This window comes from Poromitra crassiceps (assembly GCF_964638095.1).
Source record: "Poromitra crassiceps genome assembly, chromosome: 1".
Classification (NCBI taxonomy): domain Eukaryota; kingdom Metazoa; phylum Chordata; class Actinopteri; order Beryciformes; family Melamphaidae; genus Poromitra; species Poromitra crassiceps.
Genome location: NC_139623.1, coordinates 71,943,162 through 72,015,250, shown reverse-complemented (window position 1 = coordinate 72,015,250; position 72,089 = coordinate 71,943,162). Strand labels below are relative to the sequence as shown.

The 72,089-nt window shown below is 45.3% G+C and overlaps 4 protein-coding genes and 2 long non-coding RNA genes across 6 annotated transcripts in view; all 6 read right to left on the bottom strand.

The window, feature by feature from the left end:
* LOC310785584 (LIM domain kinase 1-like) overlaps positions 1-8,803 on the bottom strand; it is a 40,026-nt gene extending 31,223 nt beyond the window's left edge. The window contains exons 1-2 of the mRNA XM_083646709.1: positions 8,669-8,803; positions 2,115-2,253 (exon numbers count right to left, since the gene is read on the bottom strand). Coding sequence (XP_083502835.1) covers positions 2,115-2,253; positions 8,669-8,712 — 183 coding nt within the window. The 5' untranslated portion in view covers positions 8,713-8,803. The remainder of the gene's footprint in view (positions 1-2,114; positions 2,254-8,668) is intronic.
* A 3,725-nt stretch (positions 8,804-12,528) lies between these two features.
* On the bottom strand, positions 12,529-32,517 carry LOC310793583 (uncharacterized protein; the record flags this gene model as incomplete). Its single annotated transcript, XM_083655406.1, has 10 exons — positions 12,529-13,870; positions 17,884-17,949; positions 20,060-20,077; positions 26,902-26,949; positions 27,152-27,238; positions 31,102-31,482; positions 31,586-31,621; positions 31,763-31,909; positions 31,957-32,350; positions 32,461-32,517. 10 exons carry the CDS (start codon positions 32,515-32,517, stop codon positions 13,848-13,850), a joined length of 1,257 nt encoding a protein of 418 aa, XP_083511532.1. The 3' UTR covers positions 12,529-13,847.
* Positions 32,518-33,055: 538 nt separating this feature from the next.
* LOC310784769 lies at positions 33,056-33,583 on the bottom strand. Its single transcript, XR_014553142.1, has 3 exons — positions 33,467-33,583; positions 33,290-33,325; positions 33,056-33,186 (listed from the first exon to the last, which is right to left on the bottom strand). It is a non-coding gene; the product is annotated as an uncharacterized lncRNA (long non-coding RNA).
* Positions 33,584-35,340: 1,757 nt separating this feature from the next.
* Positions 35,341-36,818, bottom strand: LOC310793488 (uncharacterized protein; the record flags this gene model as incomplete). Its single annotated transcript, XM_083655290.1, has 6 exons — positions 36,687-36,818; positions 36,527-36,568; positions 36,396-36,437; positions 36,027-36,281; positions 35,891-35,932; positions 35,341-35,700 (listed from the first exon to the last, which is right to left on the bottom strand). The coding sequence occupies exons 4-6, from the start codon at positions 36,258-36,260 to the stop codon at positions 35,341-35,343; spliced, it is 636 nt and encodes a 211-aa protein (XP_083511416.1). The 5' UTR covers positions 36,261-36,281; positions 36,396-36,437; positions 36,527-36,568; positions 36,687-36,818.
* A 241-nt stretch (positions 36,819-37,059) lies between these two features.
* On the bottom strand, positions 37,060-52,555 carry LOC310793385 (uncharacterized protein; the record flags this gene model as incomplete). Its single annotated transcript, XM_083655200.1, has 11 exons — positions 37,060-37,161; positions 37,878-37,937; positions 39,104-39,127; positions 39,614-39,634; positions 45,473-45,514; positions 45,768-45,821; positions 46,517-46,618; positions 51,620-51,679; positions 51,787-51,822; positions 52,015-52,068; positions 52,550-52,555. 11 exons carry the CDS (start codon positions 52,553-52,555, stop codon positions 37,060-37,062), a joined length of 561 nt encoding a protein of 186 aa, XP_083511326.1.
* Positions 52,556-54,253: 1,698 nt separating this feature from the next.
* Positions 54,254-56,154, bottom strand: LOC310775056. The gene is made up of 3 exons (XR_014552628.1): positions 56,014-56,154; positions 55,865-55,894; positions 54,254-54,340 (listed from the first exon to the last, which is right to left on the bottom strand). It is a non-coding gene; the product is annotated as an uncharacterized lncRNA (long non-coding RNA).
* Between the last annotated feature and the right edge of the window lie 15,935 nt (positions 56,155-72,089).

Sequence of the window (72,089 nt, the reverse complement as noted above, 5' to 3'; positions counted from 1 at the left end):
TTTTCTTTTTACAGTGCACCTGAACGCAACATGCAAGATACCCGCCGAATAAGTGTCCAAATGTTCATGTCATTCTGGCCAATACTCCACTTCTGTTATAACATTTCATTCTGGAATATGGAATATCTTGTCAATAATCTTTATGACTAAAAGGTTAAAAGTAATCTCATGTGTAAGAAATGACTGTTCTACATTGAAGTAAAATTTTTAACTCATTGAGTGCCAGCCACTTTTGGAGAACGGACGCTCCCAGTGCCAGAGTTTCAGAGCGTTTTCAGTGAATTCTCGAGGCCCACAGAATATTGTGTGATATTACTATGTAAACACCGAACACGCAAAAAGAACAAGGAGACTCTATTGTATCATCAGCAAAAAAAAGTTTATTGATACCATTTTCCGTTCTTTAGTTATCAGCCGGAGAAGATAGGTCAAAAACAGCAAAAACAGGCATTTCCATCTAGAAGCTGAGATATTCAGCCTTTTGTGAAATGAAGCATTTCAAGCACATTCACTGACTCTAGCTAATATTTTCTGATGTAGTGACGTGGTGTAGTTGTGTGCTGCCCTGCGTGCCCCACCCCCCTCTCCCCCCCTCAGCTGCAAACTCCTCCCCACACTAGTAACACACAGCCTCACGCACCCAGCGTCTATTTTCGGAGTGCTTTTTGTGCGCCGCCTCCCAGGCAGCGCGACACAAAAAAGCCACACCGGACTGCAGGGAAAGGTTTGGCTTTTCAGTGTCAGCTGCTGCTTTTCTAGCGGCTAATCGTGTGAAGAAACTATGCAGACAGACAGACAGAGGCAGAGGAGCTCAGTTGTGTGCGCGGATTGACTACTGTTGGCAGGCACCGTCAGCTCCAGACAGAGCAATCTACATGGCTCTGGGCTGCAGCATGAGCGGTTTCTCTTTGATCACGGGGCTTTTTCAGGCTGTATTCCGGACATTTCTCTAATCTGGAGAGCACTGTCGCCACCTGATGAGTCCGTAAAATAGGTTATACAGCTTCAATAGCTACAATATTTGTACAGGACATACATAAGGCTTTGATCCACGTCCCACCGTCAAAAAAGGCAATTGACGACAGCTATCGTCTTTGGCACTCTACGTTACTAATTACTTTGACGACAGGCGTCGTCATTGGCACTCAATGAGTTAATAATTAGCTTGTTGGTTTTGGATTTATTTAGCTTCAAGAGCGCATTTTTGTTCTTGTGTGACCCTCAACACAGGCTTTGAGAATCCCGGGCCACTTACTGATACTTATGCTTAAATTAACCCACTCATATTCTAGTTTATTTCAAGAAAAACATTTTGGCTAGTGGAAATTCTAATCTAGCAGCCATATTGGCAGGTGGTCAAAAACGTTAATTTCAAGCCCTGCAGGGAGAGCAGGTGGTGACATAGGAGTGAGTGAGAAAACTAAAGGATCAAATATTGGTGGTTAAGACTGAATAATGACATCACAACTGTTAATTTAAAATGAGTTATTACTCTAAACCTGGCTTCAAATGCCCCACATTTTTCGCGCCGGCGCCGTTCATCCCCCAGCAAAATCTGGCCCTCTGGTAGCGAGGACATTTATTTTGTGGCCCCTCTCTATCATCAAAGTTGCCCATCCCTGCCTTAGATCATGTGCTACAGATCAGACTTCATGTATATAGTCTTGTTGAACATATTTGTGTGATCCTTGAGAGACTATATAGGATATGTGTTGGGTTTGGTTAGAGTTGTCACTTTTCCTCCCAATAATTAAACTTACCATTGTGGTCTGCCATGGCATTGCAAAGGGATATTGATTAATTGTAAATACAGTAATATGAGTATGCAGTGTGCTACTCTATGCTCTACTTACATTTTACACAAAGTTGATGGATCATAGATAAACGAATGACATTAAAGAAATGGTCTGCACATCACGACTTATACCTGAAATATTTATTGCAGCAAGTTGGCTTGTTGTCAAAAAGCCCAAACACAAAAGGGCCTGTAACTAGAAGACTAACATGGACTCTATCGGTGTTCTTTTGAATAAAGAAAAATGGCTCCGCATTGAATATTTCAAGTATAAATCAAGGGGTATAGCCTTTTCTTTCATCCTTTTCATTGATGTTACCATGATGAGTCCTGTTGTGATAGCCTCCTTGCAGCCGTGGCAGTGCTCCCCATAACGGGCCCAGTAGTGCTTCTTACAGAAGAGCTGTCCTTCTCGCTCATAGTACCAATGAGACAGGATGCAGCCACATTCACAACACCTACAGCAAAGAGAGAAGGGGCGCAGTTAGAAGAAGATGAGAGGAGATGGACGAGGGGGGAGAAGAGGATGGGGAAGAAAGAAAGAGGAGAGGAGATGGATGAACAGTGGAAGTAGAACAGAATGTTCAAAGGAGAGAGAGAGAGGAGCGGATGAGAGAAGAAAGTAGGATAAATAGGGTATGAGGCACGAGGTACGTCAGAAGTGTTGTAACACGAGCCCAATCAGTGGCAACACGAGACTTTGCGAGGAAAGTCGACCTGTTGGACAGTCAGTCCCCACAACAGGATCAGGTGGAACAACGCTTCCAGTTTGGTTGGACCATAGATGTTGTTTTTTCTTCAGTTTAGCCTTGTTTAAACCAAACACACGGGGGATACAGTGTCACTGATACCCAACTCCCCTGTCCCTCTTGACCCTTTTCACAGCGGCACCGTATAAGTTGGTCGCGTTGAATGGCAACATCATTAGTGGCCAAGGTTTAAAACAGTCCATCCAAACCAGCAGTGTTTTCTAGGGCATGCCTACAGGAAAGCCAGTTATCATTGTTGGGATGGCGTCTATCTACATGATGCAATGCAAGCTCTGAATTGCTGATGTCATTGTAAGAATGACATCGTTTCCCATGCAGGTCTAGTCATGTAGAGTCACCGGTCAGTCACATGACTACATAAAAACACTATGACTTAAGCATAATTGTTTGTTTCAGATGCTCCCATTTTGAAAATCGATCTAAATAAACTAAAAGCGTTATCATAAGTGCCCCTTGAGCCAGACTAGGCACTGCAGCTTGAGCCAGACTAGGCACTGCAGCTTGAGCCAGACTAGGCACTGCAGCTTGAGCCAGACTAGGCACTGCAGCTTGAGCCAGACTAGGCACTGCAGCTTGAGCCAGACTAGGCACTGCAGCTTGAGCCAGACTAGGCACTGCATCTTGAGCCAGCCTAGGCACTGCAGCTTGAGCCAGACTAGGCACTGCAGCTTGTATCACTCTGGAAACACAAACTCCAGCACATTTTCAGCAGCATCTTGGCTGAAGCGGAGTGTAGAAGAATAGCTGTGTACAGTCAAAACCTGCTTCCTTATCTCCTGCTTCCTCCCACACTACCACTGGTGTGGTGAGCTCACTTCCTGGACAGGCTCATAATAAAGCTCCATGTTTCCTGCCTCCCTTGCCTGTAAATGCCATGTACCGGTAGCTCATACAATGGAGAGAAAGGAAAAGAGTGACCTCACAACTGACAATTAAATAGGTGTGTGTGTGAATCAAATTTCCTCCCATGTATAAGATACATTTGCTGACAGGAACGTAGAATTACTGTATGTGTGTCATGATAACATCATGTAATTAATTGATTCATCTTCAAAATTGATTAGCCCATCACTAGAGTCCTTTTAACTTTATGGTAATCTGAGGTCCTAATCTGATTTCTTTTGTCTTTTTTTTTCTTTTTTTTTAATCTTCGCAATATTGTTGGTGATAAGCGAGCATCCATTGCTCTGGTGTACTTCCCAGTGATCACCTCACCTGTACAATCTTTTTCCATGAAACGTTGCGTTTCTGTAGGCAGCGCTCTTTGATTTTGCTCCTTAAGCTAACTACCAAGTTATTATTCTTGTATTTATCCCAAAGGACCCGCAAATGTAAAACGCATCACTTTTCCTGTGCGGAAAAGGATTCTTCGCTCATCTGAAGCTGACATTACGCATAGTGTTTTAGTCATGTAGAAATGTCGCAAACAGAAAAGCTTTCACGCACTGGGTATAGGATCACTATTGTGTTACATCAGTCGATGATGGCGAGTAGCAAATTGGACATGTTAACAATGTTACAGATTGTTATATTACAGAATAGTTTACTTTAAAGGGATAGTTTGGATTTTTGAATGTTGGGTTGTATGAGCTACTTTCATACAGTCAGTGTACTACTACATGCAGTGGAATGCAGCTGGCGCGGTCCCAGTTTGGAGAAATGGAGACCGGCCACGTCCGTTTTTTTACACCCTGTTTTTAGCTGAAATATAGCCATGTAGAGCTGGAAGCTCACTAATACTACCACTAACACTAATTTGTCTTCTTATAGCTCGAGCACTTGGCTCCAGTGCAGATTTCCGTGCCCAAGAATGACTGCCCCCCTCCCCTCTCCTCCGCCAGTCACATTACAAATGTTGTTCCGTGCCCGGGCACTAGTGATGCGCGGGTCAGGGTTTTTTAAGGCCCGCCCCAACCCAACCCGTCATTGGAGCCAGCCCGCCCCGCCCAGCCTGTTAAAATATCTGAAAATTCCGAACCCAGCCCAACCCAGCAGCCCGCAACGGCCAATTTAATGTAATATGTCTCCGGACTCAGGAGGAGCGCAGCAGAGCTTCCAAGGTGTGCAAAGTAGCTAATAACTCTGTCTCCCTCCCCCTCTCACACACACACACACACACACACTCACATGCTGCCATGCGCGACAACAGTTGTACTGCTCTGGATGCGTTGCGCGGCTTCTTTCATGTCATTGATTTCTTTCTGCTTCGTTACAAACGTCTTTTCTTCAATTAATCCAAGGTCTTCAAATGGAGGTAGCAGCCAGGTAGAGGTAGGCTACAGAAACGCTTTGTCACGTTCTGAGCCTGCCCCGCCCGCATCCGCCATATTTTCATAATTTGCCAACCCAGACCGCCTGCGGGGCGGGCCAGCCCGCGGGACCCGGCGGGTTCTGGGTGACCCGCGCATCACTACCGGGCACAATTGCATATCTAACAAACTCTGACACAATAGGTGGCGGTATGCACCTAGCTAGTTTGCAATCGGCCAATACACAGAGAAGAAGAAGAAGAGTAGGCTACATTGTCAAGTGGACGATCAAAGTTATCATATGGATTGGAGTTTTGTGACCTACAAGAGGTCAATACAAATGTGTGTGTTGTTTCTATACTGTGACGTGACAAACTTAAAATGTATAGAGTAAAAGCGAGTTGTGTTGATAATAGTGAGTAATGTTACCCATAACCATTAGTATAACATTAGACCACGGGTTCCCTAACGTTTCATCTTGGGACCCCAAAAGATACATTTAGTCTCCCTGGGACCCAAACTCACAAAAAACATACGGTAATGAGTTGCCATGACGACCAGTTGGCGACCCACCCGCCACAGGGGTCCGCGACCCAAATTTGGGTCCCGACCCATAGTTTGGCAAACATTAGCCATTAAACATTAGCATTTGCTACTGAATCAGATATCAGTAACATTAACATTACTAGGTAGTACGTTATGCAACAAGTCCATAACGTTAACGTAACTTGCCTGGGTCAGACCTTTTGAATCAGTCCACTCCACCAGTCAATAGCTTAACATTGCGAGTTGACAACAGTCTGATATATTGGCTCACGTAACCCTATTTCACTGCGAGCTAACAATAGCTTGTCTTGACGAATTAGACCTAGTTAAAATGCAAAGCTAATTGTAAAGCAAAACTAATGCTAAAGGCAATACAACTCGCTTTTACATTGACTATAACATCAGTCACAATTGTTGTCTATACAACAATGCACAAACTTGTATTTACATCTTGTAGGTGATAAAAGTCCAAACCATAGGATAACTGGTCATCACACTGTAAAGAAATTTCAGTCCGCTTCAGTGTTTTGGTACGGTTGTGTTCACATTTGATGCATTCCGTGCCTGGGCACGTCTGAAGCGTACCCGAAACCACCTTTTCAAGTGGACCCGGGAACGGTTCGCCGTTCCGCAATGTTCACACTAATCAACCGAACCAGAGCTGGGGTCAGTTTGGGGTCAAGTGTGCTCGGAAAAGGTCCCGGGTGCCTATAATGTGAAACTACTTGTGGTAAAGAGCTCTACTTAAATTGCAGCCTGTATTCATGCTTGAGTTTGAGCATCCAATACATTTATTCAGAAGAAGAACATAAAGATATAGTGCAGCCCATCATGCACCATGGGAAGTACTGCATCTATTAGTCACTGAGGAAATAAGAATGGAAGAAAACCATCAGTGCCGCACGTTCATTTTTGACCACCTGTCTTTGTTTTTGTGCCTCTGGTGGCGGATGTGGGACCTACATTATGAGCTTCACATCTGTGATTCCACTGAAACATCTGGACCAGAGAAAACACTGGAATGAACCCAGACATATTGGGTGAGAATATAGTGAGAATTGAGCCTCTCATGCTTTCTACTCTCAGCCCTTCACTTTCCTCACAGCTTCTCTCATGATCTACCTCAGAATAATCCCACTCGCCTTGGCTTGCTTCTGCTACCATTAGTCATTCCCAAACTTCCTCTCTGCCCCGAATCCCTGTTCCTGTGGCCCTGACGCTTCGTTCACACAGGGCACCTTGCCTCAACCCACGCCTATGCCTACAGACCTTGAGCTGGGCGTGAACCTATCACACGCTTTTGTGATCACACTGGACGCCTATTCCACGCTGAACCTGAGCCGAGTCACAAGCGCCTCTCCTCTCTCCCGAGTGTTTTTTGTTGTCACGTGTGGTCCCGAATTATCATGGGTAGGTAAAATAAATCGGATATATTTAATGTGCTATTGATGCTGGATATGTATAACCAGGTCTCCTTCGTGGGTGACTGTTGTTATAGAGAACTGGAAGCTGTTGTACTAAGTGGATTAACTTTTCATTGTCCATCTTGCTTCTTCGGTCGCTATTCTCTCTCCTGAAGATTTGTTTACCGACGGGGAGAAAGCCCCACGTGATAGCCACCTGTCAATCTCTCTCTCTAGCCGTTTTCCCACATGCGCTTTTTACCGCTAAATGACCGGAACGTGGTCTAATGCCTTCATGTGTGAAAGTTGTTTTCCGGTATAAGCGCGACCCCGTCATCGCGGACATTTCACCAGTTTCGAGCCAGTCAGAAGAGCGGTATGCGCGATCAGGGACACAAGTGTGAAACGTGTCAAGTCATTTGCCGCGACACCGGCCCTTCTCTCATGGGCGAGGTGTACACACGTTGCTTAATGTTCCAGCGGGCATAATCTAATCATTTGCGCACATTAAAGCAAACTGGCGAAATGATCTTGTGATAATAAGAGCGGTATGTCAGCTTCATGTGTGGGCATGCTGATTTCCCCCTCTCCCCTCTCTGCTGCCTGCTCGCTCTCTGGCCAGTCCTTGAGTCCTCCTCCTTCAGTCACAGCCCGACAGGGACACAGACGAAGCAAATGCATGAAGCGAAATGTGGAAGTATTTTGCTTACGTTGCCGACAGCGAAGGCAAGCCCGGACACATCAAACGAAGCCAGTCTGTAAAAAGTGCTTCAACGCGACGCAGGTGAACGGATAAACATCGAACCAGCCAGGCTATTTCTCTCAGACACGGATCCCAACTTCTTCAAATATATCAGTTCAAAGACTGGTTAGCGAATGTGAATGATACAACATACATGCCCTCTTAAGACAAACGAGTGTGATTTATTGTGTGACAAGCAAACTTATTTCACCATCGGAGTTTTGCCGACACGTCACTCCCCACCCGCTCTGCAGTGCCGCCCCGCCCCCCAACATACAGGCAATTTCGCTGCTATATTCCCACATGCGAGTGCCCAGGTGTGAAGGGAAATGTCCGATATTGACTTACAGGTAATTTTCCGGTACGCATGTGGGAAAACGGCTTCTCTCTCTCTCTCTCTCTGCTCAACACTGTTGTAGTAACACCATTTTATTTTGAAATTCAGTTGACTTTACTATTTCCCACGGATATTGTTGCGTTTTTCCTTCATGGCTTGACAGAAAAAGTCTGCCTTCACGCGCCTAGTCGGTTTGAAAATAGAACTCACGCCTAAACGATACAATCGGCGCAGGTCAGGCGAGGCGTGGGTACACGCAAGGTTCGCGCTCAGGCGCCCTGTGTACACAGCCTCATTGACTAAAAGGATGCCTATTTAAAAGCGTGGGTAAAGGCAAGGCGTAGGCAAGGCTTGGGTGCTGCAAAGCAGAGCTGCAGACACAATAGAGCCCGGTGTTGAAAAAACAAAAGCATGATACGATGTCAGGACATTAACTTAGGTCAAATGTCATGTTCTGATGACGTATTCTCCTCCCATGGCTTCCTCCCTGTTCTGTCTGCTTCACCCTGCTGGACTTCCTTTTCAAAACATTCGTGGTGGACTGTACTGTAAAGCTGCTGGAGCAACAGACAGGACAGTAGTCACTTTGCCTGACAGGTTGTACTGACAGTGGCACCCAAAGATGATGTGAAAGTAGAGAGAATGGTGCCGTATCCGTCTGTGGGCGGCAGTTTTCTGTTTGCAGGAAGTAGTAGATGTTGAACTACTATTTGTGTCGATACGTACACTCTCACTTTCGCTCCTCGCTGTTATACTATCTCCTTTCTCTCTAACTCACTCACGTTCCTACATATACTTCAGCAATGAACAGCATCGTCTCTCTTACCTTCCTTTCATTCCTCTCCGAAATCTCTGGTCCCGTCGTGACATTCTGCTCGATCAGTTCCTTTCCCCCAGACAGGACAGTTTCAGTGAGAGAACCTCCAGTAAAGAACGGTGCTTGTCATTCGCATCAAGTGTACATGAGTGGCTCCTCTATCTCACACACACACACACACACACACACACACACACACACACACACACACACACACACACTGCTGTGACTGGTAGCAGACGGCGGCTTTTCTCCTTTTTGTTCCTCTATGCGCTCAGACAGCTTCCTGTGCTCTCCTGCCTGCATGCTGTGTAGCTGTGTGTGAGAAAAAACCCTGACCCACTAACACCAGCTGGCCCAGTCTCCCTCTGCTGGCTGCTGTCACAGTGTGTGTGTCCCAGTATAGAGCCTCTCCTCCACCCCCACCCCTCTGCTCCTGTAACATGCAGTATGGAGACGTCAAGTGGCAGATATAGTTACACTCATACTCTGCAGGCCCGTAGCCAGGGTTTGAGAAATACCGAGGTCATTTTAGCACGGCGTGGGGGGGCCCAGGTGGGGCTGTGCCCCCCCCCGGATAGAAAATTGTGTCCATTTTAAAGTAAAATGCTTCAATCTGGTGCACTTTGAGAGCAAAATTAAGAGGCTAGATCTATAAAGAACTACAGACATCATGTTAGATTAATATCCTCTTTACTGTGCTGTTGCTTTAAAATGATACCAAAAATAAATGTCTCCCCATATAATATAATTTATATTCTGCATACAGGTCACATATGGCAGAATACTGCTCAATTAAATACAATGGCCCATCTACACAAACATCACTTTACAGGGGAGTTACTGTAAGGGGTAGACTCAGCCCTCAGTCTTAATCCGTTTCACTCCTGTAAGACTGAGAATATTACTATTTAAATCTTTGCATAACGTTAGGTGGCGCTGTTGGAAGCCTTGCATCGGAGAACCAATCATGAGTGTTGTGGGCGGGCCTGCTTTCTGGGGGCAGTGACGCTCATGCAGAACCGGTGTCTCGCAAAACATCGCCGCGTTTGCGGAGAAACATATTAATCACTTAGAAACAAACATAACCTGTTAATAGGGCGTGTTTAATCTGGCCCCGGCGGCTAGAGGTCTTTTCCCCAGGATAAGCCCGACTCCCGAGGCTAACGTTACAGAGCCTGCTGATGACTCACAGTAGCAAGCGGACCACTTCCGGGTAGGAAAAATTATTGTAAAATAAACAACAGGTATAAACTCTCTTTGCAGCACATCGGTGTCTTGCTCTATATTGGAACTATGATAAATGGCATTGCCGCTACCAAATAAAATTCTAATAATAAATGTAGGCGTGTCTGCTGCCGGCCGTTCTCGCCGGGCTCTGACAGACAGTTTCTGACAGTGAAATTCCCAGACGTTTGGTGGCGCAGCTCACCAAACGTCTGGGAGCCGAGACTACTGTAAGGGGTAAGTAAGTACCCATTCACTTCAATAGAACTGTCCCCAAAGTCTAGCCTCAATGCAAAATCTGAATGTTGTGAGTTATCTCTCTTCCTTCTATAGCACACAGAGAGGAGGCAACTTGTTGCATTTCCAATCAACTGTCACATTAAAACATCAATGACAGATGAATAGATCTGGGGACCGGGGCTATTAAAAAAAAAAAAAAAAAAAAATGTGTGTGGAAATTGTGTGTCCTCAATGGTAGCTACGGGCCTGGTCTCTCTGTGTGTGTGTGTGTGTGTGTGTGACAAAGAGAGAGACTGTGTGTGTGTGTGTGTGTGTGTGTGTGTGTGTGTGTGTGTGTGTGTGTGTGTGTGTGTGTGTGTGTGTGTGTGTGTGTGTGTGTGGTTGTGTGTGTGACAGAGAGGGGGGGGGTGGAGAGAGAGACAGAGTTTATGTGAGTCTGTATTTTGAAATCAGTTCTGTTCCAGTCAGCACAGGCATAATCTCTTTATGAATGCCCCAATTACTGCACTGTCCCTGGTCCTGATCCTAAAGCCCTCTATTCATCACAAACAAGAGACAGAGGGGGAGATTCAGGCCCAATTGAGTCCCAGCACAAGTATAGGAAATGGCTCACGAGCAGTTAACCCAAAACCATTGATACTGCAGAGTGTCCATGTAGAGCTTTAGTTGAATGGAAGCAGCCCATGTAATGTGCCTCGTCACATCATCCATGTGAAGAGCACGAGACCCCAAACCAATGACTGCATTATGTATTGGATGGACTCCCGTTTTGAAGCCTCGAGTTTTGTATTTTGACCGTTGCCATCTTGTTTTTTTTGGAGCCAAAAGTGAGCATATTTGGAGGAGAGTGTGGAGCTCGGGAAGAGAATTAGCTGAGGTGACGCCTAGCAGACAGCTAGTGGCTAGCCACCTAGCGGCTAGCCACTAGCAGACAGCCACCTAGCGGCTAGCCACCTAGCGGCTAGCCACTTGTCACTCAAAGTGGCCACGTCCTTAATTATGCATAACTTTAAGCCTTACTAAAATGTAAGTACAGTACAGTTGTTATGAATGGGGAAATTATAGAGACCAAAACCGTTTTCTGTATCAGGCAGTATTAACGTGTTTATTTCCGGGGGTCTATGGGGATTCACTCGCTTTTGGAGCTAGCCTCAAGTGACCATTTGAGGAACTGCAGTTTTTGGCACTTTTGGCTTCGTTTTTCAGCACCGGAGTTTGCCGCTTGGTAGCTACTGGCACTGCATGAGATCATTATTGTAGGATTCATTACAGAGCGCATCAATATTTCTTATAAGGGCATACTATGTTCAAAGTACATGTTCCACTATTAGTTCACCCATAGCCCAGTAAATCTATGATTCTACAACGGCATGAGTGAATACTGGATTCTGATTGGCTAGCAACAGTGGTAAATACGCCAACAATCTACAGTTCGGCTCCAACCGCAATATCACTCCGCTCCCTGATGCTGACTCCGTTCCCTGTGCTGACTCCGCCCACTGTTAGCCTGTCAGTCTGCAAACACAAGGAAATGTCCGATTTCGTAGTAACGTTTGATTTACTGGGTGGATTGAGTTTTGAGCAGTGGTTAGATGAAGATGAAGGTGAAGTGAACAAAGAACGACATGGTGAAATTGGGGAGAGAGAACTGGCTGAGCTTGAGTTGTCACGAGTTCGGACTAGCGGGAGGTCGGACTAGCGGGAGGTCGGAAACGCCCTCTGCCGTCACCAGATATCAACACACCACCACCAAAACGGGCTGCTTTAGATAACTGTTTAAATAACTGTACTTTTACAGGCAATGTATCAATAACTGTGAATCCCGTTAAGGAATAGGTTAGTTGTTTTTTGGCTGAAAGGCAACTAAATGTTTAGTGCAATCATTGATCTTGTGTATGGAACTATATTCTGTGGCGGAAGGATAAATGTATTCTGAAACCAGTAATGATTATAAATAAATGAATTGGATGTTACAATTGTGTATTTTTTATATTATTTGGTAGCTGTTGTAGAAAACAAATTTAACACTCGAGGTCGGGGGTTGTGGGCACATTTACCACTGGTACAGGGTTTATAGCACTCGGCTTCGCCTCGTGCCACAACCCTGTACCAGTGGTAAATGTGCCCACAACCCCCGACCTCGAGTGTTAAATTTGTTAAATAGCCTGTAATTCATCGGAGTGGTATACCATGTCAGCAGATGAATTCTGGCTTTGCACGCTGCTAGCCCAACAAACTTGAGCGACAGAAACAGACAAGTTTCTGTATTGCCATTAAATGAAAAAAAAAACAGCTAAACAGATGGACACAATAATGCAATTGTAAACCTACACTAATATGTTATTGCTGTTTAAAAAAAGATGGCCATAAACAACTGTCATTCGTCATTTCTTTATTTTAGAGAGAATTGTCAGAAATAGTGTATTGTGTCAAAAGTGCATCATTTTCTTCATGGGCCATGTAAAAAAGGCAGCTGTTAGAAACACATGTCAGGCTAAATGGTAATATAGACTCATAAATACAAGCTCAAATGAAAGATAAAGTTACATTTCACTTTTTAAGCCAAACAACATAGATTACATTCGTGTCAGATTCAGAGCATAATTCAAGGAGAATGTAGAAAATAAAGCACTTCACTTTTCTATATCATAAAAGTAGCAGACCAGTTCAAAATGGTTCAAACTCTCACACACACATATACACAAAAAACAAATACTTAAAGTAAGTGCATTCCTAAAATGAGACTAAATAGCTAAAGCATTTTATTTATTTATTTGCTTTTCAACATAATTGCCAACATAATTTAAAAAGATAAGTAAACGTGAACAAATTTCCATCAGTGTTGGTACAGTGGAGGTACATAGAATAAAATAAACACAGTAATGCAATGCTGATCAGAGGAGTTGATTTTTTTAACCCACCGACCCTTGTAACAATTATATTACCTCACAATTAGTTTGATGAAAGCGTTCATCAACTGCAAATGTACAAGCCAGACTTAATCCTTGCCATATTCCTATGAGACGTTTAGGCACCCTTAACCAAAATGATGTCATGTAAACACTAATACCAATTAGTGATATGATATGTAGCTATAAATCAGTGCCATTACTAAATGAACATCTCAACACCAACATGTGTTAATGAATAAGGACTTTAAGCCCCCATACCTGTATAGCGAGGCCAGAACCAGACTTACAGCTGAAATGAACACAAACTGCTTTTCAGAGATCATGATCATGATGATTGGTCAAAACACCAACACCATAAAAAAAAATGCCCCCCAGATTCCCTGTCCTTCACAGTTCCCTAAAATAGCAGCTGTCTCTACTACTCTACTCTTCTGTCTGTACACGCCCTTGGACAGATAATCCAAGTGTTTGCACTTCAACATTAAGGGTGGAAAAATGAATACAAATTTAAAATTGATCACAATCCCGTGCAAACATTACACACGATGCAGACTCGAGGAAAATCCAGTCCGACCGGATAAAGGGTGTCCTTCGAGAAGCCTTTTTTCAATACAAGAATGATAAACAAAAGCTGTATTATGTAAAAGCTGTATAACTCTACAGCTTGGCCTCACTCAACAATCAAGACACCCTTATACAAACTTGGAACGTGTTGAATCTTTCTCTTCTATGGCAGGTAAGGCGCACATTCTGGAATCATGCATTAGCACCACTGTTTTAATGAGGTCACTTCCTGTTAGTTGGTCTTCTCACTTCCTCCTTCGGCCAGCGCCTGAGGATCAGAGCAGACAAGTCATCGTTCTCTCATCTTGCGATATTTTCTATGGATGGTTAAAATGAGTAATTGTATCTGTGTAGATTCATTTCAGTCATTCAGGTGGAAGGATGCCCCAAAAAATAAAAACAAAAACAGCAGAAGCCTCTCAGATGTCAAAATGTCTTAAACTGTTCAATTTTTTTTCTTTCTTTTTTTTAGCAATTTAATTTTTTGAGAACACAGAAAAAGAAAAAACAAACAAACTCAGATACAGGAAAATAAAAGAAAGAAAAAACATACATACACTCCAAAATCACAACACAGTGCCAACAGCTACATACAGCTTGTAAATATATTGTTCTTGTAAATACATATATACATATATATGAGTGGGATCCAACACAAGGGAGAGAGACCCTTATTATTTATTATTATTTTAGTTATTGTAATGTCTCTCTATACCAGGAGTCTGCAACCTTTTTGATATGAAGTGCCAAGGCTGCGCCAACGGGGTGTTGAGGGCACCGCACTGGACTGGCTCACCTCCTACCTCACTGACAGACAACAGTTAATCTCCCTCTCCGGTCAAACCTCCACCTTCTCCTCTGTCATGCAGGGGGTCCCCCAAGGCTCAGTCCTTGGCCCCCTGCTCTTCATCTGTTACATATTCCCCCTCGGTCACATCATCCGCAAATTCAACCTGGACTTCCACTGTTGCACCAATGAGACCCAGATCTACATCAGCACAAAATCCACTCAGAACCCACCCCTCACCCACATCGAAACGTGCATTTCCGCAATAAAAACCTGGCTGTTAAAAAAAAGAGCCTTCGGTGTTCTCAATTTTAACGCCACCAAATAGCAGGTCTTAGCGCAAAAAAAACACTACGCCAGGCGTATGCCTGAGCGCAAGCAGTATTCTCCGCGCAGTGCAGGAAATCCTCGCTTGGATACCATTACGCACGGCATGGATGTCACTCTCCAACACCTCGCGCCTGCACACACTCTTCTCTCCTCAGAATACCACGTTGATTTTCAACTACAGTATAGCCTACATTGCAGAAAAAACACACCTTGATTTAAAAATGGCTACTATTAGGCTACATAATTCCCGACCATACAGGTCTGTGGTGTGAGGTAACAGTAGATTGCTTTTGAGAAAGTTGTGCCGGTGTTGTGCTAAAAAGTGATTTGCTGCCAGAAACTGATTTTGCTCCGTGGGACCGTGCACAGCGCTGCCTCTCCCCACCCTGTGAGCCCCATGGCCCGCCCAACACACCCAGGGCACTGACCCACCCCCACCACCCAGCCTGCCTAACCGGCCCAGCTCCCACCTTCTCAGGGGGAAACCCCCCTCCAGCACCCGGGGCACTAGCCGAACCTGCGCACCCCACACTTAAGCACCCCTCCCCGGGATACACACCCCGCCCCGCCAGACCCTCGTTCCCCTAATCCAATTCAAAACACAAATCACTTTTTGGCACAACACCTGTCCGGCCAGTACAGTAACCTCTTTCCCCGCAATTGCACGCATGCAAGACCAGCTTCTCCACAGCGCGGATGGCGTGACCGCAGTCAATAACTTAACCAGAGTGGACAATTCTGACATAGGCTATTGAAAAGAAATAGGCTAGAATTAAAATCTCACACATTCCTACCCTATTAAAGAAACACAGCGTGGCAGCCCTTTGATGTGTTTCAAATGGAATATTGTTCCATCAGCACCAATTTTCATCATCACAATTTTTTTAATTAGTTTCTAATGGTGTATCTATATTGAATCATCCTCCAATTCTCTCCCTCTCTCTCTCTCCCCTCTGTCGTTCTCTCCCCCCTCTCTCTCCCCCTCTCTCGCTCTCCCCATCTCTCTTTTCTCTCTCGCCCCCTTCGATCTCTTCCTCTCTCTCACTCTCTTCCTCCCAGTGAGGAGGAAGCTGCTGACGTGACTCTGTGGCTTTTATGGGCATGATCACACCTACAAAATGCTTTTGGGCATAAACACGCTATGGAGCTTTGTGCCGAGATGACGCCAAGCACAGCGGCCCGACACGCCCACAATTAGGGCTTTGCGCGGCGCTATTCCAGCGCAAAACGGGCGCTAACACAAAATTACCGCCGTTGAGAAGATAGGGCCCATACTGTGTCAGCATCTTTGCGTCATTGAAAAGCGCTTTATAAAAATAAATAAATGATTATTATTATCATTATTATTTTCAAATTTGCTTGTCAATCAGTGTGCCACACCCAGTAGCCTGTACTACGTAGCTAGTTTAATGCCTTATCCGAGTAAGTTTGAGTTTGAACCTGGTTTAGCCGTACTACAAAGCAAGTTAACTTCTAATCACCATGGCAACTCATGCTGCAAAGCTAACCTGGTCCCGACCAGGTTAACTTCAGAGGATAAGATCAAAATCCATGACAGACCCATATAATCGGCTCTCTGGAGTCACTCACCATTCATATAAGATCGCCATATGAAAAATAGATTGCAGTCAACTGAGAATAGAACAAGAAAAACATTCGTGGCTCTGTAGGTTACATAATTAAATTAAGCCTACTTACCACTTTATGTCTTAACAACTCAACGATGCGTGGAGAAATATGATCACTATTAATCACCGCAGCGCATATCATAAACGAGTGAGGGTGATATTCTCCTACATGCCAGAAAAGCCTATACATATAATATAGATATGGGATAAATATGGGATAGCCCCAATACTAAATATGCAGGCTACTCTTGCATATTTCAGCTAACTGTGTCCTGTAGGCTGTATGCCAATATATGAGCAAAAATAGGCTAGTTTTTATCAATGAAAAGTATGCCCGCATCGTCTCAATTCAGTTCAGCAGTTTTCTCTTTTATATTAGGATATCATTATTATAGCCTATATATGAATTATTCGATCAGTGCAACCACACACACATAATGAGTGATAGAGCTCATTATTCATTGATCATGCTTTCTAAATCTATGGTCTAAATAGGCTTACAGATTGTGGAAATTTATAGACTGAGATTACACATTTAATGTACATTTACACTCGCACAAAGCTGCTGTAGGAGACAGAAATCGCTGATCAAAGTAAATCAAATGACTGATGTGAATACAAGCGGCAGCTTTAGACAGTCGTTCCGCAGACTATATCCAACGCGGATTTTCATTCTGCCATAGGCTACATTAAATATCCGCAAAAATCTCTGATCCCACTGCGCTTTCATTGAATGAGGAAATGGGTGTGGAAATGGGTGTGGGCGTGGATCAACTCAGCTGTTCATAATGTGATTGGCTAGCGCACCTCTTTCGCGTGGACGCGCGCCTGTGCACGAGCGAAAAACGTGCGCGTGCACAGGCAGATCCCAGATAAACCCAGCTTCAGTTATCGAGTAGAAAACCAGCGTCGTAGTATCGTTAAACTAGATAGCTTTGATCCTGTTCAGTCAAACCAGATCAAAGTGACAGATCGCGGGTCTGTTAAGACAGCTTCGTAGTACAGGGTACAGATGAATGACTTGCATATCAAAATGTAAATCTCCAATGGATCTGTAATGTTATTCCATGCAAAATCAGGACATTGAAATGAGATCACTATACAAGATATACAGCATGGTCCTTCTCTGTCTTCTGCACTGGCATTTTTCATCTCCTTTCTGCTGCCATGGAAGGCAACCAATCAGAGCCAGAGAGTGGGTCACTACATCAATATCCTAAATAACAGGTTGTGCAACTGCAAATGACTGTGAAATAGGTCATTTGACACTTCAAAGTTTCAACCAAAAAATAATCTCTATTGCGCACTTATTGCTACTGTGTGCTGCCGCCCCACTGGTTAACCCTTCGAGTGCCAGGGGTGGCCCCCGTTGCCATAGGTTGCTGATCCCTGCTCTATACTAAGGTAGTAGTTAGTAGTTCAAATCATATAAATCAACAGAGGTAAATAACATGATGTTTCCAAATGTTACGTATTGTATGGGTAAAGAGTAAAGATATGGCTTACTATATAGCATGTTATGTTTGTTTTGTTTACCTCTGTAGCCCCCGGCTGCTAATGAGGCCTGCATGGCTGCATACTTGGCTGCCTTCTGTGCCTTGGCTGTAGGACGAGGAAGTGAGACGACAGTTAGTTAGTCTGCAGATATTTGACTGATAAATACATTTGAACTGTTAACCTTTGATTTAAAAAAACAATACCCAGCACCGGAAATAATGCAAGAACACATGACTTACTACACATGACCATACTTTTATAGGACTTGTTTTGATTTGATTTGATGAAGTCACTTGATCACTTCATTCGAACACTTCGCTGTACACTTGAATCACTTTACCTGTTGCACCTACCTCATGCACATTATGCCCCGCCCCCGACACACACACACACACACACACACACACACACACACGCGCGCGCGCACACACACACACACACACACACACATACCACACACTACTCAATGGTGAAACGTGTTAACTGTGTAATAACTAGGGCTGTCAAACGATTCATTTTATTAATCGCGATTAATCGCATCTTTGTATCGCATGTTTAAAATGCCATTATTTTGCATTTCAAAGCATTTTTAATTAGATATTAATCATTCTTACCAGTGTGTCATGATTGGGAATCAAATGAATGCAAATAAATTTACTTTGTGATCTTGAATTTTTGATTTATTTTCAATTCAATAGAAGTGGAATGTAGACCGGAGGTAACAATGTCTACAAAATATATCTAGAACCGATACTTCCGGCGGCGGCGCTGTGGAGCAGTCGAAACCCAAAATGACACAGCCGAAGAAGGCTGTGTCTGAGCTAAAAACTTTGGCACTTCCATGTGAATAATGGCTCGTATTGGAAACTGTGTATTGATAACGTGTATATCGCGTGAAGCCATTGGAGCCGACCTCCCAGTGGTTAGAGGACCCGCGCATCCGAGACTCTGAAGGAAGAATGAGTGATGAGTCTCGCGCTAGCTAGCTGGCTGCTAGCTGGCCGCTAGCTGGCCGCTAGCTGGCCGCTAGCTACTTTTAGGTGATCGCTCGCCTCAAACTCGATGTACTTCGGTGATATTTTAATTCCGTTTTACACAAGGTGCAAACTACGGCTCTGACTTGTCCACTGTGCCACTTGGGGAGTTTTTTTTAAGTAAAATGAGCCATTTAGAAGCGTATTGCTGTTGTTCTCTTCCATGCCTGCACAGGCAGGAGACAGGAAACCGAACGGCTTGACTACAAGTACGGGTGCGCCGAAGGGACAAAATAGCGGCATGCGATTAAAAAAAAAAAAACACGTTATGGTCGGCCCTTAATCGCATCGCGATTAACGCGTTAACGCTGACAGCCCTAGTAATAACGCTCTTAAAGCTGTGTCTCAATAATTGCATTTACTGTCTCAACGCCAGGTGTCCATTTGTAGCCTAAGCCCCTCCCCCTGGCTCCACAGGTGAGCAAGATAGAGAGTGCACGGTTCGGTGATCGACCTGTAAAGGCCCAATTATACTCCATTTTCATACGAAAGTAAATGCGTCCATTTCAAACACTGTAATAATCGTCACTGCCCACATACTTCTATGCGTCTTTCACGTTGGTATCATGTTAAGCAATACATCCACTAGTGGGCAGTAGAGAGTCAAATGTGTGAGTGTGTGTGTGTGGTTCTGCTCGGTTCAGACGGACAGAAATAGGCACAAAATGTATGCCGAATACGGACAGAAGGCTCTGTCCGTCTCTGTCTTTAACGTAGAGTATAATTGGGCCTTAAAGCTGCCACAACGTCATCGTCAACGCGACGCACACTTACAGATTAGCCGATTAGCTTGCTAAACTTGCTAACACGTTCAAACATACAGTAGCCTATACAGTATCTGCGCAACTGAGCACCGGATTTCCACACGGTTTGCACCATTGAATCAGCGTGACTTATGCTTGTTAATGAAGCTCACTGGCTAAGCTCAGTGGCGTATTGAGCCTGTAGTTGCTTAGGTACTAAACCTGCACCGCTTACTTCAACACCTGGGTGTGATTTTTATTTGACATAAAACAGACAAGGAAACAAGGACAGCATGGGTAATTGTTCTCGCCAAGATGATTATGTGTCCGAATTTGCCCTGTGTGTATATGCATGTGCATGCGTGGACATTATGTGTGTCAAGAGATTGCAACTAATTAGAGCATGTTTGTCCCAGAGGACGGAGTGAGTTTTCTTACATTTCTGCCCCGCATATCCTAGAGAACAATAAGAGGAAAGAGAAAGAGTCAGATCAGTCATAATAAACAATTGATAAACCGCACAATGCCCACATTCTCACTTTTGTTGTTGTAAATGATTGAAAACAAGCCAAAAACAAAATTCACCATGTTCGACCTTGACACTGGTGAATTCAGGATACAAAATATTGGTAACACTTTCTATGAAGGTCATATCTATAATGCATTATGAGCACATTCAACATTATAATGCATTTATAAGGCTTTATGAAACGCTTTATTAATGTTTATAATCATGCATGGCAACTCATGACAAGTATTATAAAGTACTAGGCATCTCACGTGCTACCCGCGCTCGATTCCTAGGCTTGCCCGCTGCGTGGCCTCGCCTGCCCTGCAGCTCACCGAGCTGGCCCTGCAGCTCGCATACGCAGCTCGGCTGCTGCGTGACCTCGCCTGCCCTATTGGCGCGCACATAATGTCTCCCTCTCTCTCTCCCTCAGTCTCTCTCCCCCTCTTCTATCTCCCTCAGTCTCTCTCTCCCTCTCCCTCTCCCTCAGTCTCTCTCCCCCTATCTCTCTCTCCCTCAGGCTCTCCCCCCTCTCTCTCTCTCCCTCTCCTCTATCTCCCTCAGTCTCTCTCCCCCTATCTCTCTCTCCCTCAGTCTCTCTCTCCCTATCTCTCTCCCTCTCCTCTATCTCCCTCAGTCTCTCTCTCTCTCTCCCTCAGTCTCTCTCCCCCTATCCTCTCCCTCAGGCTCTCCCCTCTCTCTCTCTCTCTCCTCTATCTCCCTCAGTCTCTCTCTCCCTCTCCCTCATAGGGGTGGGACAAAATATCGATACTCACGGTATCGCGATATTTCCACTTGCGATACGTTATCGATACACTGGCACCAAGTATCGATATGTTTATTTTAAAAAAATATATATATATATATTTTTTTTAATAAACAGGCTAAAATATTATGCTGTGTGTGGTAGTTGAAACATAGTTTCAAGTTGATGTTTATTTATGTTTGTAGTTGAAACAAAAACATAAATACTGTAGGCTACATGAATGGAAATGTTTGATCATTAACTCATTGAGTGCCAGCCACTTTTGGAGAACGGACGCTCCCAGTGCCAGAGTTTCAGAGCGTTTTCAGTGATTTCTCGAGGCCCACAAAATATTGTGTGATATTACTATGTAAACACCGAACATGCCCAAAGAACGATGAGACTCTCTTCTAGCATCAGCAAAAAAAAGTTTATTGATATAATTTTCCATTCTTTAGTTATGAGCCGGAGAAGATAGGTTGATTTCACCAAAAAGAGACGTTTCAAATTAGAAGCTGAGATAATTAGCCTTTTGTGAAATGAAGCATTTCAAGCACATGACTGACTCTGAAGCTAATATTTTCTGATGTAGTGACACCCCAAAAATAATTTCCTTCAATAAAACAGTGAAAACAAAGGAATTTTGTTTGGCAAAATAATATTTTTTAGCTGCAACCAGCAGCGCTGGCCCCTGTGTGCGCTGCTGGTTGCAGCTTCTTGCTGGTCTTGATTTACTGCTGGTGGGCATCAGATATTCTAGCTTGCGTTTGCCAATCCTGTCCTGCTGTCTGGGTCTGTCTGGGTCGGTGTTGTATGCTGCCCTGCGTGCCCCACCCCACTCAACTGCAAACCCCTCCTCCGTGGGTGTGTCTCTGGTGGCTCTGGTGGCTCTCTGCTGCCTTTGCTCTGCACTGAAAAGTGCGCTACATCCAGCTTTTTTACAGCGTTCCGCGTGTATTTGTCACCGGCTCCCATCGCTTCTAGTTGATAATAATAACAACTCCACAACTAATCATGCGGATGGGCTATCGCAGCGGACACGGAGGGGCTCAATTGTGGCAGCAGATTGGCTGCTGCAGGCACAGCTAACGTTATGCTTCATGCATATCGATGCATACCGATGCGATTTCCGTTTCCCCATGACTTCTTCTCTGTTTTTTCCTCGACTTTCTCTAATCTGGAGAGCACTGTCGCCACCTAATGGGTCCGTAAAATAGCTTTTACACATTCAACATCCACCATACTTTCACAGGAGATGGATCAGGCTTTGATCCACGTCCCACCGTCAAAAAACGCAATTGACGACAATCGTCGTCATTGGCACTCTATGTTAGTATTTGAATTGACGACGATTGTCGTCATTGGCACTCAATGAGTTAATATCTACTTTTAGAAATTATATAGGTAGGTAGGTTATATAGGTTTTCTTGTTTTAATAATAATAATAAAAAGACTTAATGTGTAACTTTTCCTCCGTGGTATCGAAAATGGTATGAGTGAGTGAGTGAACTCTGAGAGAGTTCATGTCAATTCTGCTAATAAATACATAATACTTGCTTCTTGCCTTTTAGGGGTATTTTTTTCTCTTCAGTTACACAGATATCGTGATGTATCGTAGGTTACATTTACATTTACATTTCGTCATTTGGCAGACGCTTTTATCCAAAGCGACTTACAATAACACACTTTTTGTCAGCAATAGAGCAATCAACTATGGAGCACAGTCTATGACAACTACAAATCCTGAAGGAACAGTGGTACGAGTTTAGTTTAGGATTATTATTATTTTTTTTTTTTTTAAAGAGAGAGAAAGAAGTTAGATCAAGAAGGGCCCAGATGGAGCCTGAAAAGGTGAGTCTTTAGTCTTTTCCGAAAGATCGGCAGTGATTCAGCAGTCCTGACCGAAGGTGGCAGCTCGTTCCACCATTGGGGTGCCAGGGACGAGAAGAGTCGAGATCGGGATGAGCGACTTTTGAGCGCCCGTAGCGAAGGAGGAGCGAGGCGCCCTGCACTGGTGGAGGAGCGAAGGGAGCGGTGAGAGGTTTGGAACCTGACCATAGATTGCAGGTACAGGGGGGAGCTGACTGGTGTACTGCCCTGTAGGCCAGTACCAGTGTCTTGAATTTGATGCGAGCTGAGATGGGAAGCCAGTGGAGGTCCCCGAAGAGGGGAGTGGTTAAATTTCTTCCAATATATCGATTATCGCAGAATCGCTGTATCGTGATAATATCATTATCGAGGGCCAAGTATCGTGACCGTATCGTGAGTTACTCCACGATTCCCACCCCTACTCCCTCAGTCTCTCTGGCGGAAGCCATCGTCCCCCTCTGGTTCCTCCCCGATTCTACCTACTTATACTCCCATCACTTATATAGCCTCAGACTGATGAAATCACTGATGACATCATCACTGATGACATCAAGGGGCACGTGTGCGAATACAGAATTCAATCGTTCAACTCATCAACTCAGAAACATGACCACAGAATAGCAGGGCATTGCTCAATAACATGGTCGTTTTTCAAGCAGCACTTTAAGGCAGCACTACGCGGAACCAATGATGTCTGTTGATAAACATATCATGTGATCGATTCGTCAGCGGAAGCCGAGGTCGCTATTTAGAAGACCAACAGAGGCCCTTTCTCAATACCAAGAACACATTCTTGTTCTTGTGTTCTTGGGGAGAACGTTCTTGCTAGTCGTTCTTGGAAGAATTAACTCGCTAGGTCACAAGCACACATGGCGCTGTTGGCAGTTTGAGACGATGCGTTCTTGAGGGTATTGTGCAATACCAGCGCAGAAGCCACCTACAGTACTACAGTACACAAATAAAATGCGAAAAAATTTACGCGAGCCAGCGCTCCTAGGGGAAAGCAGAGCAAGGAACCATTCTACACTAACACAACACAGACATTGATGTAATGGGTATATATATCACTCTCATACCATGTGTGTATCACTTAGGGTGTCGAGTCATAGTCTATTTTTTCTTTGTATTTTTTTTTCTTTGTTTTTTCTTTTCCCCCCGATTTTTTTATCACATTTTTATTCCCCATTAGTGCTAATTTAATTTATTTATCCTGGTTGCTACTCCACCCTCTGCTGATCTGGGGAGAGCCGAAACTGGCTCCATGCTTCCTCAGAGACATGGGCAGTTAGCCAGCCGCTTCTTTTCATCTGACAGGGGAAGCTTCACCGGTAGGACATAGCACGTGGGAGGTTCACGCTATTCCAACCAGTTCCCCTCCCTCCGAACAGGCGCCCTTAACGACCAGAGGAGGAACCACATTAGCAACCAGGATATTGCATGTTTTGGTGAAGGGGGTTCCTATATGAAGGAAACCCCCGGGAGGCACGGGGAGAACATGCAAACTCCACACAGAAAGGCCCTTTTGACGACCCCACCCGGGCGGTGGGCACTCGAGGACATGCGGATGGGCACGCATTCCTTCAGCGTTCACAGCGTCCCAGGTGGGAATCGAACCCAGGACTAGGGGTGGGACAAAATATCGATACTCACGGTATCGCGATATTTCCACTTGCGATATGTTATCGATACACTGGCACCAAGTATCGATATGTTATTACAATATGCAGGATTTTTTAACTGATTCCCCACAGCCATTTTGATAAACAGAGTCCTAGGGTTGTCAAAAATATTGATACTTAGGTACTTACTCGATAGGCTACTAAACATTTTTAAACGGATACAATACTAATTTTCTACAGTATCAAGTTTATCGATACTAGCAGCGCTCCCTCTGCCTCCTTCACACAGACACACACAGCACCGCAGCTGGAGCAGGTTCGAGCTTCATTTGGAAAAACTGAAACTGCATGATGGTTTTTTTGCTCGCTCATTCACATTGACTATTTATATAATAACAATCTGTCACGCAGGCTTTCTGTCTCTCTCCCCCGCCTCATCCCACTCACTGAGCTGGCTACTTCACGGAGCTCTGGAGAGGGGGGGAACAATCCGCCCCTGATACTAGGGTCGGAGCTGGTCTTACAGCAGGAGAATAGACTCTCGTAACGGACAAGCCCGTCTTTTATTGTCACACGAACACCACAACACATGCATGCGGCCACAACACACTCATGCTGACGGTGGCCGGTGAAAAGTGTCCTCTGCATTTAACCCATCCAGGCATGTCCTTTCCTCCGAGGGGCAGGCCAGGAGGGTCGCGGGAGCGCGCATAGCTCACCAAAATGTGTTCATACATACACCACCATCCGGATGCCCTCTAGCTAACTCCCGAGTTCCAAGGCATGTCTGAAAGCGGCTTATGACTCGACACCCAAAGTGATACACACATGGTATGTGTGTCGTCATAGACGCTGGGTTAGCTGGCTCAGCCTGGCTGGGGGCGTGGTCAGGGTGGGGTAAATCCCCCATTCTATCCATTCAGCAAAGTTAGAATTTAGCTGATAGCCCAGCCCAGGCAGACACGATCGGGGATTTGACCACCGCAGTAAACGCACATCTGAACAGACGTCTTGTGTTCTGCTCTAGAATCCCCAAACCTGTAGTTTAGAGCCGCAGCACCGACCTTTGGTGAGTCAGCCCATTGAGATATATGGGCGGTTTTACCCCACTCGCGCGCCAGCCGTATAACATTTTGTGGGCGTTCCCACACATGCCGACTGTCTCTATACCCATCACATCAATGTCCATGTTGTGTTAGTGTAGAATGGTTCCTTGCTCTGCTTTCCCTAGGAGCGCTGGCTCCGCAGCAACGCCACTAGACCACGAGCAGCTTTATGTTTTCTCATTTTTTACATCAATTTATTGGGGGGGGGGACATTTTATCAGGCTTAAATATTGGGGGGAATTTGTCATTCTCAATGTATATGTTACGGCCTTGTATTAGGCTATATTTGTCTGTAATTATTACGAGTTACAACGAAATACAGGCCCATTATGATAGGTTAGGCCTACATATATTTTCCAAACGCATTCACTGCAAATAAGTTACCAACCATTATCTCCACTTGTCGCAACAAAGGGCCGAAATGCCAGACCGCCGTCCAACTGAAGTGCGCGGTCTGGCATTTCGGCGTTGGAAATAAATTGTCTGGGATAAGGTGCGCATAGGCTATGTGTGCACTTCTCAGTGACTTATCTTCGCCACTAAGCAACTGGGGCCGCTGGACTTAAAGATGGCTCAGGGTTTGCGTAGATTATTTGCACAAGTTGTCTTGTTTACTTTTAAACGGTTTTGTTGTTTTGTTTTTTACATCTATACATCTGTGTGGGATACCTTTACAAGACGTTACTGGGTGGTAAAACACGGATTGGATCGAGTAGATAGTCACTGCTGGACAGGTTAGTCATGGTTTTAGTAGGGATTCTACACCAGGATTGATAGATGAGACTCTGGGACATCATACACTGAACTATAGCCTCAGCTTTAGGGCAATCGGCGTTAGGGCAATTAATCTGCCTTAATTAAAAATTCTGGCTCTGTCAGATCACCCGCACGCGTGCTCTTTACAGCCCCTGAAAGTTTCAGCCCAATCGCACGTAAAACGGCATAGCTGTGGCCGGACAAAATTCTTTAAACAAACAGACAGACAGACAAACAGACTCCACATTGCCACATTTATGTCTAGATAGATTATAAGTGGTGGACATAATTATAATAAACATCAATAATATGTTATAGCACGACTGTGAGCTTTAAATAAAGTGACAGCACAATAAGGTTATTAGCAATTGTATGATACTATAACACAGTTATGAGAACTTATAAGCAGTATTTGTGGCTGCAAGTAAAGAGTAAAAGAAAACAAGTATTCTTTCTAACACTGTTGTCACTTTGGCATGGAGGTATAAAGCATAAAGCATTTTGAATGCTGGACTTATAATACATGTGACCTTCATAGAAAGTGTTACCAAAATGTTTTCCTATATATATTATACTGTATTTAGATGCGTGAGTTCACTGGTATCTGTTATTTCTTCTCATTTCTAATAGGAAATTGAGTATAAAGAGGGAAAGACAAGAGAGAGCTTAGAGCTTACCTGGGTACCTCCCACCACCCATGCCACCATAGCCAGGGACAACACCCCCTGATGGACAAATGTATACATTACAACCTGCATTACATGTGCATCTGCCTGACTATGAATGCTTCCTCACCATTAGTCATGCTACACACCTTTATCAGAGTTCCCCAGTTGTAAATCCATTTGATTGAAAATGTCATTCATGCAAAATATTATATACTCTGCCTTTACTGTTCTATGCTTAATAAATGCAAGTTAAATTGACCTGGGAAGCCACCTGCTGCTCCTCCTACTCCCTGGCCAGTTCCTGCAGCAGCTCCTGCTCCTTGTCCTACTACTCCTGCTCCACCACCTGGACAGGCAGGGAATTAATGAATACTTGTGAGTTACTGTGCACAACCTACAGTATTGAACAGCTATTTTATCTTCATAAAGGAGAGAAAAACATAAACACCAGGGGCCGGTTGTACCAACTGGTCTTACGACTGGTCTTAAGCTAAGTCAGTCGTAACTTTACGACCTAACAGCTACGCCGGTTGCACCAAGCCTTTTTATGCCTCCGCCGGCGATAGCCAAGCCGGAGGCATTATGGATCCGGGTTGTCCGTCCGTACGTACGTCCGTCCGTCCGTCCGATGTTCGTTAACGCGATATCTGAGGAACGCCTTGACGGAATTTCATCAAATTTGCCTCAAACATCGACTTAGACTCAAGGATAATCTGATTAGATTTTGGTGGTCAAAGATCAAGGTCACTGTGACCTCTCGAACGCCATTTTTAAGCTTGTTAATGCGATATCTCAGGAATGCCTTGACGGAATTTCATCAAACTTGTCTCAAACATCGAATTGGACTCAAGGATGAACTGATTAGATTTTGGTGGTCAAAGGTCAAAGGCCAAGGTCACTGTGACCTCTCAGCTTGTTAGCGCAACATCTCACAAATGCCTTGACGGAGTTTAATCAAATTTGCCTCAAACATCGACTTGGACTCGAGGATGAACTGATTAGATTTTCGTGCTCAAACGTCAAGGTCACTGTGACCTCACAAATGCCATTCCCAAGTTCGTTAAAGCGATATCTCAAGAACGGCTTGATGGAATTTCTGCCAATTTGGCTCAAACGTCGACTTGGGCGCAAGGATGAAAGGATTACATTTTGGTGATCAAAGGTCAGGGTCACTGTGACCTCTCCAACGCCATTTTCAAGCTTGTTAGCGCCATATCTCAGGAATGCCTTGACGGAATTTCATCAAATTTGCCTCAAACATTAACTTAGCCTCAAGGATGAACTGATTCCATTTTGGTTATCAAACGTCAAGGTCACTGTGACCTCTCGAATGCCATTTTCAAGCTTGTTAACGCGATATCTCAGGTATGTCTTGATGAAATTTCTTCGAATTTGCCTTAAACGTCCACTTGGACTCAAGGATGAACTGATTACATTTTGGTGGTCAAAGTTCAAGGTCACTGTGACCTCACACACCCAGTTTCCAAGCTCTGTAACGCAACATCTCAGGAGCGCCTTGACGGAATTTCTTCCAATTTGCCTCAAATGGCGATTTGCACTCAAGAATGAACTAATGGCGGAGGCATAAGTCCGCATTGCGGTCATTCTAGTTCTCACTAAGACTGGTCGTAAATATTACGCCTAGTCCAGAGTAGGGGTGGGACAAAATATCGATACTCACGGTATCGCGATATTTCCACTTGCGATACGTTATCGATACACTGGCACCAAGTATCGATATGTTTATTTAAAAAAAAATATATATATATATATATATTTTTTTTTTTAATAAACAGGCTAAAATATTATGCTGTGTGTGGTAGTTCAAACATAGTTTCAAGTTGACGTTTATTTATGTTTGTAGTTGAAACAAAAACATAAATACTGTAGGCTACATGAATGGAAATGTTTGATCATTAATATCTACTTTTAGAAATTATATAGGTAGGTAGGTTATATAGGTTTTCTTGTTTTAATAATAATAATAAAAAGACTTAATGTGTAACTTTTCCTCCGTGGTATCGAAAATGGTATGAGTGAGTGAGTGAACTCTGAGAGAGTTCATGTCAATTCTGCTAATAAATACATAATACCTGCTTCTTGCCTTTTAGGGGTATTTTTTTCTCTTCAGTTACACAGGTATCGTGATGTATCGTCTTCCAATATATCGATTATCACAGTATCGTTGTATCGTGATAATATCGTTATCGAGGGCCAAGTATCGTGACGATATCGTATCGTGAGCTACTCAGTGATTCCCACCCCTAGTCCAGAGCAGGCGTAAGGTGCAGTATAGACGGTTTTCACCTGTGTGTTGCGCAATAGCTACAACCCCTCAGCACTCTGGCTGTATTCAGACCCGAGTTATAAACTGGAAACCGCAGTGTGCGTTATAAACGTTATAAATATAGTCACGTTATAAACAACTAACCAATGCTGGGGGTCCGTATGGAAAGTGGAAATCGAAATGGTTAAAAGTTAAATCAATTTGGTCATTCAGTGGCGTTTTACTGCCATGTAAAGTAACGACAAGTAACAGTTAGCCGCTAACATTAGCCACACTATTACAGCCGATTACCCATCAGCGGAGCGTCATTTGACGTCAGCACACTCTTCTAAACAGGTCGCGTGCCGCATTCCAGTGGGCATTCCCATGCTTTCACATGGACGCGCATCGCTACGACCGGCGTAGTTAAGACCAGACGTAAGCCCTGTTGGTGCAACAGGCGTAAATCCACTCTAAAGACTGGTCTTAACTAATGGCTCATTTCCACCACATTTTACAGCCCTGCGCAGCTCGTCACCACTCGGCTCTACTCGTTTCGACCCGATGGATGTTTTGCTTCCACCGCTGCTCGATCTGCCCCCGCCCACCCCCGCCCACACCTGGTCGTCAAGCGACCGCATATCTGCCCTCCGCCCATAACCGAAGTAGGCTATAACATATAACGTTAAAATTAAATCCATACACAGAACTTTTAAACTGTTTATGAAATACTGGTGCTTCTAAATGACCTACATGGGCAAATGTGACAATCGGCCACGAGAATGGATATCACTTTGTTGTTAGTCAAACTCACATGCATGCACTGCGCGAGGGACGGGGATTGCGCTACGGGGAGAAGTGAAGCCTCAAGCCTCTACCCCGGCGGCCTCTCACGAGGCAAGACCGCGGCTTCACCAAAGCCCCGCCTGCGGCCTAGCGGAGCCGACGCTACACACAACTACAAGGGCTTCCTGAGCAGCGGACTTTTTTTTGTCTCAAAACAATTGAAAACCACCGTCATGTTAAAGCTGAGTAAGGAGATCGATTTTATTTCACCAGAGCCGAAGGCAGCAACACAAAAGACTGATGGCAATAACATAACAGAATAAGGTAAGCCCCACTAAACTGGTATGCAGCATTGACAGTCAGTAGATAGAGTAAACACGATTCTGCCTGACCAATCAGTCATCTACAGTGTTTTCACGTCACGGTATGTACCGGGTCCACAGCGCTAGAACCTCAACAAAGCAGGGACCAAAACTAGCACGACTCAACCCCGACTCAACCCGGGTTGTCCACGTTTTTGATCGATGGAATGAGACAAAAAAGCGAGACAAGCTGGGCGGGGCCGCGTTGATACCAGCGGTGGAAATGGGCCATAAGACCGACGTAGGAGTTACGACCAGGCATAGTTAAGACCAGTTGGTGCAACCGGCCCCTGGTGATTATAGGAGGGGTTGAGGTATATGTAGCGATCCCTGTCTACATAAGGCTGCTCTGGGTTACATGCAGGTGTGCTTTGTGATCACGCAATATTATGGACTGGGTTTTACAGGCTCCACCTGCTTCACCCTTTTACACAGTTTGGCTCCACAAATACATGTCGGCAGTCAGAAATCCTATTTCCCATGCTTCAAACAGGTCAATAGAAAGGGCAACAGTAATGGACATTATTTAAATTTTACAGTCAATGTTACCCTTTCTCTCCTAAATCATTGATATGCAAAATCTTCTTCAACAGCAATATGAGTTAGTTTCCTGTGAGAGCTGATCTATTGAATTGCACAATTCCATAAGGAACTCTGTACTGCAAATATTTCAACTCTGGTTTACATAATACCACTGTACAGGATATACTGTATTTAGGGACAACATGCACTACTGTAATAATTATTACTGATGGAATTGATGAAGTATGTATATGCATCAGCATTTTTTTTTACCTGGTCTATAGCCAGTTCCACCCAACGAGGAGCCATAACCTGATTTTGGAGGCTTCCTTGTCCCCAGTCCTTGGCCACCAGGTCCGTATCCTCCAGCCCCACCAGGTCCAAAACCCCCTGGTCCAGTTCCGGCACTTCCTGGACCTATTCCGGCCCCTCCAGGGCCATAACCACCTGGTCCAGCACCTCCAGGGCCATAACCACCTGGTCCAGCACCTCCAGGGCCATAACCACCTGGTCCAGCACCTCCAGGGCCATAACCACCTGGTCCAGCACCTCCAGGGCCAGTTCCAGCAGGACCATATCCGCCTGTTCCGGACCCACCTGGTCCAGCTCCAATTCCACCGGGTCCGGCTCCTGCACCTCCTCCTAGGCCTCCCCCTGGACGACAGTTACAGTTATATAAAGGGCAGTAATGTAAAAGTATATAGCACATAAATCATAAATGTTTGGATCAAACATTAAACGCAGTGGAAAACCTCACCTGGTCTATAGCCTGCTCCACCCAATGAGCCGTAACCTGGTGAAAGATACATGAGTAAGGCTATGGTCAAACACAATCACTTTTGTATATCATAATGAAACAACATAAATCTCTCAATCAATACAGTGCATTTTCCGATATGATCTGCCTTACAGTATAGACTTGATCATTACTTACCTGATTTAGGAGGCTTTCTGGTTCCTAATCCTTGGCCACCTGGTCCAACGCCACCTGGTCCTGTCCCAGCACCGCCTGGTCCAAACCCACCCGGTCCAGTCCCAGCACCACCTGGTCCAAACCCACCCGGTCCTGTCCCAGCACCGCCTGGTCCAAAGCCACCTGGACCAGTACCTGCACCGCCTGGTCCAAACCCACCCAGTCCTGTCCCAGCACCGCCTGGCCCAAACCCACCCGGTCCTGTCCCAGCACCGCCTGGCCCAAACCCACCCGGTCCTGCCCCAGCACCGCCTGGTCCAAACCCACCCGGTCCAGTCCCAGCACCACCTGGTCCAAACCCACCCAGTCCTGTCCCAGCACCGCCTGGTCCAAAGCCACCTGGACCAGTACCTGCACCGCCTGGTCCAAACCCACCCAGTCCTGTCCCAGCACCGCCTGGCCCAAACCCACCCGGTCCTGTCCCAGCACCGCCTGGCCCAAACCCACCCGGTCCTGTCCCAGCACCACCTGGCCCAAACCCACCCGGTCCTGTCCCAGCACCACCTGGTCCAGCTCCAATTCCACCGGGTCCGGCTCCTGCACCTCCTCCTAGGCCTCCCCCTGGACGACAGTTACAGTTATATAAAGGGTAGTAATGTAAAAGTATATAGCACATAAATCATAAATGTTTGGATCAAACATTAAACGCAGTGGAAAACCTCACCTGGTCTATAGCCTGCTCCACCCAATGAGCCGTAACCTGGTGAAAGATACATGAGTAAGGGTATGGTCAAACACAATCACTTTTTTATATCATAATGAAACAACATAAATCTCTCAATCAATACAGTGCATTTTCCGATATGATCTGCCTTACTTACCTGATTTAGGAGGCTTTCTGGTTCCTAATCCTTGGCCACCTGGTCCAAAGCCACCCGGTCCTGTCCCAGCACCGCCTGGTCCAAACCCACCCGGGACTCTCCCAGCACCGCCTAGTCCAACGCCACCCGGTCCTGTCCCAGCACCGCCTGGTCCAAAGCCACCTGGACCAGTACCTGCACCGCCTGGTCCAACGCCACCCGGTCCTGTCCCAGCACCGCCTGGTCCAAAGCCACCTGGACCAGTACCTGCACCGCCTGGTCCAAACCCACCCGGTCCAGTCCCAGCACCACCTGGTCCAAAGCCACCTGGACCAGTACCTGCACCGCCTGGTCCAAACCCACCCGGTCCTGCCCCAGCACTGCCTGGTCCAAACCCACCCGGTCCTGTCCCAGCACCGCCTGGTCCAAAGCCACCTGGACCAGTACCTGCACCGCCTGGTCCAAACCCACCCGGTCCTGCCCCAGCACCGCCTGGTCCAAAGCCACCCGGTCCTGTCCCAGCACCACCTGGTCCAGCTCCAATTCCACCGGGTCCGACTCCTGCACCTCCTCCTAGGCCTCCCCCTGGACGACAGTTACAGTTATATAAAGGGCAGTAATGTAAAAGTATATAGCACATAAATCATAAATGTTTGCATCAAACATTAAACGCAGTGGAAAACCTCACCTGGTCTATAGCCTGCTCCACCCAATGAGCCGTAACCTGGTGAAAGATACATGAGTAAGGGTATGGTCAAACACAATCACTTTTTTATATCATAATGAAACAACATAAATCTCTCAATCAATACAGTGCATTTTCCGATATGATCTGCCTTACAGTATAGACTTGATCATTACTTACCTGATTTAGGAGGCTTTCTGGTTCCTAATCCTTGGCCACCTGGTCCAAAGCCACCCGGTCCTGTCCCAGCACCGCCTGGTCCAAACCCACCCGGGACTCTCCCAGCACCGCCTGGTCCAACGCCACCCGGTCCTGTCCCAGCACCACCTGGTCCAAACCCACCCGGGACTCTCCCAGCACCGCCTGGTCCAAAGCCACCTGGTCCTGTCCCAGCACCACCTGGTCCAAAGCCACCTGGACCAGCACCTGCACCGCCTGGTCCAAACCCACCCGGTCCTGTCCCAGCACCGCCTGGTCCAAACCCACCCGGTCCTGTCCTAGCACCACCTGGTCCAGCTCCAATTCCACCGGGTCCGGCTCCTGCACCTCCTCCTAGGCCTCCCCCTGGACGACAGTTACAGTTATATAAAGGGTAGTAATGTAAAAGTATATAGCACATAAATCATAAATGTTTGGATCAAACATTAAACGCAGTGGAAAACCTCACCTGGTCTATAGCCTGCTCCACCCAATGAGCCGTAACCTGGTGAAAGATACATGAGTAAGGGTATGGTCAAACACAATCACTTTTGTATATCATAATGAAACAACATAAATCTCTCAATCAATACAGTGCATTTTCCGATATGATCTGCCTTACTTACCTGATTTAGGAGGCTTTCTGGTTCCTAATCCTTGGCCACCTGGTCCAAAGCCACCCGGTCCTGTCCCAGCACCGCCTGGTCCAAACCCACCCGGGACTCTCCCAGCACCGCCTGGTCCAAAGCCACCCGGTCCTGTCCCAGCACCGCCTGGTCCAAAGCCACCTGGACCAGTACCTGCACCACCTGGTCCAAACCCACCTGGTCCTGTCCCAGCACCGCCTGGTCCAAAGCCACCTGGTCCTGTCCCAGCACCGCCTGGTCCAAAGCCACCTGGACCAGTACCTGCACCGCCTGGTCCAAACCCACCCGGTCCTGTCCCAGCACCGCCTGGTCCAAACCCACCCGGTCCTGTCCCAGCACCGCCTGGTCCAAACCCACCCGGGACTCTCCCAGCACCGCCTGGTCCAACGCCACCCAGTCCTGTCCCAGCACCGCCTGGTCCAAAGCCACCTGGACCAGTACCTGCACCACCTGGTCCAAACCCACCCGGTCCTGTCCCAGCACCACCTGGTCCAAAGCCACCTGGTCCTGTCCCAGCACCGCCTGGTCCAAAGCCACCCGGTCCTGTCCCAGCACCGCCTGGTCCAAAGCCACCCGGTCCTCTCCCAGCACCGCCTGGTCCAAAGCCACCTGGACCAGTACCTGCACCGCCTGGTCCAAAGCCACCCAGTCCTGTCCCAGCACCGCCTGGTCCAAAGCCACCTGGACCAGTACCTGCACCGCCTGGTCCAAACCCACCCGGTCCTGTCCCAGCACCACCTGGTCCAAAGCCACCTGTACCAGTACCGGCTCCTGCACCTCCTCCTAGGCCTCCCCCTGGACGACAGTTACAGTTATATAAAGGGTAGTAATGTAAAAGTATATAGCACATAAATCATAAATGTTTGGATCAAACATTAAACGCAGTGGAAAACTTCACCTGGTCTATAGCCTGCTCCACCCAATGAGCCGTAACCTGGTGAAAGATACATGAGTAAGGCTATGGTCAAAAACAATCACTTTTTTATATCATAATGCGTCCTTGGGTATCAAGGGGGTATCATTGGGTATCATTAAGCGTCCTTGGGTTTCAGAAAGGCGCTATATAAGTCCAAGTTATTATTATTATTTATTATTATTATTAATGAAACAACATAAATCTCTCAATCAATACAGTGCATTTTCCGATATGATCTGCCTTACAGTATAGACTTGATCATTACTTACCTGATTTAGGAGGCTTTCTGGTTCCTAATCCTTGGCCACCTGGTCCAAAGCCACCCGGTCCTGTCCCAGCACCGCCTGGTCCAAACCCACCCGGGACTCTCCCAGCACCGCCTGGTCCAAAGCCACCTGGACCAGTACCTGCACCACCTGGTCCAAACCCACCCGGTCCCGTCCCAGCACCGCCTGGTCCAAAGCCACCCGGTCCTGTCCCAGCACCGCCTGGTCCAAAGCCACCCGGTCTTGTCCCAGCACCACCTGGTCCAAAGCCACCTGGACCAGTACCTGCACCGCCTGGTCCAAACCCACCCGGTCCTGTCCCAGCACCGCCTGGTCCTCTCCCAGCACCACCTGGTCCAAAGCCATCCGGACCAGTACCTGCACCACCTGCAGTATTTGTTCTTTGCTATTTCATTTCAGACAACATAACTGGTAGCATAAAAGACTGGATTCCATCCATCATACTAAAAGGCACCTACATAGAATGGACCATGTACGACATGTAGAGTAGAAATTACAGAAAGGATTTATAGATTTTAAAGGTGTTAGCATAAGAGAAGAAGGACAAAATTCTCACCTGGTCCATAGCCAGCTCCACCCAATGAAGATGAGCCATAGCCTGGCAAGAGGAGTTGTAGGCTGATTATAACCCACACCTAATAAATACCACACCATCTCCCGCCAAGTAATATTACAACAAATTACCACCTCACCTGATTTGGGTGGTTTTCTTGTTCCCAGTCCTGCACCAGCAGCATATACACCAGGACCAGCCCCATAGCCACCAGTTCCGGCCCCATAGCCACCAGGTCCGGCCCCATAGCCACCAGGTCCAGCTCCATAGCCACCAGGTCCGGCCCCATAGCCACCAGGTCCAGCCCCATAGCCACCAGGTCCTGCACCGTAACCCCCTGGACCAGCACCATAGCTCCCGGGGCCAGCTCCATATCCTCCAGGCCCAACCCCTCCTGCTCCAAAAAGAAAGATTGACTGTAGCATGACTGTAGCATGTAGGATCTCTCATGTCCCTGAAGTCAAGGTACATCTAGTCTGTCAGTTTAAAGTACCTTTGCCTGGCTTACCTGCTCCCTGTCCTACTCCAGCCCCAGTGGGGTAACGTATACCTGAGAAAACAAAGCATATATGACTCGATATGTTTCAGTCTTGTGTGTGCTTAAAGTTAGGCAGAAAAGGATGGAGCAGGTCAACATACCTCCTCCTGGTAAAACTCCGCCAGCTCCACCAGCGCCATAGCCTGACAATGTACAAAATGTATCAGAAGAAAATCAATACAGTATATGTGATTGTGATAACACATTATTTGGCATTATGTTTGAGGTAAAAAAATAAATAACGCAAGCACAGTAGCTCACTTTTGCCGGGTTTAGTGATTGCTGTTCCAACTCCACCTGTGCCACCAGTCCCTGCTCCTCCTGCACCTCCTCCAATGCCTCCTGGGCCTCCCCCAACTCCTCCTGGCACTCGACCTACTCCACCAGGTCCAGCACTTACACCTCCAGCTACCGTCCCATCAGGTCCATAGGCTACATTTAAAAACGCAAACAAACATATCTTAGAGTAGACCTTAATCTTGGATAGGAAGGGATTCTTAGATTCAGATGGCAAACATGTCACCTGGTGGTCTTGTTGTTCCTCCTACTCCTCCAGCAGCACCTGGTCCAACTCCAGCTCCAGTTGCAGTTCCATTGCCACCTGGAAGCCCTCCTGCACCAGCAGGACCCCCTCCTACTCCGCCCGGTCTTCCACCTGCGCCTCCTCTACCCTCTCTGTCTCCATCAGGACCACCCTCTCCATCTCCTTCACCTGGTGTATCTCCTCTGGGGACACCTGCAGACAGAGCCCAGAAGAACACCACAACTGTATTTCATAGAAACAATTTTAAGTAATTATAATCCTAAATCCACATTTGCAGAGTAGCTCCTATGTATCACTAGTTGGCTATCGTGTGGTGAGTACTGTGCCTAGGGGTGTAGTGTTAGATGTTAGATTAGACAAGCCCATCTTTATTAGTCACAGACACTATGCTGAGGCGCCATGACATTTATCTTCCGCATTTGACCCATCCTGGCTCGTCATCCTACATGTTCAGGCCAGCAGCGGCAGGCAGCTGCAGTGGGAGCGCCCGGGGACCAACTTCTTCCAATTGCCACTGGTCAGACGATGATCTTCTGCAAGGTTTTAGTGGGGAGTTATACATGGGGGGAAACCCCATGGGAGCATGAGGAGAACATGCAAACTCCACACCGAAAGGCCATTTCGATGAGACCAGGCACTGAAGGCATGGGAAGACATAGCCCCAGTGTCAACAGTGTCCCAGGCGGGAATCGAACCAGCAAGAGTACGAGCTGAGAGCGCTACCACTGTGCCCCCGTATGGTTCTATTGGTGGCTGTCTTATGAATATCACCAACTAGAGGTCATAGTTTACCCACCTTTAAATTTACTTTTATTTTTATTTTTATTGCTGGTGTTTGATATTATATCATTAAGTGCTGAAACTAATTGATCCTGATTATGGAATAATTGTCTGGCTGTTCTGTTCACCTGGGGGTTTGAGAGGATTGGCTCCAGGTAGTGCCCCACCTCCATAAGCTCCACCAGCACCTGCAACACCAATGAGAGAACAGGAAGTGCCCAAACTGTCCAAAGTATTGTTTGATGTGCCTTGAAATATATTCTTATGCAGCTGAGTGGCTTGTCCTTGTCACCATTTTTACATGATGTTCTGGCAGCACCGGGTACCAAGACCTATACTGAGACCTGGCCCATTGTCACATGATATCAACACATGATATTACTTGTGTAGATGTATACTGTTCATTGGTAGAGGGGGAATGGGAGCTTTATGAGTTGGATGAGTTGAATCCATCCATGTTTTCGCTCCTTTTGTATAAGGTTACAAAGCCGTTTAACTCGCATTAGATGTCAGTATCATTGATTATGATTGCTTGGTTATGTTGTTTTTGGTATTTGCAGTTTGGCCTATCCAGATAATTTTCTGCTCTACCTAGCTGTTATAAACAGTATATTGCATACAGTGTTTCCCCCCCTTTTAAAATAATTATTGATGGCTTTTGGTTAACAGACAGACTTCTCAACTGACAACACATGCCTGTCTAAAATATGCTCTTTGGAAATGTCTATTTCTGACCTTAGGAGTGAAAAGCAGACCGAGACTGAGGCAAACGCAGCATCTTTTTGGTTCCAGGGCATTTAGTAAGTAAAGATCACTGCCCACCCAGTCAATATCATGACGTGTATTTCTTTGTATAACCAGATCCAGTCAAACAATAACTGGACTGCTTTACCAACATCTTTACCACCAGAGCCAGCACCAATACTCAGACCACAAACCCCAGTGCCAGTGACCCCCCACTGGAGCCAACACCAGTGCTCGAGTCAGACCCAAAGTCTAAACCAATCTCAAGACCTGAGGAGCCTACAGAACCTGATGGAGAGACCAAAGGTTTGACAATTATAGTTCTTTGAGAAATTTGAAAATTAAATATTTAGATTGTACTTGAATGCTGTAAAAGTCTGTGTTTATAGAAATGTACAGTAACTGAATTGTGCCTCAGTCTGTGCTTCTAAAATAAGATAATCTCGTTTTTTGTAGCCTGTGCAGAAAACGAGAGGATTTTGAAATGAAACAGGCCATTGGAAATAGTAAGAAGCACAAGCAGGAATCATAGATAGAAGAGAAGAGGCAAAGCAGTGTGCAGTACTGCATGTGTCCAGTTGAACAGTCATCTAGCAGTAGGATATCTCACCTCCAGAGGGTAGTCCTGCACCGCCTGACGATCAGAGGGAGAGAAAACCCATGAGAGAGATAACAGGACAGCTTCTAAGTCAGTCCAGTTAACACTACGGGAAACTACTGGCATCACTAACGCTTCATATCTCATGGCAAGGGATAAGGGAATTATGCGAGTACATAAGTAAATACTCACCAACACCTGTCCCAGCTGTTTGAAACAAAACAAGAAAATGTGTTAGGAAAAAGTAGCATGATGTGTTGTGACAGTTTGAATAAGAGTTGTGACTAAAACACTCACTCTCTGGCACAGGTAAACCAGTGACAGCTGCAAAAGCATTTAAGTGGAAACATATCATGATCAGATTAATAAAAGTAATATTATACATTTATGGAACTCCATGTAAGCATCAGTAAGAAAATCCATAGGGCTAATACAGAGTAAGCGTGGTTTTCTGCCATGTTATCAAATATTCAAACAATTAGACAGTGCATGCTGTGTAGCTTCATATTCAGGCCAACCTACCAGGGGCTGCTCCTGTGGACCCTGGAGGATACAAAAAATTGTGTCAGTCACTTATTGCAAGTACACGGCTGGACTGCAGTGTATTCTTACCGGTGCAAAGGCCGGCGGGCCGTTGCGAAATGGGCCTGTCAGGTTGTGAAAATGTATGTATTATGTATTTGATTGGGCCGGTAGCGGCCCATTCAGGCGTCAATAATGAATGATTCTGGTCTCTGGAGTGGCCCTCTAACCAATGCTAATGTATAGCATTGTAATTTAGGATGTTACCTGAAGGCAACACAGGTGGTGACAGCCAATGACATGCACGGAAAACGTATGTATGTCTGTGTGTGTCTCTGACCACAGAGAGAGAAAGAGAAACTGTTCCTCGTGTTATATTTATTTCCTCCGTCTTGCTGCTGCTCTGGGAGTGCACGCGAGAACTGCTGCATTAACCCACTCTGCTAACAGACGTGTTGTTCAAAGATGTTGTTGGTGCTCCCTCTAACTCCACAATGTGCAAGATAGTAATAGGCTATGTGTCTCTGTATAGGCGGGTGCACAACGCACACACCCTGCTGAGAGCAGCGCACACACATGCTGACATGCTGCGCTGCTGAGACGCACAGTGTTCGACTGAAATGTCTGCACTTTAAAAAAAATCAGTGTTATGTTTAGTACTTGTTCAAAAGGCCGTCTATCAGCGCCGTTTGCTGAGGATGCAGATCAGGTACGCGATGGGGATTGGAACGGACTCGTGCTGTAGCAGGCACGCGCTGGAGAGGTGAAGTGCGAGCGGACAGAGAGAAGAAAGTGAGTGAGGAGCATGGTTCATGTCCGCGGTTCAGAGACTGATCTCAGTTAGTACTGTGTGCGTGCGTCACTGAGACCTGGCTGTAAGTCATGTCACTGTTTAAGTTATCAGTTAATTGCAGTTAATGTAAAGCATAAGTTTATATTCATGTTGGAGATTTGGTTACCCTAGAAGGATGCGTGATGGATTCCGCTCCTAGTACACGTGGCTGTTAATTGAATAATTGATGGAATGCCATACTCCGTGCCTGTCGGGTGCATTGTGGAGACTATGCTATGACTAAAATTATATTAGAAATAGATGTTTGCCCTGCATTAGTATTGTATAATTCATAGTGGTTTGTGGTTTGGTGCACATTTAAATAGTTTTATTGTATCAAGCTTAGGCAAGTAATAGTAATTATTAGTGATTGTTATTTCCACGATATATGTACATGTATGTTGATATGGAGGCTGATATGCTGGCTATGTATGTAGTGAACATACAATAGTTTATGTCAGTATATAGTGTATATACTGTGTGTATGTATGCATAGATGGATATATGTATAACTGATGCTATAGGCTTTGTGGTGGACTAGTTTATTACTGTAATTATAATAATGTATATATATATTTTATTTCTTTACAGAACCACATACACATGTAAACCACGCCCATGTCTGACCATTGCTCAGTCAAGTAAAAGTCTTGAAAGAAGATAAGTTGTCTGCTTCCGTGTTTTAACAGACACACCTGGAGCGAAGTTTAAATCCAATCAGAACCAGCAAGTTATAGTATCATACAGTCCTTTATTATAGCCTCAACAACAGTACTGTACTTATGTCTATTTAATAAGTAACCGTTGAGTTCTCACTGGGCACGTTTATTCAATGCTGCAACATCATTACACCTAAAACCCCTAGACCGGGTCATAACATGTGGCTTCATAAGTAAATCCCCAACCCATGCGAGCGCGAGCGAAGCATGGGTCGATTCGAAATTGTGGGCCTGTCTGACACATGGCAGGTAGCTTTTTTGGTCCCAGTCCAGCCCTGTGCAAGTATAATGGGAAACAAGTATGTTGCCCCTCACAAATGATGCAGATACCCCTTAGGGCCTTGGAGAGATGGTGCATTCTGTTACTGATTGGCCTAAGGCTTAGGCCAATCAGTAACAGAATGCACCATCTCTCCAAGTTTAATCGGAGCGGTGGTGTAGCAATTATAAGCTACGACGTTTTGCCCTATAAATAGAGCCACCTAACCTGACTCTGCCAGATTGGGGCTATATTGTTTTCACAATACCACACAACAGTAGCCTGTACTACGAAGCTATCTTAACAGATCCGCGATAAGTCCCTTTGATCTGGTTTGACTGAACAGGATCAAAGCTATCTAGTTAACCGATACTACGACGCTGGTTTTCTACTCGATAACTGAAGCTGGCTTTATCTGGGATCTGCCTGTGCACGCGCACATTTTTCGCTCGTGCACAGGCGCGCGTCCACGCGAAAGAGGTGCGCTAGCCAATCACATTATGAACAGCTGAGTTGATCCACGCCCACACCCATTTCTACACCCATTTCCTCATTCAATGAAAGCGCAGTGCGTGATCAGAGTTTTAGCGGATATTTAATGTAACCTATGTCAGAATGAAAATCCGCGTTGGATATAATCTGCTGAAGGACTGCTAAAGCTGCCGCTTGTATTCACATCAGTCATTTGATTTACTTTGATCAGCGATTTCTGTCCCCTAAATGTGTAATCTCAGCCTATAAATTTCCACAATCTGTAAACCTATTTAGACCATAGATTTAGAAACGCATGCTCAATGAATAATGATCTCTATCACTCATTATGTGTGTAGTTGCACTGATCGAATAATTAATATATAAAATAATGATAATGCTGATGCCTAATATAAAAGAGAAAACTGCTGAACTGAATTGAGATGATGCGGGCATAGTTTTCATTGATAAAAACTAGCCTATTTTTGCTCATATATTGGCATACAGCCTACAGGACACAGTTCCAGCTGAAACATGCAAGAATTGCCTGCATATTTAGTAGCCTATTGGGGCTATCCCATATTTATCCCATATCTATATTATATGTAGGCTATAGGCTTTTCTGGCATGTAGGAGAATATCACCCTCACTCCATTTGAGGCTCCGTGTATGATATGCGCTGCGTGATTAATAGTGATCATATTTCTCCACGCATCGTTGAGCTGTTAAGACATAAAGTGGTAAGTAGGCTTAATTTAATTATGTAGCCTACAGAGCCACAAATGTTTTTCTTGTTATATTCTCAGTTGACTGCAATCTATTTTTCATATGGCGATCTTATATGAACAGTGAGTGACTCCAGAGAGCCGATTATATGGGTCTGTCATGGATTTTGATCTTATCCTCTGAAGCTAACCTGGTCGCGACCAGGTTAGCTTTGCAGCGTCAGTTGCCATGGTGATTGAAAGTTAACTTGCTTTGTAGTACGGCTAAACCAGGTTTAAACTCAAACTTACTCGGATAAGGCATTAAACTAGCTTCGTAGTACAGGCTACAGGTGCGTGTCTTGTTGTGAAAACAATACCGCCCCCATCTGGCAGAGTCAGGTTAAGAGCCACCCCCATCAGGCCAGAATCAGTGTAATTTATAAATGCCAGGTTTATTCAAAATCGGAGGTGTGGTTTTTGAGATACAACAGTTAGGCCAATGAGTGTAATTTGTGAGGATAGCCGGATGTGTCATTCAGACTTATGGTGAAGGTTTTGGTAAAAATCAGTCAAACCAGTCTTGTCTGAATTATAAATCATCTTTAGTTATTGAGTTATATATTTCAGACCTTTAATTACCTTTAACTTCAGCAACATTAACTACTTAAACAATGTTTATACACTCCTATAAACTACAATCAATTAATTTATAAGTGAGACGTAGTTGGGCAAGTTGCTTGGGAGGGGGGGGGGGGGTGCTGAGTAAGATGAAGCAGAGATGGTAAATGTGAAGGAGAGGGTGATGTGTGAGGCTTACTGGGAGCATTGGTTGGTGTGCCACTACTGACAATAGCAAAGTCTCCTGTCAAGAGAAATGATTATGAATGACATTGTAGGACCTTCAGCTCTGCTTAGCTTTACAGCAGGGGTGGCCAAACTACGGCCCACGGGCCAACTGCGTTTTACTGTTTTAAAGTTTAAAACAGAAAACGAAAACGAAAAAACGAAAACGGGAAAAAACGGAAAAACAACAAAATTAAGAAAAACAAATGGAAAAACAAAAAAACGGATTCCCCCCATTTCGTTTTTTTCAATTTAAAACCATTGAAAATGGGTTATACTTGAGTACCCTGACCTGGTCTATTTATTTTTAAACATTTTTAATACTGAATGAATGTTTAATACTAATGTTAAATTATCTCTGTCTTAACCTGTTGGCACAGGAAAATAAAATTTGAAAACATACAGAAATACCCATTGTAAACAATTTTTGCCACAAAAACTGCCGCGCTTAATATTGTTTGGCCCGCGACTCCTTATATTTTTCTGTATGCGGCCCACAACCAAAAAAGTTTGTCCACCCCTGCGTTACAGTAACATGAAGCAGAACCAATGACAGTGTATGGATGGAGGATCAAGTCGTGATGATGGTAAAGCAGAAATGAATGCACATACAGGCAAAAGCCATGACTGAAGTGAATCCTCACCTGGAGCTGGAGTCCCACTGAGTTCTGTTTTATCTGAAAATGAGGTGAACAAAACATGAATGTGGGCGAATTCCACAGCTAACTGAGACACAAAACAAAACGACAAAACTGAATAGAGTTAAGATAGGACCGTTGTATAAAACATGACCCCGCATTCTAACTGATACTGCTTCACATAGCCTACAGTCTTGAAGTAATTACTATGAATGACTGCATCTATTTTAATGTGTAGTACAAACTACAAATAAGCAGTATTTGACCAGAAATACCTGGTTTTGCACCAATGATGGGGATTCCTGTACTGTTTATACCACCTCTATCACCTGCTCCTACTGGGCCACCAGTAATGCCAGTATTTCCTGGAATAATATTGTTTTTTAATATTGTTTTTTAATCATATTTTTACACTATTCAGTAGTCACCAGTCAAACACAAGACCATTCCATGTGTAGTGAAAATTAAAATCAGAATAATGAATGCTCTGTCTGTAGCCTATTGTATTTTCCAGCTGGCGAAAAATGTTTTCCTGTTCTTTTGTGTTTGACTTGGAGTCTGTGGGTCTTTTGATCTTTGGGTATGTGAATCAGATTTTTTTTTATTATGATTATTATTATTTTTAATCCAGCATGCCTTGTTGTGTTTACACCCACCTTCACCTCCAGAACTTCCAGACCCCTCTATCACACTGGCAGCACCTCCCTCACCTGGAGTAAGAGTACAATAGTGAAAAAGCTGAACTGAGAGGGGGAAACAGTATGACTTAGCAAAAATTATACGGACACTAGAAACAGAAAAACAAATCTTGAATACAGTCAGTAGTCTCCTGTTAGAAATGTGTAGCAGATGTGTGACCGAAAAATATAAATTTTCTAGACAAAAACAGTGGCTTTGGTTGTACAGTATGTATGGGCCAAATATGGGCAGACCTAAAGGTTAGAGAAGTGAGCTTGTGACTGGAATGTCAGATCAATCTCCAGGACGGGCAGGATAAATCTGGGTGGGGAAAGTGAAAAAGCAGTGCTTGCTCCTCCCTCATTACCACCACTGTGGTGCCCTTGAGCAATGTTCTTAAACCCTAAACCACTCAGTGGCCATCACATCAGACTGTGGTTGTACTGGTCAGCTTCCAGGAGTGTGTGTGTCTGTGCGTGCGTGCGTGCGTGCGCGTGCGTGTGCGTGTGTGTGTGTGTGTATGTGTGTGTGTCTGTGTGTGTGTGTGTGTATGAGAGAGAGAGAGAGAACAGAGCGTTCCTGAAAAAGAGAGTATTGCTCTCAGTGAGACACCCCTCCCTATAAATAAAGGTTAAAAAATAAATAAAAAATACAACACAACAAAAGATGGAGAAACTTCTTTCTCATTATTTCTTCTAACTTGGACAGTTACCTGGTCCTCCAGCTCCATCAGCTCTGGCACCGCCAGCGCTACCTGGAAATTGGGTAAAGATACAGACAAATATGAGAGAAAGAAAAGAAAACTTAGTCATGACTCATGAAAGACCTAGGTTTATTGTTGTAGTAATGGGTGTGATGTGCAACAATGTTTTGTAAGGACCGGTGCAACTTGCTGTGCATCAGATCAGCTAAATGGAAATGGCAAAACTACATTTAGCCCTGCTTAGTCCTAACTCCTAACACAATCTTTTGACATTGACCAAACCTTCCCATTGCATGCAGCATACCTGCTGTTGTGCCCACTGTTCCTGGAGTTGGTGTGCCGCCTGCAACTCCAGTTCCTGTTCCATCAAAAATTAGACAAAATCACAGTTCAGGATTGTCCAATTTCTCTACCATGTCTTCTCCCCTCTTCTCCCTCCTCTTTACTTCAGTTTATTCCCACTCCTCATCGCCATAATTACAATCTTTCTCCTCCATGTTGTTACTATACACGATCTGATACCTTACGTAGTCATCAAAAACAAGGAAACAATACTTTTTTTAAACACACGTTATAATTGGCTATGCAGTGTTCTGGTAGTGTTACATTACATTACATTACATTACATTACATTACGTCATTTAGCAGACGCTTTTGTCCAAAGCGACTTACAATATCACAATTTGTCAACAGTACAGAAAACCAATATGCAACACAATCAATGACAGCTAAGATATTTTGATAGACTAGCACCATGTAGGAAGTAGTTTGAGAAGGAATAAGTAACATGTAGCATTAGTAGGTTTTAGTAGTGTTAAGTTCATACAAGCATACAAGGATACATTAAGAGTGAGGATGACATTAATAGCTACATAACATCTAGGATGTTGCCAATTATCTGCAGTTATCCTTTATTATTATTGATAGGCAATTGCAAATCCATGAGTTTAATGCTTTTTGCAATCTCAACAGTGATTACAAGGCAAACAATAATAATAATCCAATTAATTATACTCAATCCTCTCCTCAGTGTTAGCCCAAACAGAATCTTACCACTGGTTGACGTCCCTGTCCCAGTGCCAGTCCCTGCAACACCAGTGCCAGTAGCTGCTCCTCCAGTGCCAGCCCCTCCTCCTGTCCCAGTTCCAGCTCCACCTTGTAGCCCCACAGTTTAAAAATGAGAGCGTGAGCCAGAATCAAAAGTGCAGTCAATTACTTTGTAACAGGATCAAAAGAGCAGTCAGTTACTTTGTAACAGGAACAAAAAGAGCAGTCAGTTACTTTGTAACAGGAACAAAAAGAGCAGTCAGTTACTTTGTAACAGGAACAAAAAGAGCAGTCAGTTACTTTGTAACAGGAACAAAAAGAGCAGTCAGTTACTTTGTAACAGGAACAAAAAGAGCAGTCAGTTACTTTGTAACAGGAACAAAAAGAGCAGTCAGTTACTTTGTAACAGGAACAAAAAGAGCAGTCAGTTACTTTGTAACAGGAACAAAAAGAGCAGTCAGTTACTTTGTAACAGGATCAAAAAGAGCAGTCAGTTACTTTGTAACAGGAACAAAAAGAGCAGTCAGTTACTTTGTAACAGGAACAAAAAGAGCAGTCAGTTACTTTGTAACAGGATCAAAAAGAGCAGTCAGTTACTTTGTAACAGGATCAAAAAGAGCAGTCAGTTACTTTGTAACAGGATCAAACAGAGCAGTCAGTTACTTTGTAACAGGATCAAAAAGAGCAGTCAGTTACTTTGTAACAGGATCAAAAAGAGCAGTCAGTTACTTTGTAACAGGAACAAAAAGAGCAGTCAGTTACTTTGTAACAGGAACAAAAAGAGCAATCAGTTACTTTGTAACAGGAACACGTCAAATCAGTTCAAATCACTTTGTAACAGGATCAAAAAAGCAGTCAATTACTTTGTTTATTTGTTTATTTAAAAGGATCCCCATTAGTTGCCGCCAAGACGACCACTAGTCTTCCTGGGGTCCAAACACAATACACATTATATTACTAACAATTGTAAACTGCAAACAAAGTCAAATGCAGTAGTAAGGTAGCATAGTAAAATGATAAGAAAATTGTAAAATACAATACAAGTAAATGCAAATATACAGAAGAACAGTAAAAAGCAATACAAAGATAAGTAAGAAAACAATAGTTTGGTCAGCTAGTCATGTAGCCTATTGTTCAGAAATCAACTGATCTGTTGATTTTGTAACAGGAACAAAAAAGAGCAGTCAGTTACTTTTTAACAGGAACACTTCAAATCAGTTCAAATGGAACCATAACTGAACGTTCACACCGCAACGCAAATTAGCAAATTGAATGCAAACCAGCGAGCAGATGCCTCATTTGCCGTTGGCAGCGCGAATCAGGGGAAATTCACTCGAGTTAAAAAATTTCAACTTTGGTTAATGATTTGTGCGGTCAAACTCGGGCGAGTGAAGCGATTTTGCGTTTTTAGTGTGAATGCAACATAACAATGAAAGACAGGTTTCTCATTATGTTAGTCATGTCAAACTACACCCCTTCTTACCATACTTAACAGCTTTAGATCCAGCTGACAAAGCTTAGAAACATGTACCTCCCCCTGTTTACTTAGTTTCGTTAAATTATTGGATGCCAATGGGATCATGAATATCTTATTTTATCCCATCGACACTCCGCAATTGAGCCAAAATAGCCTGATATTGTTGTTTGACATACTTCAGACTGCACCAAATACATACAAATGTCTGTCTGAAGACATTTATTTGTTTCTGACTCTGGGAAAGTGGGGAAAACACTAAAATTGTCCAAAATGACTATATCACTGAACTATAACTTCTGTTAATTAAATGTAATAACGAGGGGTGTCACGATATTTCGTGGCACGATACAGTATATCGCGATATCGAAACGTCACGATATGTGTATCGTCAGAAAAAAATGATATCGTAAAAAAAAAAAAAAAAACTTTTTTTTTTTTGCTCCTGAATAATAATAGAACAAATTTAGCAGAATCAACACGCATGAGTGAGGGGGTAGACTACTACTGGCATGGCAAAACAGCTCAAGGGGTACATAAGATTACATAAGTTTAGGGACCATTGAGCATGAGTTATTTAAGAAATAGATTGTATACTTTATTTTTTCTTTCACCATGCAACAAACATTTAGTTTGTGACAGTGTGACACATTCTATTGCAAGAGAAGCATTATCTTCCATGTTGTTTTCTAGTTATTATAATAGGAAAAGTCAAAAAAGTGGCGGCAAGATAGCTCAGCAGGCCAATATAAACAGTAAATAGAAAAAAGGAGCTTCTTGATGCTTATAGAAGGATTTAATAAAGAAGTAATGTACAGTTATACTTATTCAGTTAATAGAAAGTACATCTTCAAAATAGGACAAGGGCACAAGGGACGCAACGCGTTTCAACCTCTGGTCTTCGCCTACAGCCTGACGAAGACCAGAGGTTGAAACGCGTTGCGTCCCTTGTGCCCTTGTCCTATTTTGAAGATGTACTTTCTATTAACTGAATAAGTATAACTGTACATTACTTCTTTATTAAATCCTTCTATAAGCATCAAGAAGCTCCTTTTTTCTATTTACTAGTTATTATAATAACAATTTCCAAAAACAGCATTTGTTTTGTATTTTGTGTATTTCAAATGAAAGACAATTTTTCCAGTATTTTCCCAGGGCTCCCTTGAAAAGAGGTTTCGATTTCAATGGGACTCACATGGTTAAATAAATGATAAATAAATACATACAAATTATTTACTTTTGTTAAAAAAAATATTGTTAAAATATCGTATCGTATTGTTATCGTGAACCCAATATCGTGTATCGTATCGTATCGTGAAATTAGTGTATCGTGACACCCCTAGTAATAACTAATGTAGTATTTTTTCACTTTCTTTCGCTGAGCCTCCCTTGAAACTGTTTGGAGCCCCCCCTGGGGAGGACTGCCTCCCACTTTGAAAACCTCTGGCCTATAGGGGTCACAACAAATCAAAGACAAGCATTGATTACTTAGACACAGAGAAAACACAATGGGCTCTATCGTTGCAACGGCCTAAAAACAGTGCTTAGTGCCAGGTGCAGCGCAGATTAGTGGGCGTGGACCAGCGCACTCGATATTTTGGTGTCACGCGTCCTTAAGCATTATAACCATGCCTTTTAAGCGTTAAATTATGCACAACCTGCTCATTGGAGAAGTGCAGTATATGAATCACAAGCTTCCCTTTTAAGCTCTAATTCCACGGAGCGATCCAGTCCAGTCAGAAAAGCCGACCAAAGCGCTCTGAGCTCCCCCCTCCCTTTTTTCCTCCCCGTCTGTCTCCATATATATTATTCCATATTATTATGGTTCTCAAACCAATCTCACTGCAGTTTAAATACTGCAAGCATGTAAATACGCTACATTATAGCAAGATCAAAGTGAAAAGAATGTTCTAAATGCATCGACTAGAAAAATATAGCCTATCCCTGGATGTCAGTTTGGGCAGAATGATATCGTTTTCTCTCTTTTCTTCTCCCCCGCTGCGCTTCACAGCACAGGCGCACAGGCTAAATGATGCAACATAAATATAGCCCACATTATGTAAAGTCATGGCACAAATGTGTTTTTATTGGAAAAAGTATGTGTGAAGTAAGCTAAGTCTTGTTGGAGCGGACATCACAGTACAACCATGTTACTCAGCTATATCACGTTGTATGTGCAATGTATGTTTCACATAGGGTTGTGTTTTGATTTTAATGTTTTATTTTGTCCAATATAGAAATGTTCTAGAATTGCATGTTGTGTTAACAGAAATATTATTTCTATCTACCACTTAGCCTACTTAGGCTGATTTGGTTGCAATTTATTGTCGTAAATGTATTAGCCTCAATGCATGCTTGGAGATTTCACATGTGTGGCTTTGGTAGGGGAGCCGGCCAGGGGCGTTTTTAGCATCAGAGCTTTGGGTGGGCTCAGCCCACCCAAAGGTCATGGACTACTGAACCCCTAGGGGGGTCCGGGGGCATGCCCCCCCGGAAGAAAATTTTGTACAGTTTCAAGTAAAAATGGATCAAACTGGCGCACTTTGAGATCAAAATGAAGAGACTACAAAATAGATCAGTGTATGGGAAACACTGACTATTAAATTGTGTGACTAGAAAGACACCAATAAATCTGAGAAAATGTACTTTAATTTTGAACAACAGCACTACAACGGTGGCATTACAAATGGTATTATGAAATTATTGTGGGAAAAAACAAGAATGCCACTTTTTTTCATGAACTTTAAGCAGAAAATTAAAACATAATGTTTTAAAGCAAAAATAAATAAATAATAATAATAATAAAACACAGCGCATTGAGTGTAGTCAGAAACTGCTACTAATGACCACAATGGATTTGGAGAGAAAAAAAAAGAAAAAGAAAAATTGCCTCTATTTTTTTGGGTGGGCTGAGACTATTTTTGGGTGGGCTAAAGCCCACCCAAAAAAGGCCTAGAACCGCCCCTGGAGCCGGCGCAGTGTATATTTGTTTGGGCAGAATGATATTGTTTTCTCTCGCCTTTTCTTCTCCCCAACTGCACAGGTAGGATGATGCAACAGCCTCTGAATGACAGGGGCTCAAAACTGTCATGTTATAAAAAACTGTCATGTTGTTATACTACGTACGGTATAACAACTTTTTTTTCATCGGCCTTTGTGCCTGTCTGATGCGTGAGAGAGAGGGAGTGAGAGAGAGAGAGAGAGAGAGGGGGAGAGAGTGTGAGATCGGCAGAGGAGAGCTGTGCGTAAATACGCACAATAATATCCGCGGCGCACTGAATAAGGCCTGGTTTTGAAAAGCGCTAAGCGCTAAATTAACGCCAGGGCGGAAAATAGCGTTAGGCCGGTATTTAAGGCCAAAACGCCCATTCTGGCCTATTCTGGCACTGCGCCACGCCTCTTCGGCGTAAAGCGCATTTCGGGGCCTAAAACCATAATGCTATCTTCCCGAGGCAGGCGCAAGCCGCGTTTTTTTTTGCATTTAATGCCAGTTTTTGCACCTAAGGCCAGTGGGAAGATAGGGGGCAATATGCCTAAGCAATTTACATTATCACAATAAAGGTAATAAAATAATTAATGCCCGTTTAATTCCGAATTACAGATGACAAAACCTGCTATTCAAGCTGAAAACCCACCTGGACCTCCAGTTCCAGTTCCAAAGCCTCCTGGCCCATAACCACCTGGTCCATAACCACCTATGAAGTTAAACACCATAAGGAATGGTCTCAACTACTATTAACAGCATCATAAATACAAAAGAGTCAAGCAGGAACATGTATCACTGAAAGAAGTGTTATCTTACCTGGCCCTGTGCCATAACCACCTGGTCCCGTGCCAACTACGAGAAAAAGAAAACATTTTAAACCCTTATTGTTTCACATTTTGCGGAATATACGGCTCACCCAGCTTCAGTCTCTGGCGCTGGAGCAACAGAAACATACATAGAAGAAAGGTAGGCTTACAGCCTGCACTACTGACCTTTGTAATATCATCTCACATATACAGCTCATCACGAGAGCTTCAAACTCACCACCTCGTCCTGCTCCACCTCCAAGCACCCCACCAGCACCTGCTCCACCTTGTCCTACAGCAGGATCAGATCAGAAGGATTTGGCCATTAGTGGGATGTGGATGATACAGCCATACAGATGATGTGAAAAAACTTGAACATTGTTAATAACATATTTGGCAGGTTTTGATCCAGCTCCATAACCTGGTAGAAACTAAATTATTTAGATCAGCAATTGCACAAGGATTTGGCATTTTGTTTGAATTTGACAGAACTTATCTTAAACAAATTATGTTGAATTGGACAAAAATGGCAACTACAACTTTTGAGGGGCAGAGATATGCACATTACTTCGAATTTGTTGTGCAAAAGGACAGGAATGTGACGGTAAAGTGCAAACTGTGCCCAGACCAGAAACAGCATCCACAACATCACAGGCTCTATTGTCCCAAAGGCGGTCATTTTGGGTTAGCGCCCGAATAGCGCAGCGGGCAGCACTAATTGTGGGCGTGTTGCCCATGCGTGTCAACTTGTCAAGTGTCAACTTGGTGCAAACCTCCATATAGCCGTGTTTAAGCCCAAAATTATTCACAGGTGTGATCATGTCCACCCCCCTTAAAAGCCACAGTGTCACATTTGTGACAGCAGCTTCCTCCTCACTGAGTGGGCAAGCAGAGGGACAGAGTGAGAGAAAGAGAGAGGGCGAGAGAGAAAAGAGAGATGGGGAGAGCGAGAGGGAGAGAATTGGAGGATGAACAAGTTCGGATTCAATATAGATAAACCATTAGTAACGAATAAAAAATTGTGATAACGAAAATTGGTGCTGATGGAACGATATTCCATTTCAAACACTTCAAAGGGCTGCCGCGCAGTTACGCAGTGGATATCCCCATGGTGTTACATGTCCCAAAGCGTGTGCTTACTGTAATTAGATGTTTCGTTCAAATAGGCTATAACATAAGGTAAAAATATGTGTTTCTTTAATAGGGTAGGGATTTGTGAGAATTCAATTCTAGCCTATTTCAATAGCCTATATCAGAATTCTCCACCCAGGTTAAGCTATTGACTGCGGTCATGCCATCCACGCTGTGGAGAAGCTGGTCTTGCATGCGTGCAATTGCAGGGAAAGAGGTTACTGTATACTGGCCGGCACAACTTTCTCAAAAGTAATCTACTGTTATACAACTAACACCACAGACCTGTATGGTCGGGAATTATGTAGCCTAATGAAACCATGACAAACAAATTCTCATTTTTAAATCAAGGTGTGTATTTTTTCTGCAATGTAGGCTATAGTTGAAAATCAACGTGGCATTCTGAAGAGGGGGGGGAGTGTGTGCGCGTGAGGTTTTGGAGAGAGAGGGACATCCATGCCATGCGTAATGTATCCAAGCCAGGATTTCCTGCACTGCGCGCAGAATACTTGTGCGCTCACAGGTGCAGTGGGGTTTTTAGGGCTAAGAGCTGTTTAATACTTGCTATTAGGTGGTCTTAAAATTGGGTGCATGCAAAGACTTTGCATTTTGCGTGGACATGCCTGGTTTGGCATGGGCGACGGCCCAAACCTGTGTTTATGCTGGCAATGGTATCTTCACCAGAGTGCAAAATGACACTTGCCGATAAGGGAAGAGGCGCGCAAAGGCCAGTATTTTGCGCGGACACGCCTGGTTTGGCCTGGGCCACGCCTACACCTGTGTCTGCTCTTAGATCCCGGCGCAAAACTGGATGGTGAAGGCAGACGGTAGCATAAGACGCAGGGACGATGGCATAAGAGATGCGCAAACTGGTGCACAAACGATAGCGCCTGTACGACGATATAGGACCCCACATCTCTCCAAGCACCTGCAAAGGCAACATGCTAACACAAAGCTAGTAGCGAAAGAGTCCTGGACCCCAAGCAAGCAGCCAAAGCTTGGTTTTGCATGATACATTGTAGAGGAAATGTTGCCCATTTAACTAACAATTACGTGACAATGCATCTCGGGCGATGTCCAAATGCAGCTTTAAGGTTTATTATTATTATTATTATTATGTTGTTGTTGTTGTGGTGTTGTTGTTGTTGTTGTTTTTTATAGTTATTATACACCTTGGATGAGCTACTAGGAGTTTGTTCTTCTGTCCTTCATACCTGAAGCACTGCCTGGCCCAAAACCACCAGGTCCACCTCCAATTACAACTCCAGATCCAGGTATTCCACCTGTCCCCAGTCCGGATCCAGGTCCACCTCCAGTTGCAAGTCCCACACCTCGTCCTGGGACCCCTCCTCCTACTCCTGCTCCCTGGCTAAGGCCAGTACCTGCTCCCCCACCTGGTCCACCACCCAGTCCTCCAGCTCGTCTAGGTAGACCTGAGAATAGCATTTTATTAGAAATAAAACAATAAACTCACTAGAAGTTACATAGAGTGTGCAAACATCCATCAATGCCGAACAATTCTCAAGTTTACTGTTGCACCCAAAGACACCATTCCTGTCACATTTTTAAGCAAACTGATTTCCTGACCCTGCAAGTGTATCCTCTCTATTTGGACTCAAGTATCTACTGTATCTCCGTTTCATAGTTTTAGTAAAATAAAATAAAATGGAGGGCACTAAGGTTGAGTGCGTCCTCCACCAATCTTTCAATAAAGTTTTGTGGTGTTACGTGAATCCAAAGTTACTAGGCGCCTTTTTGTGATTAGCTATTTATGCTCATTACCATGCCCCATTTTGGCTAGTGGGTGTGGACAATTAAACAGTTCTTCCTTGGCCCATGACCAACCTTTCTACAAAGTTGTGTGGTGTGTTACGTGAATCCATTTGGAAGTTCGGGGCTTTTTTGTGATTGGACACTCCTATTACCATGCCCCCTTTTGGCCACTGGGCGTGAAAGGTTAACCAGTTCTAAGTTGGCGCATGACCTGCTTTTCTGCCAATTTCGTGCAAATCCGTTCATAACTTTTTGAGATATCCTGCTGACAGTCAGACAAATGGCGGCCAAAACAGTTTTTACCTCCCGGCCAACTCTGTTGGCGGAGGTAAACATTTTTTTTAATTCGCTATGCTAGGCAGCATGTGTGTGACTGCCTTGCAAAAACATTGCCAGGCCTGGTTGCGGCCACTGATAAGTACCACCGTAGTCATATTTTGTCCTCAGGGTTGTGAGTCAGTCAGTCAGCTTCAGACAGAGCCAGGTTTAGGCTGGCAGCTGCCTAGTTTGCCAGGCAGCAATTTGTGACAGACACTGATGGTGAGTGATGTCATCAGTGAGTGATATCATCAGTGATGTCATCAGTGAGTGATGCCATCAGTCGTCGCGCTTGCCAGACTGGCTCTTCTTACGGTCACTGTGTTATAGAAGGGGGAAAAGGCTCTGTTATGGTTACCATCCACCGAAAGTACCAAGCAGGCCTGCTTTATTGCACAATCCAATCCTTCATCACAACTTGCCATTTTCAGCGTGTAGGTTGCTAGCTTGCTAGTTAGCATTGTTGTTGTTTCACAGTGGCAGAGACATTTGAGACTGACACGCAGAGAGCGGAAAGGGATTTCCCTTCGCCCCGACTGAAATGGTCGGCACTGTGATGTGCTTTTACCTCTACACTACCCAGACCCATTCATTATTTTTTTAATATCCTACTGACAAACAGACAGACAAAGAAACTAACATTGGCAAAAACAAACCTGTGGTGGAGGTACAGTATATGTAGCAATATTATTTATTCACGAGGGGATCAAAAGGTTCAAATTCTATGTTTAGGTGCTGTTGATTGCAAATTACATGGAATCACAGATTAATTTAAACACCTTAGTATGTTTTCAAAATGATGCATAATATGATGAAGTGGTGACTAAAAAGTATCTAAGATACTCAAATCAAAATAAAAATCTTACCATATTTGCCTGCTTTGGCGCCAGCATATCCTGAAAATGCAGAAAAAAGACACAGGATGCTTTTAGAGTGCTTTATTAGCCTTCAAATACAGTATATCTGTTTTGAATCCAGACATGCCTTCTGAGTTAGATGTTGGGTTTTAACCTACCTCCAGGTCCATAACCAACACCACCTGGTCCATAGCCTGTACCAGCACCGCCAGGCCCAACTCCTCCACCTGGTCCGTAGCCTGTACCAGCACCGCCAGGCCCAACTCCTCCACCTCGTCCGTAGCCTGTACCAGCACCGCCAGGCCCAACTCCTCCACCTGGTCCGTAGCCTGTACCAGCACCGCCAGGCCCAACTCCTCCACCTGGTCCGTAGCCTGTACCAGCACCGCCAGGCCCAACTCCTCCACCTGGTCCGTAGCCTGTACCAGCACCGCCAGGCCCAACTCCTCCACCTGGACCGTAGCCTGTACCACCACCGCCAGGCCCAACTCCTCCACCTGGTCTGTAGCCTGTACCAGCACCACCAGGCCCAACTCCTCCACCTGGTCCGTAGCCTGTGCCAGCACCTCCAGGCCCAACTCCTCCAACTGGTCCGTAGCCTGTACCAGCACCTCCAGGCCCAACTCCTCCACCTGGTCTGTAGCCTGTACCAGCACCTCCAGGCCCAATTCCTCCACCTGGTCTGTAGCCTGTACCAGCACCACCAGGAGCAACTCCTCCACCTGGTCCGTAGCCTGTGCCAGCACCACCAGTGCCAACTCCACCAGTAGGTCCAGCTCCTGTACCTCCAAGAGCTCCACTTAACATACCTATCAGGAGAATAGCACTTTTTATTCAGATATTTTTGGCAGATAGAAGTAATAATAACACATTACTTTTATGCTTAATAGCACCCTTTAAAATGTGTTACACTGGTGTCCCTAGTGCTCCCAAATGGGCAATTCCTAAGATTGCCATAAAATATTATATATTAATGGAATCACAGATTAATTTGAAAGACCTTAATATGTTTTCAAAATTATGCATAATATGATGAAGTGGTGACTAGAAAGTGTCTAAGATACTAAAATAAAATAAAAATCTTACCATATTTGCGTGCTTTGGCGTCAGCATCATAACCTGAAAATGCAGAAAGCAGACACAAAGATGCTTTAAGGGTGCTTCATTAGCCTTCAAATATATCTGTTTTGAATCCAGACATGCCTTCTGAGTTAGATACTGGGTTTTAACTTACCTCCAGTTCCATAACCAACACCACCTGGTCCATAGCCTATACCAGCACCACCAGGCCCAACACCTCCACCTGGTCTGTAGCCTGTACCAGCACCGCCAGGCCCAACTCCTCCACCTGGTCCGTAGCCTGTACCAGCACCGCCAGGCCCAACTCCTCCACCTGGTCGGTAGCCTGTACCGGCACCGCCAGGCCCAACTCCTCCACCTGGTCCGTAGCCTGTACCGGCACCGCCAGGCCCAATTCCTCCACCTGGTCCGTAGCCTGTACCAGCACCGCCAGGCCCAACTCCTCCACCTGGTCGGTAGCCTGTACCAGCACCGCCAGGCCCAACTCCTCCACCTGGTCCGTAGCCTGTACCGGCACCGCCAGGCCCAATTCCTCCACCTGGTCCGTAGCCTGTACCGGCCCTGCCAGGCCCAACTCCTCCACCTGGTCGGTAGCCTGTACCAGCACCGCCAGGCCCAACTCCTCCACCTGGTCCGTAGCCTGTACCGGCACCGCCAGGCCCAATTCCTCCACCTGGTCCGTAGCCTGTACCGGCCCCGCCAGGCCCAACTCCTCCACCTGGTCTGTAGCCTGTACCAGCACCGCCAGGCCCAACTCCTCCACCTGGTCCGTAGCCTGTACCAGCACCGCCAGGTCCAACTCCTCCACCTGGTCCGTAGCCTATACCAGCACCACCAGGCCTAACTCCTCCACCTGGTCTGTAGCCTGTACCAGCACCGCCAGGCCCAACTCCTCCACCTGGTCCGTAGCCTGTACCAGCACCGCCAGGCCCAACTCCTCCACCTGGTCTGTAGCCTGTACCAGCACCGCCAGGAGCAACTCCTCCACCTGGTCCGTAGCCTGTGCCAGCACCACCAGTGCCAACTCCACCAGTAGGTCCAGCTCCTTGACCTCCAAGAGCTCCACTTAACATACCTATCAGGAGAATAGCACTTTTTATTCAGATATGTTTGGCAGATAGAAGTAATAATAACACATTACTTTTATGCTTAACTCATTGAGTGCCAAGGAAGAGTATGTTCGTCAATTCAGATACTAACGTAGAGTGCCAAGGACGAGTATGTTCGTCAATTGCGTTTTTTGACGGTGGGACGTGGATCAAAGCCTCAGGCATCTCCTGTACAAATATTGTAGCTATTGAAGGTGTATAACCTATTTTACGGACTCATTAGGTGGCGACAGTGCTCTCCAGATTAGAGAAAGGTCCGGAAAACAGCAGGAAAAAGCCCCGTGATGAAAGAGAAACCGCTCATGCTGCAGCCAGAGCCATATAGATTGCTCTGTCTGGAGCTGACGTTGGCTGCGAACTTCAGTCAATCCGCGCCCACAACTGAGCCCCTCTGCCTCTGTCTGTCTGTCTGCATAGTTTCTCCACACGATTAGCCGCCAGAAAAGCAGCACCCGACGCCGAAGGGCCAAACCATTCTCAGCAGTCCAGTTTGGCTTTTCCGTCTCGCGCTGGGAGCCGGCGCACAAAAACGGAGCACTCCGAAAATAGACTGGGTGCGTGTTAGGCTGTGTGTTAGTGTGGGGAGGAGTTTGCAGCTGAGGGGGGGAGAGGGGGGTGGGGCACGCAGGGCACCACACAACTACAACACGTCACTACATCAGAAAATATTAGCTTCAGACTCAGTGAATGTGCTTGAAATGCTTCATTTCACAAAAGGCGGAATAACTCAGCTTCTAATTTGAAACGCCTGTATTTGCTCAAAACAACCTATCTTCTCCGGCTCATAACTAAAGAACGGAAAATGGTATCAATAAACTTTTTTTTGCTGATGATACAATAGAGTCAGCTTTGTGTCTTTTTTTTTTGTCTTTGTGCGTGTTCGGTGTTTACATAGTAATATCACACAATATTCTGTGGGCCTCGAGAAATCACTGAAAACGCTCTGAAACTCTGGCACTGGGAGCGTCCGTTCTCCAAAAGTGGCTGGCACTCAATGAGTTAATAGCACCCTTTAAAATGTGTTACACTGGTGTCCCTAGTGCTCCCAAATGGGCAATTCCTAAGATTGCCATAAAATATTATATATTAATGGAATCACAGATTAATTTGAAAGACCTTAATATGTTTTCAAAATTATGCATAATATGATGAAGTGGTGACTAGAAAGTGTCTAAGATACTAAAATAAAATAAAAATCTTACCATATTTGCGTGCTTTGGCGTCAGCATCATAACCTGAAAATGCAGAAAGCAGACACAAAGATGCTTTAAGGGTGCTTCATTAGCCTTCAAATATATCTGTTTTGAATCCAGACATGCCTTCTGAGTTAGATACTGGGTTTTAACTTACCTCCAGTTCCATAACCAACACCACCTGGTCCATAGCCTGTACCAGCACCACCAGGCCCAACACCTCCACCTGGTCTGTAGCCTGTACCAGCACCGCCAGGCCCAACTCCTCCACCTGGTCCGTAGCCTGTACCAGCACCGCCAGGCCCAACTCCTCCACCTGGTCGGTAGCCTGTACCAGCACCGCCAGGCCCAACTCCTCCACCTGGTCCGTAGCCTGTACCGGCACCGCCAGGCCCAATTCCTCCACCTGGTCCGTAGCCTGTACCGGCCCCGCCAGGCCCTACTCCTCCACCTGGTCCGTAGCCTGTACCAGCACCGCCAGGCCCAACTCCTCCACCTGGTCCGTAGTCAAAGTGCAAATCACATTTCTATCAATCAAGCATCAATTTAATTTTTTATATAGCACAAAATCATAACAAGAGTTATCGCAAGGCACTTTAGAAATAAAGCAGGGAGAAAACCAATCTGATTCATGAGAAATTTATGGGAATTTCTCTATTTACATATGTTATGGTAAATGTAGAACAGAACAGTAAATCTGTACATTCCTTGGGAAATACTCTAGGCTATGTAGATTTCCCAGCAGGCCAGGAAATTTGGATGAAAAAGCAAGCCCGGCCTGGTGGTGTGAGATGATGCTGGCGAGTAGCAAAACAACTTGGTTAAGGTTAGGCAAGTAAAACAACTTGGTTTGGGTTATGGTTTGGGTTAGGCTTAAAAAACTGTACACATCGGACACGGCGTGTCCACATGCGGGACACAATCTCGGCCCTCCCATGTGAAAGGCAAGGAATCTAGATTTCCCGGGAAATTTACAGCTTTACCTGTCTGTTGGGAAATGTATAGATTCCCCAGGAAATGTACAATTTACCGTTGTCCCACTTTTATGCCTCCGCCGGCGGTAGCCAGGCCGGAGGCATTATGGATTTGGGTTGTCCATCCGTAAGTACGTACATCCGATGTTCGTTAATGCGATATCTGAGGAACGCCTTGATGGAATTTAATCAAATTTGCCTCAAACGTCGACTTGGACTCAAGGATGACCTGATTAGATTTTGGTGGTCAAAGTTCAATGTCACTGTGACCTCACGAGCGCCATTCCCAAGTTCGTTAACGCGATATCCCAGGAACGTCTTGACGGAATTTAATCAAATTTCCCTCAAACGTCAACTTGCACTCAAGGATGAACTGATTAGATTTTGATGGTCAAAGGTCGAAGTTCAAGGTCACTGTGACCTCATGAACGCCATTCCCAAGTTCGTTAACGCGATATCTCAGGAATGCCTTGACGGAATTTCTTCCAATTTGGCTCAAACGTTGACTTGGACGCAAGGATGAACTGATTAGATTTTGGTGATCAAAGTTCAAAGGTCAAGGTCACTGTGACCTCACGAATGCCATTCCCAAGCTCGTTAATGCGATATATCTCAGGAATGCTTGGAGGGAATTTCTTCCAATTTGGCTCAAACGTCCACTTGGACTCACGGATGAACTGATTAGATTTTGGTGGTCAAAGGTAAAAGTTTAAGGTCACTGTCACCTCACGACCGCTCCTTTCATGCTCGTTAACGCGATATATCAGGAACGCCTTCGCGGAATTTAATCAAATTTGCCTCAAACGTCCACTTGGACTCAAGGACTAACTGATTACATTTTAGTGGTTAAAGGTCAAAGTTCAAGGTCACTGTGACCTCACGAACCCCATTTCCAACCTCAATGCGATATATCTCAGGAATGCTTGGAGGGAATTTCTTCCAATTTGCCTAAAACGTCCACTTGGACTCGAGGATGAACTGATTAGATTTTGGTGGTCAAAGTTCAAGGACACTCTGACATCATGACTGCTCGTTTCATGCTCTTTAACGTGATATCTCAGGGACGCCTTGATGGAATTTCATCTAATTTGCCTTAAATGTCCACTTGGACTCAAGGATGAACTGATTACATTTTGGTGGTCAAAGGTCAAGGTCACTGTGACCCCACAAACGCCATTTTCAAGCTCGGTAACACCATATCTCAGTAACACCTTAATGAAATTTCTTCACATTTGGCTCAAACGTCAAATTCTCGACAGACATGGATGTCGACTGCTCACTTGTTGGCGGAGGCATAAATCCGTGGTGTGGTCATTCTAGTTCTACATTTAAGGTAAATGTAGAAAAATGGGAAATGCTGTGACAGCAAGAGATTCTGCTGTCATAGAAGAGGACCTTATAGAAAGAGGGAGAGGGAGCACACCAGGTGTGTTGTCATTAGAGGAAGTGGGACTCGGTCCGTTGATGCAGCCTGTCCCACCAGTCTGCATCGGTGCAGACGGTTGAACATTATTAGACATCACATCACTGTAAATGTGTGTGTCAATTTCCTGGATAATAAGTTCTAGACTTGCGGGAATTGATGACATGCGCAATACCTGTAATCCCATGCTGAAATTCAGGCCCTGAGACTCAAATGAAACTACGGCCCTGTGTGAGGATGGACCTTCAGCTGGAGGATGTATGACACCGGGTAGTGAAAGTCAGATTCATCTGGAAGCTAATAGGCCGATGACCATCATCTCGACCAGGACCACCATCACCACCGTCAGAACATGGAATGTCAGAACTATGTTTGAAACTGGCAAGACAGCACAAGTGGCAGCTGAGATGAGATGCTACAATCTTGAAATGTTAGGAATCAGTGAGTCAAGGTGGACTGGTTCCCATCAAAAGAGGTTAGCCACAGCGGAGTTACTGCTGGTCTCGGGCCACGGGGAAGGCAACATGCCCCACAGCCAGGGAGTGGCCCTGGTGTTGACCAAGAATGCCCAGAGAGCTCTCATTGCATGAGAGGCACATGGCCCATGGATCCTCACTGCCTGCTACTGAACAAAGAAGAGGAGGATCAAAATGGACATCATCCAGTGCTATGCCCCAAAGAATGAGAGCGACGAGGATGTCAAAAAGGAATTCTACAGCAGATTGTTGACCATTATCCAGGCATGCCCAAGAGGGAAGATCATCAATGCCAAGATTGGCAGCAACAACCCGGGGTTATGAGGAGATCATGGGGAAGAAAAGTTTGGGTGAGATGAATGAGAACGGGGAGAGATTTGCCAATCTGTGTGCCACAAGCAACCTAGTCATTGGCGGGAGTTTCTTCCACCACAGAAGGATACAAAAGGCCACTTGGGTATCACCAGACCTGTCGGCGGAGAACCAAATTGGCCATGTGTGCATCGGGAAAAGGTTTAGAAGATCTCTTCAAGATGTGCGTGTCAAATGAGGAGCCGATGTTGCTTTGGGCCATTATCGCCTGGTCGCCCGCATACAGCTGAAACTGAGCAGCCAGTGGACTGCGGAGACCAACCAATGCCAGAGATATACAGTATCACCACACCTCTGAAAGAAACAGCCAGGGTAGAAGAGTTTAAGATCATGCTCCCCAACAAGTTCCAGATCCTACAAGAGTTGCCAGAGGAAGAGACCATTGAAGTGGCAGAGTATAAAAGAGGCAGCCACATCAACATGCAAGGAAGTGCTAGGCAGGTACAGCTACAAGGAATGGATCTTGAAAAAGATTGAAGAGAGGAAAAGAAGGTGGTGGCAATAAACAACAGTCGCACATGATCCGGAAAAGCCCAAGCCCAAGAAGACTACTCAGAATGAACAGAACCTTCAAGAGAAATATAAGGGCAGACAAGAAGAACTACATGGAGACACTCGCAGAAGAGGCAGCTCATCATGGCAACATGAGGGACCTATATGCCACCATCAAAAAGCTTTCCGGAAAGTACAGCCAGCCAGAGAGGTCACTGAGGGACAAGGACGGGAAAACAATTCCAGATGTGGAAGGACAGAAATGCAGATGGGTTGAGCATTCCAAGGAGCTTTTGAACAGAGCAGCCCCACATAATCCAGTCGATATCCAGCCAGCTGACTGCAGATTGATTGCAGTGCACCTTCTAAGGAAGACATCCGCAAGGTCATCAAACAACTGAGGAATGGGAATTCTGCAGCGTCAGACAACATTCCGGCAGAAGCACTAAAAGATGCTGGTCCCTATTTACCCTATTCCCTAACACCTGGGAGGACGAAAAAGTCCAATCAGATTGGAAGGAGGGCTACCTCATTAAAGGGGGACTAACCCCCCAGATATGTATCAGAACAGTGATTTGAAAATACCTATGGAAAAAACCAAGAAATTACATATACTCTTGTCTATACTAGACTCTTTGGCTGTGTTCAAGTCAAGATTTTTTTTCGGAAATCGACGCCATTACAGTTTGCCTACCGCCTCAAAAATAATTTATTTGAGAGGGGCAATATCTTTATAAATATCAACAACTAGCCAACGCTGGTGGTCTGTATGGAAACAGCGTTGCTTAAAATGGTTGAAAGTTATATAAATTTGGTAATTCAGTGGCGAACTAGAAATTTAATTATTTTTTCCATGTGTGTGTGCATGGGCGTCTGTACCTATCGATAAGAGCAAAGTGATGTGCGGCTCGTTACCGCAGCACACCGCACAATACGACAAACCCCCCGCTCTGGGGTAACACAATGCGAGATTTCTCTACGTCATTCCCTCGTCCAACTTGCCATGAAATCCCTTTTTCATTTTAGTTTGGGGGCTTTTCGTGATTCTTGTTAAAAGTTGTGCAAAAGTTTTCCTCTCAGCGCAGTTGCAGGCTGCTGCGCCTCCTCCCTCCTGCCAGACCCCGGCTGGCGAAACAGCCTCCTGCATGGGGCGCTCTGTAACCTCACGGAGCAACAAACAAACACAGACAGAAATAGCTGGTGTGCGATTTTTCTGCTCAATACAGTCTGAGATTGGGTACAGGATTGAGGGAATCCCGCATCTGTTTGCGAAAGTGCGACTGGACAGGACGCTTTTCACAGACGGGCACAGCGTCAGTAGCTGAGTAGCCTGCTCTAGTCGGAGCGAGGCGAGTGTCTCTCAGGGCACAGCTGCAGATCTCTCCTCCTCCTCAGTCAGCCCATTCAGTCTGTCCCCATTCAGTCTGTCCAAACTCAATACCGATATAATCTCAGTAGGAGGGATGCAGGGAAATATATGATAGTAGCCGATGTGTTTAGAGAAGCTTTGTCACGTTGTCACGTCGTAGTATAGCGTTATATTTTACATGTGCGCTAAACTTCGATGAGATTTGTTTGCGGAAATGTCAGACTGTGCTCTCTCTGCTCTCTCTGCTCTGGCCGAGAGAGCACAGAGAGCCCAGCTGCTGCTGCGCGCGCCCCCGGAGCTTGGGGCTCGTGCATGAGGATGATGAGGATACAGTACGACTCTCTCCTGCCTGACTGGGCTGGAGACAGTGCTTCCAACTCGGACTGATAATATAAACATCATCATTCGAGCTTATCCAGGTAAGATATTAATAAAGTAATGACACATTCAGCGGGAAACTAACTATAATTAAGACATGTGCCAACTTCGACGACGTTTGGTTCAGTATTTTAAGAGCAAACTTCCTGAAAAGTTGCTGTTTTGGAGATTTATAAAAGGTTGGGAATGATTTTACAGCAACACAATGTCATGTCCTTCCTTTTATGATTATAGTGGCATTTATTGATAGTATTGTGTTACATAGGAGTTGGTAGGAAAATAACAGGTGATTGTAATAAATTAACAGGTCAAGTGACATCATGGGAATAGGCTTGGAGTTGTGAGGAGCCGAAAGGGTACAGGGGGGGTAGGGGAGTAATTATCTTGAAATCCCATAGTCTTTGGGGACAACCTGAAGTCAGGTTGTACCAAATCTCCCATTCATTTGAGGAAAAAAAAAAGCAGTGTTCCACCCTTAGAGGGCGCTTATGCCAGATATGCTGCTGAAAAATGATACAAATGGTAAAATGGCAACAGTTTGGTGTCAAATGTGGAAATTCTGACCAGAATTCTTCACACATCACCCCCAAAGTCATATATATTGGTTAAAAGCTGAAAAAAAGTGTTTTGGGGGTTAGTTACACTTTAAGCTCTCGAAGTAAGGTGACATTAGTTCCTGTCCTAAATACAGGGGATGACACTGCTGTCAATCCCAGGCAAGACATTAAACAGAGTCCTAAACGGCATGAAAGACTCCATTGACCCACAGCTCCGAGGCAAACAAGCTGGCTTTTGCAAAAATAACTTCTGCACTGACCAGATCACAACACTGCGTATCATTCTGGAACAGTCACTGGAGTGTAACTCACCTCTCTGTCAACTTTATTGACTATGAGAAGGCGTTTGACAGTGAGGATTGGCAGACCATCTGGAAACTGCTGAGACACATAGGGTGCCGGAGAAGATCAGTTACATCATCAGGAACTCCTATGAAGGGATGACCTGCAGGGTGCCACCAATGCCTTCCAAGTGCGGACAGGAGTGAGGCAAGGATGCTTGTTCTCACCTTTCCTGTTCCTGTTGACTCATGAAGACATCCACAGCTCAGAAGAGGAATGGCATCTAGTGGACACTGGACACAGTTGGATGACCTTGACTTTGCCGATGACCTGGCCCTTTTTTCCTACACCCATTGACAAATCCTCGGATCTGACCACCATCATCAAGATCAGGATCTTCAATTCCATGGTTAAGTCTGTTTTGCTGTAGAGCTTGGAGAACAACTGTCACCATCATGAAGATAATCCAGACATTTACCAATATTCACCTCAGAAGAATCCTTCAAATTTGCTGGCCAGATAATATCAGCAACCTGGAACTGTGACAGCAAACAAGACAGCAGCCTGTAGAGGAAGACATCCTCAAAGGATGCTGGAGATGGATTGGTCACACTCTTTGCAAGCCTGCATCTAGCACCACAAGATATGCCCTCTTTTGGAATCCACAAGGGAAAAGGTAAAGAGGCAGACCAAGAAACACCTGGTGCCGTGACCTGAAGGCAGATGTGAAGAGAACTGGCCATACATGGGGACAGCTGCAGAAGTTGGCCCAGGACTAGGATACTGGAAAGCTTTTTTTTGTGGCCTATGCCCAAAGTTGGGCCACAGGCAAAGCTAGATAGACAGATTATTCCAACTTGCACATGCACATCCTGTGCTCCTGAAAAGGGTATCTTTTTCTCTACCCCAGACTCACCTAAACCAGGTATGCCACCTCCACCTCCAAATCCAGGTATACCTCCAGCCCCGCCTGCTGTTCCAACTCCAGCTCCACCCCCTGCAGGAGCCAGGGCTCCTTGACCCAGTACACCTGCTCCAGCTCCACCTGGTAGAGAACACACAAGTGTCGCCACAGATCATTTAATGATTTGGAGGCTGCTATGGTGACGCTTCATTTCAGATTTCATCCCTGTACACCCTAAATTCATTATGTAACTGTCCTATTGTCCTACATAAGGATGATATTACCATATTTAGCTGCAGCTTTGGCTGGGTTCTTCGATTTCCCCGCCCCTGGAAAAATTTAAAAATCATTTTCAGTTTGGATTCACCAACCCCCCCCCCCTTTATTCATCATTGGCTGTATTCGGCTCTATATGGCTGTAGAGATTAGTGCACTGGTGGTTGCTGTGTACCTGATTTGGGTGATATGAGAGGGTAACCACGGAAAACTCCAGGTAACTGCTGTCCACCAAAACCTCCTCGACCAGCTGATGGGAGAGGTAAACATCCCAAATGCTCATAACATGAGATGCTACATTGCTGACTGCAGGGTGAACATCTGTATTTGGTGAATTAAGCGTTCATATTCATGTTGACAAATTCACTTTTAATATGACAGTGTTTCAGTTCATAAATTATTTACACTTACCACCAGCTCCCGGCCCAGCGCCCCCCTGGCCCAGCACTCCAGCCCCTGTGAGGAATGTATATGACATATACAGAAGTTCATATTAACAAGGATTTGCAAGGCTGACATTTTACCATCTGAGTGATCAACCCACCAGTCTGAGGCCCAAGCCCGGATCCTGTGGCAACTCCAGGGAGAACACCGCGGCCTCCAAAACCTAACCAGGGGAAGAGATGAGAATAGTTAAACAAACAAACAAACAAACAGGGAAATATTGATAAAACACGTGCACTTTTTGTTTCCAGATATAACATTACCTTGGCCAGGTACAAGTCCACCTTGATAGAGGCCAGGCACCCCAACACCTTATAATGTAGACAGAGACAATATGAGACTATACAAAAATAATGACAAAAACATGACAAAAGTACACAGAAAATTCAACCATTCTTGTTCATGATAAACTATGAACTATCTTGTATTAACAGATGGGTTGTCCTCTTTTGAAGTTTACCTGGCACTTGTTTTGATGCTTTACTAGCACTCTTCCCCCCTGGTCCTCCTCCGGCAGCACCAGTCTGTGGCAGCACTGGAACTGAAATAGAATATGAAGTCACTTTTGCATAAATCACTTTTAAATGTGTCTGTGGAGAAAAAAATAGTATTATATCCACTGGGTAATTGTTGAAGTTTGATTTTTGATACATGAAGTTATCTAATGTAGAATATGTTTTCTGTGTGTCAAGGTATAGCACTACTGTACAGATGTAAATCTCATTATCTACCTCCTGCTGGCACTGCAGCTCCTCCAGGACCAAAGCCACCCACACCTCCAGGGCCAACTCCTCCTGCACCACCAGGGCCAACTCCTCCAGGGCCAACTCCACCTGCACCACCAGGGCCAACTCCTCCAGGGCCAACACCACCAGGGCCAACTCCTCCAGGGCCAACTCCACCTGCACCACCAGGGCTAATTCCCCCAGGCCAAACTCCACCTGCACCACCAGGGCCAACTCCACCAGGGCCAACACCACCAGGGCCAACTCCACCAGGGCCAACTCCTCCAGGGCCAACTCCTCCAGGCCAAACTCCACCTGCACCACCAGGGCCAACTCCACCAGGGCCAACACCACCAGGGCCAACTCCACCAGGGCCAACACCACCAGGCCCAACTCCTCCAGGGCCAACTCCACCTGCACCACCAGGTCCAACTCCTCCAGGGCGAACTCCTCCAGGCCAAACTCCACCTTCACCCCCAGGGCCAACTCCACCAGGGCCAACTCCACCAGGGCCAACTCCTCCAGGGCCAACTCCACCAGGCCAAACTCCACCTGCACCCCCAGGGCCAACTCCACCAGGGCCAACTCCACCAGGGCCAACTCCTCCAGGCCAAACTCCACCTGCACCCCCAGGGCCAACTCCACCAGGGCCAACTCCACCAGGGCCAACTCCTCCAGGGCGAACTCCTCCAGGCCAAACTCCACCTGCACCCCCAGGGCCAACTCCACCAGGGCCAACTCCACCAGGGCCAACTCCTCCAGGCCAAACTCCACCTGCACCCCCAGGGCCAACTCCACCAGGGCCAACTCCACCAGGCCAAACTCCACCTGCCCCACCAGGTCCAACTCCACCAGGTCCAACTCCACCAGGGCCAACTCCACCAGGTCCAACTCCACCAGGGCCAACTCCTCCAGGCCAAACTCCACCTGCACCCCCAGGGCCAACTCCACCAGGGCCAACTCCACCAGGCCAAACTCCACCTGCCCCACCAGGTCCAACTCCACCAGTTCCAACTCCTCCAGGGCCAACTCCTCCTGCTCCTCCAGGGCGAACTCCTGCACCACCTGGCCCAATGCCACCAGCACCACCTGGCCCATATCCTGTTCCTCCAAATGCTGTTCCAGTCCCACCTGAGGTATGACAATCGAACTCAATCATATTTCAGTGATTACAAACTCTTAAAATATTACAAGTGTGATGTACAGGTGATTAATACCTGATTTGGGAGGCTTGGGTCCTGTTCCACCAGCTCCAGGGTACTGACCACCACCTGGTCCATAACCACCTCCATAACCTCCATAGCCACCTGGGACACAAAATAATCAATGTTGACAAGGACTGCATTTAAGATTGGGCAAACTGTTTTGGACACTGAAATACAAAATCAAGGTAAGTGATCATTCAGGTTAAGTAGAATATGTTTTACTGTGATCAGTGTTTCCCCTACCATTCTACAGGTCAGGCCAGAAAAAAAAATCCAAAACGTGTCAACGTGTGTCGTTGCCTGGGAAACGTACATCCCATAATACAACAGTTCCCATCGCAAGTTTAGCGTCGCCAGCGAGGGCCCCCACCGTTGCGGTCGGGGTACGATTCGAAATCCCCCCAGGCCTGAAAATGTTTCTAGGGGAAACACTGTGGATATTATTAGACGCTCAGGGTGAGCATCTCTGTAGGAGCAGGGTTCTGTGGGTTCATTGGTTGGTTATGTCATTTGTTTGTTCCTAACACTTTTTGTATGCAGTCCATAAGATAAATACAGTATGCACAATATGAAGTAATTAAATATGTGTTCAGTGATTCTCTACTACTACATCTACTTTTTAACATTATGTGTAATGTGAACTGAAAAATGAAAACCGCTGACCTCCAGGTGTGTAGCCTGTTCCAGCTCCTTGGCCTCCAGCACCTTGTCCAGCAGCCCCCAGGCCTCCATATCCTAATGAGCAGAGAGGAGAGAAACAGCATCTAGCACTTCCTGTCCTTGATCTGGTGAGACACAATATGCTACATCATACTGTACATTAATGAATTCAGTCTGTCTATGTGCGACTCCACCCTTTAGTAATGTTATACATCAATGCCTGCTGCCAGAGAGAAACCTCACAAGGATTAACTTGTTCTTGGTGTGAAACCAATTTCTCTCTAATACAAGACTGCTGTGGTATGAACCTAACTCATTCTCCAGCTCCCTGTTAACAACACAGCTGGAGTACACCAGTGGTTCATATTGAAATGTTAGCTGTTTATAGCTCTTGAAATTTGCAAAGTTTGGTTGATTAACTCATTGAGTGCCAATGACGACTTTAGTCGTCAATTGCTTTAGTAACGTTGAGTGCCAAAGACGACTAAAGTCGTCAATTGCGTTTTTTGAAGGTGGGACGTGTATCAAAGCCAGATCCATCTCCTGTGAAAGTATGGTGGCTGTCGAATGTGTAAAAGCTATTTTAGGGACCCATTAGGTGGCGACAGTGCTCTCCAGATTAGAAAAAGGCCAGGAGAAAAGAGAGAAGAAGTAATGAGGAAACGGAAATCGCATCGATATGCATGAAGCATAACGTTAGCTGTGCCTGTGAACAGCAGTCAATCTGCTGACACCACAACTGAGCTCCTCCGTCTCCGCTGCAATAGCCCCTCCATATGATTTAGTTGCCGACACCAGCCTCTTTCTGAAAAGTTACATTATTCTCAGCTGGGAGCCGGGACAGGCTGTGAAAAAGCGGGGGGATGCAGCGCACTTTTCAGTGCAGACGGAGCAAAAGCAGAGCGAGAGCAAACGCAGCGACATTCAGAGTCGCGCAGAGACACTCCCACGAAGGAGGAGGAGGAGGGGGGTGGGGCACGCAGGGCAGCGTACAACACACAACACCCACACAGCAGGCTCGATTAACAGAGACAGGCAAACAAGCTATCTGATGCCCAGTCTGTTTCCTGTGCTTACACTGACCCATTTTCTACCCACCGGCATTATGGGTGGAATTAAAAAGGTTCCAAAAACCTTAACCTCTAAGAATTGTTTGGATAATATCTCTAACATTCCTCATCTTAACCTCTAAGAATCGTTTGGACATTCCCCATCCTGCATACGCAAGCTGCAGGTTTGGGGATGAAAAACAGAGAGGTCTGAAATTCCAAAGCAAATCAGTCTTTCTGACTGACGTGATGACTTCCCTTCTTTATCAGGGACCTGCCGTGCCTGCATTAGCCTTTATCGCTTTGTGTGTGCAAGATTGTGTGTGTGTGTGTGTGTGTGTGTGTGTGTGTGTGTGTGTGTGTGTGTGTGTGTGTGTGTGTGTGTGTGTGTGTGTGTGTGTGCGTGCGTGCGCGCGCGCGTGCATGTGTGTGTGTCCCCTCAACAATAGCTTATAGTTTTGAAGGAAAGAGGAAATGAAATAATGGTAAATGTATGCAATCCTTATCCTGCTGCATTGACTTGCCAGAGGAACAATATTGACAGAACAGGGGTGGACCACTTAACCCAGTGCAGTTCAGGGAACTCCCACTCATTGTGTGAGGGTGAAGTGATGAGGCCTGCTGTCAACTGTGGCTTACAGCAGCCAATAACCATACTATGAGCATTTAGAATAAAGTAGTTTAGAATTACTTCAAAATAATGGTTGTTTTACCAGTCAAAATGCCTCTTTGAGGAGAAAAACCTATCTAGACACCAAAATCGACCAGCATTTAAGCTGGTGACATGGTTCAATTCTCACCCTGGAGTAGTAGGACTTCATTAATCCCACTCTGGGTGATCTTTGTTGTCCAGAAATTTAGACATGGCTCTCCTATTGTACAGTGGCGGAACAAGTATGTGCTCGACATACAGTATCTGTGTTCAGTATGGCTGAAAGATGGAGTTTTGTTACTTAGTCTCTGATTAGCGATCTGTGAAATCTCTTGGATTGCAGTCAAATAGTCATGAATTACACTTCTGAGCCAGACAAAGTAAAGGAAAACTCCCTGCCTGTGCCTTGGCCACCTGGACCAGTGTAGCCTGGTCCAAATCCACCAGGACCGACTCCCGTCTGTCCGGTTCCATAGCCTCCAGTACCGAGACCACCTGGTCCAAAACCGCCAGGCCTGACTCCGCCCTGACCCAGTCCTGCTCCTACTCCTCCAGGTCCTCCACTACCACCACCATAGCCAGCTCCTATAGACACAGACCGAAACCAAGGCAAA